The sequence below is a fragment of the Fundulus heteroclitus genome, chromosome 10, assembly GCF_011125445.2.
Source record: "Fundulus heteroclitus isolate FHET01 chromosome 10, MU-UCD_Fhet_4.1, whole genome shotgun sequence".
Taxonomy (NCBI): Eukaryota; Metazoa; Chordata; class Actinopteri; order Cyprinodontiformes; family Fundulidae; genus Fundulus; species Fundulus heteroclitus.
In genome coordinates, this window is record NC_046370.1 from 17,327,023 (window position 1) to 17,399,111 (window position 72,089).

General features: G+C 38.8%; 2 protein-coding genes across 2 annotated transcripts; both read left to right on the forward strand.

Annotated features, from left to right (window-relative positions):
- Window positions 1-334: 334 nt before the first annotated feature.
- On the forward strand, window positions 335-28,511 carry dusp3a (dual specificity phosphatase 3a). Its single transcript, XM_036142155.1, has 3 exons — window positions 335-729; window positions 12,650-12,882; window positions 20,236-28,511. Exons 1-3 carry the CDS (start codon window positions 530-532, stop codon window positions 20,463-20,465), a joined length of 663 nt encoding a protein of 220 aa, XP_035998048.1. The 5' UTR covers window positions 335-529; the 3' UTR covers window positions 20,466-28,511.
- An 18,446-nt stretch (window positions 28,512-46,957) lies between these two features.
- sost (sclerostin) lies at window positions 46,958-54,444 on the forward strand. Its single transcript, XM_012879489.3, has 2 exons — window positions 46,958-47,496; window positions 52,776-54,444. Exons 1-2 carry the CDS (start codon window positions 47,226-47,228, stop codon window positions 53,183-53,185), a joined length of 681 nt encoding a protein of 226 aa, XP_012734943.2. The 5' UTR covers window positions 46,958-47,225; the 3' UTR covers window positions 53,186-54,444.
- The last annotated feature ends 17,645 nt before the right edge of the window (window positions 54,445-72,089 follow it).

The following is a 72,089-nucleotide window of genomic DNA, read 5'->3' on the forward strand; positions in this document are numbered from 1 at the left end:
TAGCTGCAAAGAACAGTGATTAGTTAGAGTTTACAGGCCTGCAGGTCCGATAGAGATATTTTTTAACCTCCTTTTTCTGAATACGTAATGTATTAACTACTTTCAGGATGGAAGGACGCAGTTTAACAAAGAGTGTTTCTGAGCAGGATTACTAACTATAGCTTTAATACCATTTGGTCAAATTTCCTTATTTTATGCTGTTTGACAACACTGGCTCGTGTGTTTGTGGTTTAATAGGAAAATGGCTCCATCTACTGGCTGTGTGCGCAAATGTCACAAGAAAAAAAAAATGTTGCGTCTCCACAAACCGGAACTGAGCGTGAAAACTCCCGCGTCTTCACCACTGTAGGAGAGAAACACTGAAGGGCTCGCGCTTCCTCAGTTAACACCAGACACCTTGCAGGCAAAGCGCGCGCGCCTCACGTGGGATGGTAAAAGAAATGCTGTCAAACACCAGCAGCGGGCTCACGAGTCAGGCGGCGGTTATGATCTGAAACCATTTTGAGAGGGGGCGAAAATTAAACGAGCCATGAAAAAACACCTGAGCCCCACGAAGCAGCAGCAGCAGCAGCAGCACCAGCCGCCGCCCCCACCGACAGACATCCCGGCTGAAGGCGGAGAGGTTACCGTCCAGAAGCTCAACGAGCTTCTCTCCGACGGCAGCGGCTTCTACAACCTTCCCACCCAGCACTACAATGAGGTCTTCCCCAGGATTTACATCGGGAACGCGTGAGTATACTCTGATAACTGCACATATATGTTCCACAGACAGTGTCATGGAGTGCTATGTTATGTTTTCCTCCCCCCAATCATACGTGACCGTGACAAGAGTGTCGCGTGCTGGGCAGCACGCACGCCGCGCGCGCTGATTGTTTTGGTGTCTCTGCTGAGAGCAGGGAAGAAGCGACAGGCTGTCGGTGTCATCGACAGCAAACAGCTGGCCAAATAAAACAGCCCTCAACAGTCAGGTGGATGGTTTACAGCACCCGAAGACCAAAACAATTCACATCCTTATTCACATCTCTACTGGTAGGGATATTGGTGATTGAGACACAGAGCCAACGTTTGAAGGAGGGAATAAGCGACACCGTGATCTCCTCATCGACTCCCTTCAATGTCACTGGCTTGAAACAGCGTCAACAAGCCGCTCCCCATGCCGTGTCCGGCTGGGAGGCAGACACGCCGCTAAAACAGCGTCTGAGCAGCTATATAACTTAAAATAAAATAAAAGATAACTTAATGCAAACCGTATATGTAATTTTGACAACCGCAAAGCTATTGAAATGTAGCATACTGCACACCGTTGTCACTTTATAATGTAAAAAAAAAAAAAAAAAAAAAATATGGATGCGCAATTTACTGGTAGTAAAATGATTATTGTGGTCAAATTCATTAAATCGTTAAGGTTCGGTTGAGCCTTGCATGCTGAAGTTCTTGTATTAAAAGCGCAGCCAGTTATAGTGTTTTTTCGTTTTTTTTTCGTTTTTTTTTTTTACCGAAGAATTTCAACAACTGAGATGTGAACTGAGTGAAATTAAATCATTTTATTAGTAATAAACCCATCGCATTTATTTATTATTCAATCTACAATCTTTAGTGAATCCTTTATTAGAGATATTACCAAAGGATAAGTATCATGTTATAAAAAAACAGCTTTTATTTTTTATTCATTCTTATTTATTTTTTAAATAAAAAAAATGCTTGTCATCTAGAGATGACAACACAGAGAGATGGTGTGTGTGTGACGTCATACTATATTCCATCTAAAAAGATACCTTTAGTTCTTTATAAAACTTATTTTTAAATTTCTTTCTAATTAAAATAATGTACCATATTTCTTTGGACCATAATGCGCAACAAATATTCTTCCCAAGCGTGTAATATCACTCTGCCCCTCCACGTACACAGCTCTCTCTTGAGAGGGAGAGCTATCCGTCTCTGTCGGGATAACAGAGTAGTTGGACTACACTGCCCTGTTTCTAACATAAGGCCAAAATAAACATAACTTGAATATTGAATTAACTTACTAGGTTTATTGTTGCTTGTGCGTACTCTGGGCGTGGGCTGCCTAAAAGCTTTATCAGTGAGAACAGAGCATTGAACAGAGCGGCTTCATTGCTTACCAAAGTTGTACTCATACATTTTAACATTTGAGTGCATTTTACCATATAAAATTGGTCAGTAAGCACAACTTTAATCATATATAAGGTGCACCGGATTATAAGGCGCACCATCAGTTTTTGGGAACATTTAAGGATTTTAAGTGTGCCTTATAGTCCAAAAAATATGGCATTTGATCTAAAAAGACCTAAAATCATACTGCCACTTTAAATAAACAACTAATCACCAATTTCCGTGTCTAAAAACAAATATGGTAGTAACTTATAAAACTAAAATTTCCTCAAACAGTAGCAGCAGGTTTCATTTAATTTGTTTCTGATTTGTTGAATTTGTTTGCTGTATTTGCACTTTAAAATGTCTGAAAGCAGTAAGTATGTTTTGCATGTCTATTTATTGACTTTGTTTTATCTGAAAGTGGGTTTCTGAACAAGTAAGCTACCAATTATGCTGCCTGTCTGCAGTATAGATTTTTTTAAACCTCACAACAGCTGTTGAAGTTGTAAAAATACAATAAGTATTTATGAAAAATAATATTTTTTGCTTATTTTCTGTAACAAAAAAACAAAACAAATGATGTCACTTCAAGGTGCTGTCATTAATGAAAGACACACAACATATATTTTTTAGTCATTTTTCTTGTTACTTTGGATATATATTTAACAATATTAACTTCCATTAATTTCTCATTTGTGGCAATACCCGCTCTGCTATACCCATCCTTCTCACATATTGGTTCATATTGGCTATTTATTCCCCTCAAAACGATTGGTTGTTGCAATTTTAATAATTTTATCAGTAAAGACAATGACAGTCCCGACATTTTTGATGTTGCATTCATGATACAGAGGCGAAAGTTGATGACGCAACCTGTAGTGTCCCAATCCTCCTGTTTTTGGACGCTTGTAACATGCCGACTGGAAAGCTTAAGCACACTTCCACCAGGTACACACTTCATAGAAGTGTGTAGGGTTCAGTGTGATCACTTATAGTAAATGGTAAATGGACTGAACTTATATAGCGCTTTTCCTTTGGGTGGTCATGCTGACCACCCAAAGCGCTGTACACTACTTGTACTTTGTTTTGCCATATATTTAAAAAAACATCATTCTGAAGGTATGGCAGCTTTTATTTTGCAGTGGCTGGGCGCCACGGTCAATTACATGTAGTGGAAAACCCTGTGTAATTTCACCCTTTGCTAGTCTAATTTATTGTTCAGGTGAACACCCAGGTACTTATAAGGCTCCACTATATTAATGTCACTTCTGTGAATGTTCACTGGTGCTTCATCTTAATCTTACGTCACACTATGCTGTTTGCATTATTTAAGATTCAGTCGCCTTGACTGAGTTCTTCAAACAGAAGGTAAAACTTACTTACTTTTGAATCAAAGCTGCTAATAATTGTCTGACTGTTTTGGGGGCATTTATAGAGTGTTGACATTTAATTTTAAATGGTCAGTTAATTTATAAATATGAAAAAAAAAAAGCAACAAACCACATTATAAAGAAGAACACTGAAATCCACACACTTGATCCAAATACATGTGCAGTATTCAGAACAGTTAATTCTCATGTTCAGCACTCTGAATATCATGGCTTTTGTATTTGTAAGTATACAAATAAAATGGCTTAATTTTATGGATTTTCATAATATTGGAGGTGGCATTTTATACATATATTGTTACTTTAACTTAAAATTTCTGTCTTTTATTTCATTTTGCAGCAAATAAATATTATTATTTTTTGTAAATAAAAATGCTACACTCTGATCCCAGTCTGTTCTTATGGGCAAATAGTCACATAATACTAATTGTCAGAAAAATTAAGAACAGCTTTTAAGAACATCTGTTTACGTTTACGTGTTGTTTTTTCAGCTTATAATGTGTCTCAGTGCCACCAGCACCAGATTTATAGGAGGGGTCAGCAGGGCAGGATGTAGAGCATATTTCTCTATCTCTGTGGCACATTAAAATCAATATGAATATGACTGTCTGCTAGGGCATGTCTCCAAGCAAAGTGCTGGCAGTCCTGCACGCTGTGGAAGCTCATCAGACAATACTGCAGGTCTGAGAGGCACTTTGATGTGCTTTCAGCCTCATAATGTCCTTTGAGAATGCGTGTTTTATGCCTGATGGAGAAGTTTTGTACCCTGATTATGATGTACAGAGTTTTCAATCTTCACTGCTCTTCAAAGCCAAAATACTGGACGACACTTGGTGAATTGTTTTGTTGTGGGAATGCTATACAGCATTCACACTTTTGTGGTCGCTATGCAATTATTTTGTCACTAACGCCTTCCAAATACAGGAGAGCCGTAGCGCTTTAAACCTGTTCAGCTGATGTGCTCAATCCCTTAGGATGTTACTTTTTTAATTGTTTCACCTTTTCTTAAAAAATAAACAACAATCTTCACACAGATAAACAGGGTAATCGTTCAAATCAATCAGGCACCTGTTGCTCTCTAGGGTTAACAACTTTCCTCTTCTTTTTGTTAGAAATCCCGTTAAAACTTTAAACAATATTGGGCAGTGGTGGGGATAGTTGTGATTATACAATAATAGATAGTTGCGGGGCTTACTTTATGTGCATCGCATTATCGTTCAAGCCAAGTTTAGAAATTGTTTGTCAGAGACTGGTTATCATTCATTTTATTGGGTTTGATAACTAAGATAATGTTCACTACGCCATTTACGTCACTGTCCTGGCTCGCAATTCACATCCACACAGACTTCTCTACAGCAGCGAGAGTCACAGCTCTATATAAAAACACTGCAAAAAGCAGGGCTGTGTTAGTCTTACCTTTTTTCTTCTTATGATGCAGTCAGCTCCTATTGTCAGTTCTCATTGCTCAAAAACAGAGACGCCGGTATCCACATTTCTTTGTGTAAACAGAAAGGGGGTTTGAAGTCTCGTGTTTTTATTTGAAATAAAATCACAGTTTTGGTTTCATAAAATGTTTAGATAGTGTTTTTTTGTCCGGCCTAATGCTGGGGACATCAATCCCTCTTCGGCTGGCTGAGCCCATGCATGCCACATTTTATGAAAACAAGTTGTTCCTGCTGCCACGCCTGTAAACAATTTATCAAGAAACTATAGAGTAAAACCATGGAGTAATGTGTAATATTTCTTGTAATGTGGCTTTCAAACCCCAGTGTCCGCAGAATCATAAAAGTCCGTGGCATAAATCTAAACAGGTTTTCAGAAAGGCACACAATAGATCGTTGTTCTCAACTTTCCTCTGTGTCTACTCTGCTACACATAGGCAGTTCAAGGAATACTCCTCCATGTGTTAACATTGTCTTTTGCACATATGACTCGGCATACTGCTAATTCAGCTTGGATGTATACTTCTGAGAATTTCATGTTTTCACTTATTCTTTACTATTAAACCCTGTATTTATTTCTGCTTAAGCCTTTAATAACTAATCTCAATCATGCTTTACAGCTATTAATACTTCATTTTTGTAGGAAATGCATTTCTGTTGTTTCAAATACATTTATAAAACCCAGATTTTCAGGTAATCTGGCCAGTCAGATTGATGATGTGTAACACTCTTTTTTCTGCACATTATCAATTTATGACTGCGCCTATCAAATCTGTTTGGGGAAAGGAGCAGCACTCTCCAAGCTGATTGGGTGAAGCGCCACCTGGTGCCCGCCTACCAAAGGTTGGTTTTAGCCAATCACAGTATCAAATTAAAACGTAAGCAGCACCGTCATGCAAAACTACAAGAAGGTAAGCTAGTCAAGGCTCTTTTTTTGTTCTACTATCAAAGAAGAAATTGTGGATTTATACAAAACAGATGTGATGGCAGCAGCTGCGTGTGCGTCCTCCTGCGCTGCCATGTTTGTGTTGGCTTGGCTGTGGGCTTGGTAGCTCTTGGTGTTGTTGCACAGGTATGTCCAGCCTTAAACAACAATACTGCAACGGGATTGGCCCAAACCGTTTTTGGTTTGGGCCAAGATGGATTCTCATGTGTTTGTGAACGCACAAATACTGTGAGAATTAATCTTGGAGGTAAGGTTAATTTTCAGGTAGCGAGAGGTGATATTGGTTGTCTAGGTTGGTGCCTTGTTGACTGTATAAGGGAGACAGAGAAAGCCCTCCGTAGTACTAATGCGTCATATTGGTATTACCCTGGCATAAACCACATTTGTTTATTTGGCCCACAAAGTAATATAAAACAAATAAAAAGACATACGGAGGTGGATATTTTGTTTCTAGATTTTTATACCATTCACCACTTGAGATGTGCCTTCTAATTTAAGGTTCTCACTCCCAATTGTGCACAAAAAAAGATCTGAGCAGGAAAAGTATTCATCAGTGTCTTTCAAGAGTTTTTCCCATTAACTATTTCCAGGGAGACACAGAGCTGGAATGCAGCAGCCTGTGCATGAAATGCAAATGTTTTCTTCAATTACACATAATCAGAAGTTCTAAGTTATCAAACTGAGACTAGCTTCCCTTCCCAGTTTTCCCTTATAAAACCCCACCCTTTGTTGTTTCATTACCTTATTATGAACATGTTAGCAACTTTGCATGCAGGCTACTAGCTTCAAATGTGGCATATTGCAACTTTTCCTAATATAGTGCTGCCCTACTGTTGTTTTTTTTGTGTGTGATATACATAAATTTGACTTTGACAGTCTGTGAGTCATGTAGATAACCTTTAGATCCTTACTTTTAAAAGCTACTGTTGTTACAGTAAAGGACTCAACCAGGTACCCCAATAAGAGTAAAAAATAGTTCAAAAATATGTATCATATCCAAGCATTCTTTTTAAAATAGAGATAAAAGATTTTGGCCATGTCGCTCAAATTTAAAGGATAAAGCATGCCAATCAAATGTCCTAGTGTGGCACTCTGTATTATGGACTTTAGCGTGTACATGACTTAAATTGACCAAATCTAAATAATTTCCACCTATTTTTTTATTTAATTTCCTTTCCATCTTCAGTCATCCTCAGATGACATCAAATAGGCGGCAGATCCGTGGGCTCACAGATCAGTCAGTAAACGAGACGGCACACTGCACCGGTGTTTACTCAACTAGTCTGAGAAATGTCCCTGTTCACAAGTGGAGTATGATTGTACTTTGCAGACCTGTGCTGTTTTTCAGATCAGATGTGGTCAGCACTCTTGACACCGCCGTGCACAACTTAGCAACAAAATAAAGGTGTGGTTGTTTGCTGGTTCTTTTAGAAGCTGCTCTTTAATAATGGATGTGTTGGGACTGCAGATCCCAGGGCGACGAGGTTGGGACTGGAGCAGGAAGCAAGGCATTGGCTCTGAACCCGGCTGAACCTCGTATGCCTCTGCATTGGGTTCGGTAGCGAAGTAACACTTTACTACACTTTAGGTTGATGTATTTTCTTTCTGCTTCATCTAAGTGTTCATACTGTAAGCATTTACTGAATCATTTATGAACTCCAGCTCAATCAGCTTGCTCACAAGTGTTTTAGTTTTTTGAATGGAACCCAAGGAGCTGTGTGTCATGTTTGATTTTGCTTCGTCTCTTCATTTCTGTCCTTCATCTGACACATAAGCAGATGGGCTGCTTCATTGCAGGATTTCTTATTCATTTATCAAGTGTGTGTGTTTGTGTGTGCGGTGCTTTGTTGTCACCATCTCACGGGAGCTGCTCCGGGTCAGCATGCCTCGCCTCACCAGCCTGATATCGACTTTAAGCACATATAGCAGTAAAAGCACACAAAGCTGTCAAAGCAAAAATACCAGAGTAATGAAGATTGATGATTCTGAATGTGTGTATTTTTTGTAGGACTTACTGCTATATAGTTGCAACAGAGCTCTAAACAATTAACAATAATAGTAAGTAATAATAAGTAATAGTAAGTAATAAGTAATAGTAAGTAATAATAATAATAGATTTATAGCACTAAAAAAGTGTGTACCTACATTTATATTCTAGCCCCCCTCACCAGGAGTAGAACCAGCTTTCATTAAATTACTGCTTTATTTATGTATTTTTGCTATGTCTTGGTACAGGCTGTGCACCTTTTAGAGATTCAAATGTTTTGACTACTCCTGTTTGCAGAATAGCTCAGGCTTAGTAAAATTGAATGTGGAGCATGTATAAACATGAGGATTTTTTTAAGTCTTGCCACAGACTTAATTCGATTTAGGTCTGGACTCTTTATGTTTAGGGTTTGTTTCTCTCTGGAAGATGGACCTCTGCTTTACTTTGAGGTGTTTTGCAGCCTTTAGGAAGTTTTTATCAGATATTTGTCCTAGGACTGGACGATATAAAAAAAAAAAGCATATCGCTAAAATAGAAATAAGATTGATCGATATCGATAATTATCAAAAAATTAAAAAAAATATATTTTAAGTGCAGTCCCGGCCATTTTATGCTGTTGCTTAATGAGCTATTTTTAAATAAAGAACATTGAATTCAAACACAACCCTTTTATTCAACCAATTCTTTTACCAAAATGAAGTCTTAAAAACAAAAAAAACAACAACAACATATGCTCTCTGAACTCTTTGAAGCTTGGTGAAGGCGTTTATCTAGGTTTGTAATTAGTTGGGAGGATGTAATGACTGTACTATTAACCTACATGATGGGACAACATACAAAAGGAACTTTTTAACTTTTTATTGACCCCTTTGTTCTATTGAACTGCACGTCTATCGATCAATATATAATGTTATTAAATGACTGTCCAGCCCTAATTTGTCCTAAATGTACCTCAATATTTTCTTCAACTCTCACCGACTTCTCTACCTTTACTACAAAAAAATCATCTCCACAACTTGATGCTGCCAACAGCATAATGTGCCAAGTGTAAAATGCATTTATGTTAAGCCACCTTTACTTTGATAATCCTAAATAAAATCTAGTGCAATAGAAAATTAGCAAAAAGCCATTTTGACAGCCAGTTTGCAATTTACCAACCGCCACTTGGGGGACAGAGCAACCATGACCGAAGGTTGGTATCAAAGCATATTTCTGAGGAAAAATGGTCCAATCAAAGCACAGATCTTAATCCAACTAAGAACATCTCGTAAGAGTTGAAAGCATGAGGTATAAAGACAAATTACTTTTTTTTTTTGTTTGGGGGTGGGGGGCTCTAAAACAAAATAAATTAACAGAAAGGGGGATAATTTGTGTGCAATTATCTATTGATAATACAGAATGTTCAGATGAAAATGCATACATTACATAAAAAAAGAAATGCACTGTTGAAGTTAGAGGAAAGACTGCAGCCAATTTACAGAACAATGGAGAAAAATATGCAATATGCCTGAAATTTTAAACCAAAAATCTGATTTTTTTCAGATTATATAAAAAAAACATTAATTGGTTTCCTTCAACTTCACAATTTCCCTGTACTGTGTTTGTGTAACACATACAATCTCAAATACATTGAACATTGTGGTTGTAATGTGAAAATTGTTTAAGGCTGTGGATGCTTTGGACATACTTTATCTCTGCGTAATAACAATATAAGATGATTTCTGCTGTTTGCACATGAATTATATACAATTAGTTATCCTAAATGCTCTGTAACACCTTGACATAACTTAGTCTTTCGTACACACAGGCATTTATTAGCAATCAATGGACAGCGCTCTCAGGCAGGTTGGATAGTAAAGTGTTTTTAGGCGTCGGGCCAGACAGACCAGATCAGCAACAATCCTGTATGGCTTTGTAGTGCCCTGTTAGCTGTATAGATCTGTTATGCGGTGTTGCTGTTTGTAAAAGCACTGTTTATTAGCACAAGCTGGAGTAGGAATAGATTTATTGTGTCCTGGAAATAGAGGGCATGGAGTAAGAACTCAAGCTGTTCTAGTAGAAGTGGCTGTAAGAGTTGAAGAGATGTTTCTTGTACCGTCTCATATTCTTCTTGGAATCAATATGCAGTAAAGCTTTGATATCTTCTATGTTTTCTTTATTTTTTCTCATTTGCAGCCGTCCTTTTATTGTCATTTTTGGAAAGTCACAGAATTTTCTCTTTATAATTAAGTATCAAAATGTATGCCATCATTGCAAGTCCTTGACAGTTTCTGAATTACATAGTGATCATAGCTGCAGGTATAACAGTGATCTACGTATTTATTGTGACCCCTGGTTAAAACATGTAAAAATGCCTAGTAATATATAGAAGTTGGCGAAATGGACTTTCAAATTTATCACAATATATTGATTTATCACGATATATAACCATATATTGTGGTACTGTGTGTGTAACTGTGATAACGATAAGTGATAATAAAAGAGAATTACCAGCTTCTTGTGGTCTTTTTGTGGCTCTGACTTCATATTAATTATACCCCCATAAATACAAATATTGTCCTTTTTAAAATACATTTAATAATGTAACATTTTAAAACAAAATGTTTCATCAGGACACAGGTTACATAAATAAATGTATTATTTGAACTGCACACATTAACGTCATTTACTTATACTGTTAAATATACTGACATTGATGATCTGACGAAACCAACAGTGGAGAAAATAGCTAAAATTACAATCCTGGCAGTTTTTGGGGTTTTCAGACATTACTAATTGGAATTTATCGTTGTCAAGATAAACCTAAATTCTTATCTTGATCAGAAATTTTTCACAATAACGATAAAACGATATGATAAAGACCCAGCCCTCATAATAAATTAATTGTTGCTGTACCGTTGTTGTATTATAACACTTATTCAGTGGGTAGAAAAATGGGCATGAGTTAAAAACACTTGAAGGCATGCAGAGGGCTAAATAAGACATCTTTCTCTACAGTAGCTCTATTTAGGATGCAGCTGTTTTTTCACATCAATAGAAATATAAGTTAATAATAATGCAATAATAATTTAATAATTTAAAAAAGTGCCTTACAGAGCACTGAAGGACGCTTCAGAACAAGCAGAACAAGAAAGATAAAACAACAAACAAAAGTTACAGTGAACAGGCAATCACAAAGAGTATGCACTTTTGAACAGATGGGTTTTGAGTTTAGAGTTTGACTGGTAGAGGGTGTTGGTATCGCAGATATCTGGAGGGAGAGAATTCTAGAGTTTGGGAGGTAAGAGGGAAAAAGCTCTGCTCCCCATGGTGCTGAGGTGGGAAGGAGGAACAGCGAAGTGAATGGAACAGGAGGATCTAAGGATGTGGGAAGGAGTAGTAGCGATGTGAAGATCAGCAAGATAGGGGGGTGAAGATGATCTTCAATGTGTACAGAAGAATTTTGAATTGTATTCTGAATCTAACTGGAAGCCAATGAAAAAAATTCTGATTTCCTTTTGTGTGCATTTACAGGTAGACAGACATAGACATGTTTTTATTATTTTTCATAGAGATTAAGTCAGCCAGTTGGCTGTACTGGCCAACCACACTTCCTGAGAAGACTAAGCCTGCAAAATAGTCTTTAGGGTTTGCTAAGACTCGTACCGAGTTCTGAGAGTAAGTCCTTTTTAAACAATATGATTTACTGTGTTGCATGAATTAATCACTCAAAGCTTCTTAGATGATACATCAATATCTGCAGTAAAATCTGTGCAATATTCTTAAAACATCATATACAGTACTGTGCAATGAAACATTCATGAGAAGTTAAGACTGTAAATATGCATTCACAGTAGTGTTTTGGGTTGCATTGTGTGCCAGATGTTCAACCCAACTCAACCCTACCATATTTGGACTATATTATGTCACGTGGTAAATGTATATGCTAATGTGAGGTTTAGTGTCAATTTTTTTTGTTGAGCATCGCGCTGTGTGTGTTTTTTCCTGTGTTTTTTAAATATGCTAAATCATGTTGTCCAGATCTGTGGAAACAAAGTAAAGACTAGAGTGAGTACACAAGCAGGTTTGAAAAAACACTACTGCAAAAGTGGGAATGATATGCTGAAACAAAGCACAAGGATTTCAAACATGTTTATCCCTATTGTTTGCTAAACAAAACTCAATCAAATCAATGGCATCCCTTGGGGTCCACAGGTCCGGCACAATGAGAGGTCTGTGATTGCCAGGAATTGGCAAGAAGAAAGAAGGAAGAAAAAATTCTAATCTGTAGGCTTTATCAGTAATAGATTACTGTTTAATTAGCAGTGGCTAATTAATAAAGCTGTTTTTACAATATATAGCTTTTTAAAGATTTAAATGTCTGCTGTGACCTTGTGGATTGACTTTAGGTCTCTCTAATTATTACTTTAATTACCCTACTCCCAACTGGGATGTTTGATGTGGACGTAAAATTTCATCACAATATTGCATGGTATTTACTGCAACAAAAAGAAGATTGACTATATAAATTTTTACATCATCAGCTTTCTGCAACCTTCAGATGTTTGGATCACACTGTATGAGTTGAATTTCCTTTTTTAAATTTTTTTTTTACAAAACTGTTCAACAACTGTCAAACATAATCTACAGTCTACGGTAAGATGCTAAAAATAACTTGTAGGAGTTTGACCGTTGTGAGACCTTTCCTAATTAGTTTATGTCCCACACCTGTTAAATAATTTACCTTTGCTCTGTGTTTTAGCTCTATTAATCTTTCATCTCGCCCCCTTAGTTTCGTGGCCCACAACCCGATGCGACTGCAGAAACTTGGTGTGACGCACGTCCTCAACGTGGCAGAGGGCACCTCCTTCATGCACGTCAACACCAGTCCGGAGTTCTACGCCGGCACGGGGATTACTTACCACGGCATTCCAGCCAACGACACAAAGGGCTTCAACCTCAGTACCTTCTTTGAGGAGGGGGCTGATTTTATAGACCAAGCACTAGCACACAATAATGGCAAAGGTGAGCATGTTTCCCGTGCTTAAATGGGGTTATTCATTTGGAATATGATTTCAATCTGTTATTTTATAACATTGTTACATTTTGGTAGTTTAATGAGCTCATCCTTGCTTGTGAGCTCCAATATTTCCGATGTGGGATTTTTCAGGATGTTGGGGATCGTTTATTTACATGTTCTAAATGTATTGCATCAGCATCATGCAGTGCTGTGGAAGGAATTCGAGGATATACTAAATCAAAGTAACAGCGATAAGGCGCAGTGCTTGTCCTGTGTTAAGCCCACATAAGCCCCATTTACACTACCCTTGTTAAACCGATCCATGCCGAGCTTGGTCCGAGCTTGAATCAGTTAACCAAGCCGAGCTTGGTTCTGACGACCGTTTACACATCACGCTGTCTCGGTTCCTTGGTTTCCTCGCCTCTTAGTGACGATCTGCGGTACTCCTGCTCTCTTGAGGGAGGAAATCGAGCAAATAAAAATGCCGGCGCCCATACCATTCAGGAAGTTATGTTTGGTTATTTTTCGTTGTTTGTGGAGAGTCAGGCGAAGACGGCAACTTTTGGTGAATTTACTTGAAAGAGTCGGCTTTTGGGAAGTGGATAAGACAAACGAACATCTAACGAATAAGGATTTACAGACGCAGGAAACAACGACAAACGCTGAGCTTCATCACACTGCTAAGCAGAATCATCACTGGAAATCGTGTGTCATGGTAGGGAAGCTAGTATTTTTATGAATGTCTGAAATGTAAGCTGGCTGTGAGGAGATGACGCGGTCTGCTCATTCGCTCTTTGTTATTAGAGAATGATAAAGATTGGGTTTACCGGCCTGCTGTTGCATGTCTATTGAAAACCCATCTTTCCCCAGTTCCGGATTTGGCCGCAAGTGAGAATACATTAATCAAGAGGTAGAACAGTTTAAATGCATATTTAATTCATAGAAATTAAATATGGAGACAGAGTATACATTTACCAATCAAGATGGTTTCCCCGTGCGGTCGAGAAGTCTGTCTGAAGTAAGTTTTGCCAAGACATCCTTTTAATACAGTGTCTGCCCTCCTCCTCTAAGTTAGGGAGGGATGGGTAATCTGTAAGCTATCTGTTTCTCAAACAAAGGGGCTGCACTTCCCAGTACGGGGTCAGGCCGCGATGATCTAACAGCCATAAAACTAAAGTTGCATGTTATCTTACCCGGCAACAGAGAGGGGAGGGCAATAAACCGCCCTGTTATTCTACCCAGCAACAGAGAGGGGAGACACTCCTACTAAGATATATTTTTTAATTCTCAACAAGAACCAGGCCATAAAAAAACCGAGCCGAACCCACCACTGGAACTGGTCTGCATTTAGCGCGGTCCGGTTGTGTCTGGCTCGGTTCAGTTTGCGTTCCATTTACACTCGATAGTTATCTCGGTCACCGAGCTCGGACTGGTCTTTGCACGGTTAAAAAGGGGTAGTGTAAACGGGGTAATACTCAACTCACTTTTTACAATGTTTAACTAAATGTAAAAATCAGCTACACAAAGAAAAACAGCTGAAGTCTAAACCTAGCTGGCTGTACCTTCAGCTCCAAAGGCCATTGGGTCTTTTTAGCAGCCGACGTTTTACCATGCTCCGTTAAAAAACACTGTTCTTGCATTGAGAGGAATTGCTCAATCAATAGGGGGTGATGACGACAGTTATCAGAGGCATACATGATGAATGAGGTGAATAAGTTGATTGAAGCTGCGTGTGAATCAAATTAAGGGAATTGTTTTAGTGCAACAGTTTCAGAAACAAAAAATGCTTCTTTAAAAACTATATTTACGTCATATTTATTTCCCGCTTTGTAAACCAAGGCGGGTAACGTCAGCGTTTTTTCCAGAAGTTTCCCCAAGTCCATTTCTGAATAACTGCGCATGTGTATGCGCAAGACCGTCTTACCTGCTCTTCCCGCTCTTCCCGCTCTTCCGGGATTCTGTGAAAAAATCTCCCAAATCCTCTCTCTATTCTTATTTCTTTCTTCCTCTTCTTCACTAAACATTAACTCGGTTTGCTTCTTACGGCTCTCAGCCATGTTCAAATTGAACGGTGAGAGCAGCGGAGCTACAATGAACAGCTATCACCAAAGCTAACTGGTAAGCTAACCGGATACATAAACACTACAAGTGTGCATGTGCAGCCAGCAAGCGGAGACTAACAAGGAACGTGCTTCTGACCATTCGTCCAGGAACCCATTTCTGGGCTTAGACACTGATGTCGGGCAAGACCCTGGAAACCCATTTCATGAAGCTGTGTATCCACTATTGTTTAACTCATCTAAAGACCCCTTGCTAGCTTTTTAGTCTACGCTCCATATTCCTGCCTCTGCTCTACGATTTGTTTGGCTTACCACTTTGAGGCTGACTTGTTCCTATTTGTGACAATTTACTTGCAATTGACTGTGGAGGATTTAGTTACAAGGAAATTTCATGAATGGACTTATTGCTTAGGTGGCTTCCTATCACTGAGCTCCCGAGAGCGACTGATTGTTTTATAAATGTTTGCTGAAGCAGCCTGCATACCTTGGTGTTTGACTGTAGACACCTGTGGCTATGGTAGTGATCGAACGCCTGAAATCAGTTATTTGGGGCGTAAGCAAATGCTTTTAGTAATACAGAGCTTTCTATACTGATATGTATAACTCTGCAGTAAACCCCTTTTTAAAGTAATTAATTCCTACAAACTGAGACATCTATATGGGAGCTACAGAGTATCCAGACTCTTTCAGTTCTCTTGCCCAGAGACTGCTGGTTCAGAAAATAAATGGCCTGAATTTGAGAAACAAGCTCCCCTTGCCGCTTGTTGAACAGAGGCGACACCATTAAATGATTAAATGGATCTTCACTCATTGTTATGCGTCTCAAAGTGAGGACAGAAGATAATCATGGAGCTAAATCTAAAACTCTCCTGAGCCCTGCCCCATATTCTTGGATCAGATCATGTTCCTGCTTGTCAACATTGTCAAAACGGTTTGTGTTACACAACTGGATCTCACATTGGTTTATTGGAACAGCTTCTGTAGCACTTTTGTTTTTTAACGGAACAGAAAAACAAAAGCAAAAAGCAGAACCCACCAGGGAGCTGAGTGTTGAATTTGATGTTGCTGCCAGGTCAGGTACAGTAACAAAGAGTTTCAGCGAGCAAAATGGAGGAAACATTCAATCCCAGAGGACGCAAGGCTTCTTCACCTGAAAATCCTTCCACGCTCTTCCAAAATGTAAAGAAAAATGGTTCACCTTTTTATAGGAGATGGTCAATTAGTGTGCTGAACTCTGGATTTTGTGTCCTGATTTTATTGCCAGCTGTGACACAGAGGACTTCCTAATTACCAGGCAATTTGGCAAAACCTGAGGCACGCAGTGCTACATCTTTATTAAAGAATTACAGTAGAAGAAAGGAGAAAAACTAGACGAGCAGCTCAGGAAGCTGCTGGAGATCTGGTTTGTGTCTGCGGTTGCTGCAGTGAGACGACGTGTGCTGCACAACATTAGCTTTGACATTTTATAGCTCTCAGCTCCAAAAAGGTCATGGTCAAGATTTTAATGAGGATCTGCACTCATGCATTCTTAATAAAAAGCTAGGGAGGGGGGCAACAGTTTGATAACAAGCTGCAATTGTACGCAAAACATACCAACAAATTAAGCCTGCAATCATGCCGTTACAAAAAAAAGGAATTGTCGTGGGTAAAATGGAAGTACAGTTCCTTTAAACTTCTGTTTTCATGTCCTAGGGGGGACATTTAAATCATTTTAGTATATGGTGAAGATAAGTCACATGTTAACCTCTTCACCTGACAGAGGATGTACTTTTTTTTATTAATTACTGTTGGAATAACTGTGTCCCTACAGGGATTTTTTTAAAATAGAAACATAAGCCTACTATAGCCAGGGTATGTTTATGTACTATACAGTATGTACACGATACTTGCTCAGGCTCCCTTTGCCTGAAGTACTGCAGCAATGCAGTGTGGCGAGGAAGCGAACAGCCTGTCGGTCTGTTAAGTAAGCCATGAAGAACAATTATGATTAAAACGGGTATCGTCATGGTGGAGTTGGACTCTGGTGCAGAAGAGGGATTAAAAAGTTTCATGTGAAAAGTGACGATATGTTAAACAAGATCTGCCAAAAGGAAAAGAGACATGAGAAGAACTGGAGAAACTGGTGATGAGCACAAGGAGACCAAATGGTAAGCATGTAAGGCCACAGGATGACATGGAAGCACGCAAGTAAAGATCTGACGAGGAATGAAGGATACTGACTGGCTTATAACTGCTGGGGTGGTCATCAGTGACACGGGAACCAGGTGAGCACAATCAACAGAAGGCCCAGCAGCTCAGTCCGGACCTAAACTGAGGATCTGGGGTAAATGACCAAAATGAATGCACAGGGATTTAAACAGGACACAACATTTTTTATTAAATGATAAGATAAAGAACAACACAAGACGAACAGAACCCATTAAACATAGCGGATCAGCACCAATAGATATTCTGGCCCTCCTAATCATCCGCGACTGTAGAAAACCTTACACTGGACCTTAAGCAACATGGCCTCTGTACCTCTCCACTCTTCCTTTGGACGCTGAGACATTGATTTTCAACTTGTTTTCAACTTAAGTACTCTTTTCACCTGAAAAGAGGACTTAGGACCACTGTGCAATTGTCCAGTTATTTTTCTCCTTAGCCCAGGTAAGATTGTTCTGATGGAAATGTCTGTGTGGGGGCTCTTGAAGCACTGACTCCCAACTGCAGTCCATGCCTTGTGAATTGAACAACGAGCTGTGCTTTGAAATATTCCCAAGGCTGCAGTTACGCGTTTTAAACTACTTTTTTAAACTACACCTTTTTCTTCCAGTAAACTTTCCATTGAAATACTTAAATACACCTCTCTGTGAACAGACATCCTCTTTAACAACTACCTTTTTGTGACAACTGACATGATCGTGTAGGACATAACATGTTCTTTTTATATATTAACCCTTTTTTTAATTGGGCATTTTTGATAAACAGATTTTTTTTTTTATCAGATGGTCAACTAAACCGTTGAAAAGAAGATTGAAATATACCACTCTGTTTAATAAATCTGTATGTTATTAGTTAAAAATTACTGTACTAAATGAACGTTAAAATGAAACTCCAATTTATTCAGATGCATTTGCATGTTATAATTTGTTCAGATGAATATGAATCAACAAAAATTTCAATATCAATTAGAGGTTAAAAGTCAGCCATGAAACTTTAAACTGTGCATCTCTTATTTCTACGCTGTTGGAGGGTATCCCGCTGGGTTAGATGCTCAGATTTTAATCAGATGCCAGAGGCTAAATCGCTTAAGATTACAGATACGTTTAGGCTTCCTAATGACGTCTAAGGAAGAGGAACAATGAATATGTGATACTGCCATACCACGATTCAGCTGCATTTGTGTGAGTGCGTTCCTTTTGCAACACTTTGCAGCCGTTGGCCGTATTCAGTCTTTAGGTATGGCCTACTATTTGACTGTAGCTGTAGACAAGTCACATAAAAGACAAATTGTGCAAAAAATCACTTAAAACAGACTATTCTTATATTTAATTAGGTGAGATAATGACTGAAGGTATAAGCCAAAGATCCTGCATCTTTGACAGGATGATTCAGATTCAGCATTGATCCATGGTTGGCAGGAGGATTAGGAACAGAAGAGGTCATGTCATTGGCAGAGGTTTGTTCTCAGTCAATACGGAGGAAGAGGGGGAAGGAGACGAGATGTTATAAATAGAATAAACTAGAAGAAGGACACAAAGGGGCTGGGTTTTCAGAGGAAGTGCAGAATCTGCAGATCTGACCTGAGACCAATATATTCAGCTGCTCTGTTACATCCCTCATGGGGTTTTCAGCCACTTTTTGTGAGGATAGTGGGACAAAGATTTATCTTTGCATAAAACACACAGTACAGTAAATATACCAAATATCCGGTTCAGATATGAACAACGCTTCTCTATCTAGGTGTGGCTTTGCTCTGGTGTGACGGATTTCTGCAGCAGAGGTTCAGTGTCTTGTATTTGCATCTCATGGCAGAAAAGCTGCTGTGCTCAGCAGCTTTAGTCATAGCATCTGTCCCCCAACTTTTCTTTGTTTTCTTTATTAATCCATCCACTTTTTCCCTATTCGACACCAGTGGTTATGTAGTTGAACAATTTTTCTTACATTTTTCATTTATTTATTAAATACCTAAATTGAATATTTACATTTGGAGTCTATCCTCAATATCCTGTTCTTTTAAGTACTTATTTGTTGTTGAGTAAAAATCAAATATTTGTTGAGCATGTGTGATCTGATGCATGAATGGAAATAATCTTATAATTCTTTCATTTTCTGTTGGATTCAAAACTATTACCGCGATCATGGAACCTGCTAAACAATGAATGCACTTTTTTTCTTAATAGGGAAAAAAAACTAAATTGAAATTTGTCAGACAACCAAAGGAAACGTGTTCACATCTCTTTTTCTTTCTTACTGTAACTAGAGATTTAGTGTTTACATACAGAAAAAAACATTATCTATGTTTACATGCACAAAAATTCACGATCGGATTAAAATGTATTTGGATTAAATAATCAGAATGTACCGTTTATATGCACACACAATCAATTAATCCGACCATAATGTGCATGTATATGCACCTTGCTTTATTCAAAATAGAACCACGCTGACTTTCGCAGTTATCAAAAAAACAACACAGAAGAGGAAGAACTTTCAGCTTTACTAAACAACAAGAAATAGCAAACAAAGCAGAATTATACGAGTTTGTTTGTCTTCCGGCTGCCCAGGCTGGACTTGCACCAGATTCTAAATAGGGTGGAAACGTTACTCAGTAAGCAACATTTTTGAGCTCTTTTATTTTTTTTTTAACAGAAAGGTTGTATTCGGACCCCCGACAGTTTTGCTTCCCGACGTATTTCCACCACTAACCACCGCGGAAATGCGTCACATTTACGTCGCGCACACATGCACACTCGGGTCAGTTTGCCACATTCAGAATAACTGGAGCGTGATAAGCATTCATATGCGTGTTGATTGGATTATCAATCGGCATAAACCACCCCTCTCATTCGGAAATACAATTTTATTCCGATTGAGCTTCATCTGGTCATCATATTCCGATTGACTTGTTTACACGACACTTTTTTATTCCGATTGGCCCTTTATCCCGATTACTTTTGTCCGTGTAAACATTGCTACTGACTGTTTTCGTGAGTTGAAATGCTAACTGTGAATAATAATTTAAAATATATATATTTTCTCTGCGACACCTGCTTCACACGAACGCATCTCACAGTTTTGATGTTGGTCCTGCAGGGAAAGTGTACGTGCACTGCAGAGAAGGCTACAGCCGCTCCCCGACCATGGTTGTTGCTTACCTTATGATGCGCCACAAAATGGACGCCCGGCTGGCTCTGGCCACCGTGAGGCACAAGAGAGAGATCGGCCCCAACGACGGCTTCCTTCACCAGCTGTGCCAACTCAACGAGAAGCTGGCGAAGGAGGGCAAGCTGAACGGAGAGGTGGGCAAATCAAAGACCAAATGAAAACGGGAGAGCTGTCTGAAGGACCCGTCTCGTCCTGTCAGGCCCAACCCACCCTGACCAAACCAGCACCCATCTAACATATCAGGGGTACAAACATGCATTTATCTGTGTAAATACTTATCCTCCATGTGTGCACAAACCTTTTAATTATCCCATCTTCCTTTTTATTAGCCCACACAGTTCACCTCTGGGTAGATTTTCCTGCATATTTTAGCTCTTAGTTTGTGTAATTACAAGCTCACCTTCCTGAAGCATTTCTTTAATTCCCAAAAGTTAATGAGACAAAAAAAAAAAAACTTGTCCTGATTTTTAAAATATGCTTACAAATTTGTATCAAACAGAACATCAAAGCACAATCATTCCATAGTTTTCCACTGCCGGAATGTCAGTGATGTCTCCACGAACAGGGATAAATAATAATAATAATAAAAAAAGATAACCCTAATTATTAGAAATGTGTGTTCATGGAGAAGGAGTGGATGAAGGAAAATCCCAAACATTCCAATGAAACTAAAACTGAAAACAGAAACCGAGGCTTAATCCTTAAAATACTCAAGTCTTTATCTTCCTGCAACTGCTTTGTGGCAGATGTTTAATGCACAAACAACTAAATGAATACACCCTCTCACTCTCGAATGCATCCAAGCTCTGGCTGTAGCGTTTCACTTTTGGCTTCTAGTTTGACAACATTGGCAATAAAATTGTTGAGACAACAGGAACCAATAAGGGTTGAGCTTATTAAAAATAATGAGGGGGAGCTCGTGTTGCAGCTCTGTTTACGTGCAAATGTGACAGATGCTCCCTTTGGTTGGCTTGTATACCTAGTTGGTTTTCATGTTAAAAAGGTAAAATGGAAATGACTATTTAAATTTCATTTAAAAAGAGCTTGTGTTTGACAAAAACCATATCCTCCAGCGGAATAACTTTTCAGATATACAACATCACATCCTACCTTTTATGTGCAAAGCATTTAGATTGCAAAGGTAGATAAAGTCATCTCAAACTCTTTGCAGAACTAGAAAGTTTACTTTTGGAGTCCTGTATAAAATCCCTCTAATAAATCAGAAATCATGATAGAATGACCTGTCATCACTAGGGCATAATTCTATCCACCAATAATCACTTTTTATAGCAACTGAAAAGCTCAATGTTTATTGTACAGTTGTTTTCTTTTGCATCTTATGTTTCTCAATCAGGTTGTGGAGTTTTTTTCCTCTCCGTTAAGGAACTTGGACCTGGAAGAAGCTGGCTTGTGGTGCCCACAGAGGCAAAATAAGAGATGGAAATGTTTATAAAGATCACAGATCATAAATGTTCAACAGGATGAGCGCTTGGTATCAATCTAGAGGTTTCATTACATAACAAAAAGGACCTATTTTTCTTAAATATTAATATTGTACAACATCATACAATTTCATAGTAACACCAATGGATTAATAGCATCTACTCAACTGAAGGGTGTATTAAAATTAACAAATCAGTTTAACCTTATTCAGGTTTTATTATTATTATTCAAACCAGTTGTTTGCAGTCAAACATTTATTTTGCAAGAGAGATTCAAATGTTTTCTTAAAGCACACCCTAGAGGCAACAAATACAGGACTAATAGGAGAGAACCAAAAATGCACCCTTGGTGCACCCCACAAGTAAGTGGGGCTACAGAGGAGAAACATTTCTATAAAGCAGCAGCTAATTAAATACGTTTGGTCCATATGGCAAACAGATGGCCTCACATGTGGCTCTAGAAAACCTTGCTATACAGAGGAGTTCATGGTCAACTAAATGACTGCAATGTACATTGGTCCTGTGGCTGCAAAACAAGCCCAAACTATCATACTACCACCACCGTGCTTTACATTTGGCTAGATGTCTTTTTACTGATATACTTTGGTTTAAATAGCTCTTCTTTGGTCTCATCTGTCAAAAGGACATTCTTGAAGTTGAATTCATTAAGATGATGGTTTATCCCTCTAAGTTGTGCTTAGTAGTAGAAGTTGCCTTCAAAAAAATATTTCTCCACATTTTTAGTATCACAAGCTCAGTTTCAATTACTTTAAAAGAAAACAGACTATTCCAGTGTTGCGCACACTGCCCTAATCAATTTAGATGTCAATAATAATGGTGTGTGTCTGAAAGAGACTGAGACAGTTTTGTTCACCAAAGTTTTAACAGTGTTTGCTCTGCCTGAACAGACAACATCAAAATTCCTGATGAATGCGGATAAAATCCCAAATCTCAGCAAATCGTGGCTCTAGGTGTGTCAATAGAATAAAACTTTATGAGCTTTATCTTTCCCAGTGCCACGTTCAATGTTGCAGTTTCAAGAAGCCAATTTCAATCTAGTGGCCTTTCAGTGTCAAACGTGTCAGCTGGAAAGGATGCGATTGGCCTTCAATCGAGAGCGTTTCCATCATCACACCAGAGAGTAAATCCACTGCCAGTTCCCTGACACAGCCCTGCAACCAGTATCAGATGCCACTGTTTCATCAACACCGTTTGTCACTACATACCCACACCCCTAGATGTGTGCCAAACAGAAACTCATGCACACACATGAACCTTTTTTTGTTTGTGTGCACTAAAGCATTGCAATATATGTCAATACCCTATCAGATATATAGAATGTAATCGTATTTAGAATGACTAACCCAGCAGTACTTGTTATGTAACCACCTCAGTTCTATAGTTCGTTGCTAGAGACATTGCATTTACAGCATTAGAGGACAGAAGTATACACGTATTTGTCCCGGGAAGGATGACGTACACAGGAGATGAAAGCGAAATACGAAGAGAAAGAACTGGCTTCAGTCTCAAAGTCTATGTCCAACAATCCAGATTATATAAAATTCAGAATCTGGTGGGTCGAATATTAAAACGACTTTTTCACCTCATTAATGCCACTGTTAATTCCTCTCTCAATATATCTGTATACATCTGAATATATATGTATATGTATACTGTATATACATATTTAAGTGTTGACATATATGAATGTATAAGCAATGTGTCTATAATGCGTAGGTATCGTCATTATGTCCTTTTAAATATCATGTTATATTTGTGTAAGGGTCCTACCGCCATTGTTACTGTTTAAACAACAAAACAACATGTACATTATTATTCAGATATGATGTGCATGTCAAGTGCTGTACAATTGTGATCTTTTAGCCGTTTTTTTTTCAACCAGAACACACATCATTTGGTTTAGAGATGCACCAATCGGCCAAAAAGTTCGGTATTGGCCAATTTTTCTTTGCTTTTCTGTGATCGATGATCCGCTGGTCAACCATTGCAAAATAATTATTTTCTTCTTGTTCTGTTCATTAAATGCATTATACTTAAAAACTCTAAATATCTTCGGTCTGTAAATGCATCAACCAACGCCATGCCAGGGTTCCTATGCAGTCTGGAAAATTAGGGAATCTGATTTTCTAATTTAAATAAGCATGGAACAAAGAAAGCTTGGGATGGAAAAATGTTTGACTTTTAATACTACCTTCCAAAAGACAGATGATGCCTTTTTTATATTTGACTTGCAAAAACAAAACTGAAGTTTTAGTCTTAACTGAATAGTCTTTGATGTACTGACAGAACCGACAGATAATTATGCACTCATTCAGAAGTTAAAATTCTGTCCTTTTACTGCTTCTTTGGCCTCTAGACCCTCTCAGATCCAGATTTTAAATATTACTCAGGGTTTTTAAACCGGGTGTGGCTTAGATGCCAAACAAAGCATTCGCACTACTATAATTACTTTATAAATACTTTAACTACTATTTCTTAGTTTTTGTGTTGGATTCTAAACTACCTCCATCAAAGAACCTGAAACACAACTTTTCCGTCTTTAAGTTCTGATCTTTAAAATAATATCGGTATCGGGCAGGAAAGGCCTGATCGGTGCATCTCTAATACTTAGTTTTAATTTGAGTCCCCATGCAGTTCCTTCATGAACTACAGCCACATACATACTGATTATCAGTACCATTATATCCATGAATGCACTAACAGCTGTACCCCTTCTAAAGGTGATTTTTATTTATTTATTTATTTATTTACTTTTGATCCCCCTGGATGTCAAGCCTTTCCTGGATGGGTATCCGCAGAATGCTTCATTCTTTAAACAAAAGGTAGCAGACTCATGTTCCATTTCACCACACTGATGTCTCTCACAGGCTCTGTGGATTACAAGTTTGAAAGTTTCACAAAAAACATGACAATTTACTGGGAGGGTTTACTCACTGCAGGGCAGGCATGTTTTAACTACTCCACACCTCCTCACTTTAAAAGTCAAAACGATCACTGGGAGATTTTACACAGAGCAGCTTTTTCAGTTACACATCAGTCCTAAATCTGACAACAAAGTCTCGTGCTGCATCATATTAAAACTTGAATTATGCGATGTTTTACATAACTTGACCTTTACCTAAAATAAACAAACAGCATCTGTTCAGCCATGCAGATATTTTCATATCACTGTCGCCCCCTAGTGACACAGAAACAGATGGTGTAATCAACTAGCCGCCTGTTTTCTTTGTAAATGACTTTTATTTCACTTTGCAAGCTTTGGGTCCACAGGAAATAAAATCAGACTATTCATAAACTTGATCAACATATCATTTTTACTTTTATTTATCCTAACATGCTTTAGGAACACATCGGTTCTGTTATTTGCTTTAACAACCAAAGGTAATTCAAAATTGAGCCAATTTGATTACTTGGACATGAATATATTTGACCTCTCTGACTTCTGTGTTCAAAAACTTTAGCTACGACATGTCTTTGTCTCCTTGAAATCTAATTCTATAATTACACCATCTTATGAATGCATCTCTGATCTAAGAAGTGTGAAAAAAAACATTTTATAGAGCTTGTATTTTTTCACATTCTGTCATGTTACAGCCACAGACTTTAATACAGTTTATTGGGATTTTATGTAAAACACAAAAGAAACTTTGAGTGGAAGGATTTTATAAAATGATTTAATAGAAAAAGTGTGGTGGGGATTTGCACTCAGCCCCAACCCCCCCCCCCCCCCCCCCCCCGCTCCCGAGTCAGCTTTTTGTTGACTCGGGTGTAACAGCCTTTTGTTGCTGTTATACCTGCTATTTATGGATGTCTCCTCTGGCTTTGCACATCTAGAAAAATGGGGCACTATATTTCCCTATTTTTCTTTGAAAAACAGCTCAAGCTCAGTAAAATTGATGGGGAGCATCTTTGAACATCGATTTTCAATTCTGGACACAGATTCTTCATTTTGTGTTGGTCTGGTCTTGGACTTGGCCGTTATCTCGCAAACCATGGAGGCATTTGCATAATAGTTGGATTCCTACTGGGAATAAATTACACACAAGTGGACTGTGATTATTACAATTATTTACTAATCAGGTGAATCGATTTCAGAGTATCAGACTAAAGGAGGCTGTATGTGAATGCAGTTTTCAGAATTTTATTTGTAAAAAATAAATAGGAATGAAAACCATGTAATATTTTCCTTTCTTTTTAGCATTGTATACTGCTTTGTGTTAGTGTATCATGTAAAATCCCAATAAAACGCACCAAAGTCTGGCTCTGTAACATGACAAAATGTGAGCAAAGTTTAAGAGGTGGGAATACATTTACAAGGCTTTATGTACAGCCCCCCTTAATGCCCATAAATACAGAAAGAGCGTAATTTTAAAGGCCTCTTATGTCATAAAAGCCAATATTAAGATTTCCAAACATTCACTGACATGTCCAGAACTGCTATGAACTCTGACACAATATTGGCCATGAAGAAAAGCCAGATAAGGTAATATTCTCACAGGGAGTTAAACCTGAGTTCACACTCTGTCAAATGAGAACAGGAGAGCAGTTTTAAGGCCTCTCAGTCCTTACATACAAGTTGTTCCACTCAACTCTGACCTGTGTCATTTGTGGTCGTGTGAAAATGTCTGAGTTGATCTTTAAAGCTGCTCGTTTGATTCCCCCTTCCACAAATACTTGCTTCTAAACAGCCTAGAGTTTAATTTTAAAGTAATATTTCTCTCTGCATGGGTTATTTCCCATGACTCAGTCATACGTTTCACACCATACATTGATAGAGGGCCTACGGCTCCCACAACTACATAATCCCAAACGCCAAGTGACCCAAAATCATTTGCAAGTTCAAAACTGACTCCTTTTCCATTCATATGGTTTCTATTTTCACTCATCTAAATGTTTGTGAGTGCTTTTTAATACTGTTCTTCATTCAGGTGGATATGTTCTACCACACCAGTAAACTGAAAAAGCTCCTCTGTGACTAGACATGGGCTAGCATCAGATTTCGGTGGCATAATCATTTTTAGCATCGTTTTGCAATCATTTTGATAATCTTCCACCAAACATTAATTCTCATTTTCCATTCTCTGTTTATTTCACCAGTAGACACAAGGCTTGCCGCAGCTGTTTGGTTAGCGACAGGCGGGGCTCCACGCCGTATCTGCCATTTTTATTTACCTGACAAATTTCCAGCCAACTTTTTCTTGTTGGTTATGGAAATAAAACCTTTCCACGTTTGGGCATCCAAAGTCCCACACCCCCCCCACCCCCCCCCCCCCCCCCGTCTCAGTAAAAGGACTTTCAAATGTTATAACAACAATACTGAAAGTTTTCAAACCCCTTTTTCTTTTGCACAAACTGGAACCTGGAAGCCAAGGTGTGATCAAACATAAACCCACATCCCCACTGCTGGCTCTAATGCGTAAAAGGGTAATGAGTAAGAAAAACACTGCCGCCTGCTGTTCAGCCCACCCATTTCTTTGTACACATTGTAGTAATTTCTGGGGCATTTTTTTTAACATATGTTTGCCTCTTTTTCTCCTTACTTTTAACATACTACACACTGACCATTTGTTTACCTGATACCAGCACTATTTTATGGATCCCACTATGTATTACAAAGAAGGTGAGATGCCATTATGTATGTAACGCAAAGCAATCGTGAATTGCTGCATTTCAACTTTATAGCAGGCCTGGTACAGTGTAAAGATTGGACAGTGTTTGAATGTAATAAGTTAAAAATGCTGTAGAAAAATATGTGAATTTATTGACGTTTGGCTTTAAGTTTTTCGGGGGGTACATTTTTTTTTGTGCTGTTCGTTTTTTCCCCCTTTTATTTATTTATTTATTTATTTTGTGCAAACTATTCTTGTGACTTACTTCTCCGACCTTTCTGTTAAATACCCCTTGTCATTATCGGTGTTGCTTTTGGATGAGTCACCTACATGAATAATGGTAGTCAGAGCTGGGCCAGACTGTAATTGTAACTCATTGCTGTTGTAGAAGAGGCTAGTTAAATCAATCAAGTGCAGCCAGGTAGTTGTGTTTATTATCACAGAAAAGTACGTAAATCGACTTTTAAGTAATTTCCTGCGATTTTCTCTCAATTTTGCAGTCCCATGCGGTGCAAGTCAGCCATCTGTAGACCCGAAAAACCTGAAATGAGAGTCAATTGATATCTCACAGCACGGAAACTCGTCTGGTTTAGCTCTTCTAAATTGTCCACGATGTAGTAATCTGTACCCTCTGGTGCTCCTGAGGACTTTCAAACATATGCCGGAAATTACTTTCAAATACCGCTTGGCCCAGGTGACACTCCATCTGTCGCCATTTTCTCGCCTTCGTTCTGATAAGTGGCTTAAAGCAGACGTTTTAGCACAAATGAGCCCACTGCCTGACTCCTCCGGAGTCCATTACGCGGTCCACGTCTTGTCTCGTTACGTTTCTGTTCATGTAAAGATTCTGCAAAAGGTCTTTGTTGTGATGTTGGATTGTCTGTAAATGGGTCTTTGTCATTGCTGACGTCTCAACAGAAGCATCACCACCCAAAGCCTTACAGTAATGACTGATTCGGGACCGGTTTATCAGTTTGTGTATTTCACTTCAAGCAGCTGGAAGGGGCCGAGCCCTTAAAAATGTTAGATGTTGTTGAAGTGCACTTGATTCTGAATCGCAGTGTTGTTTTTGTTACCTTGGAGTCCATTCTTTCTTATGTTTTAAAACAAATAAATGAATGAGGTAATACCATCTTAGAGTTGGATGTGTGTTTTTCTTTTTTCTAAATGAACTTTTCACCCAATAATTTTATATTGTAGCTTTCTCTAAAAACAATAAGGAAATGTAAACATATGGAAGCTTTTAAAGGGAAGGATATTTCTAAATAGGCTCTTTTATTACTTTATTTTTGTTGTGACTCTTGTCAGATTAGAGAATGATCCTAGAAAAAAAATAAACCTGCTTTTTCTATTTCTACACAGACTTAAAACCACAGAATTTGCTTTATGCATTTCCCACATTTGGATGAATATGAAGAAAATGTTTTGTGCAGCAGGCATTTGTGTTCCCAGACTCTCCTCTGTGTACCATTTTCTGACTCTCAGATAATATACGATTTGTGGAAGCTGTAAACATCTGTACCTGCTGAGACACAGTCTGCTGTAATATTTCCCAAGAGCCTGAACTGACTGTCTTTTGAATTGAGGAAGATTATAGTGGAAAAATCAGTAATTCTGTTACCACACCACTTTTCTTTGTTCATTATTTACAGTGATAATCTCTAGCAGTGAAATATTGGACTATGATGAACCTGCTGGAAGCATGTCTGTCAAGATTGTTGAGTTAAAATATAACACATTATTGTCAATACCTCTTGCTTTGAGGTAAGATTTGGAGATAATTAAGCATTCATAACAAAAGCAGGGCAAGGTGTAATCTTGTGACGATGAGATTGTCAACACAAGAGAAGAAACTTGAAATATTTTCTCAACATCATGACATGACACTTGTAACGACAAAAACAGTTTAAGAATCTTTGTATTGGAAATTAAACTTTTTGCAAAATGGAAAGTTTTGAGGGCATACTATCTTGAGAGAATGATGCAATAAAATGGGACCGCTACAAACAACGTCAAAGTCACATAATTGAGCCGTTAAATCAACAGAAGCTTGAGATCTCTTAAGAAAATGAAGATTCTCACAACAAATGAGCTTGGTATTTTCCCATATCAAGATAGTAAGACAGTAAAATTGTTATCAAACAACAAGGTCATATTAAAAAATAACTGTTATCTCAACAAAATGAGCTGGATATCTTATCTCAAGACAAGATGATAAAATTTCTATCACACCTGTATGAGCTTCAGATTTGTTTTGATACAAAATTACTCCAATATCGCAATTTAACAAGCTCAAGATCTTATCTTGATATGAAATCCATGAATTAAGTTTCAGATCTATGCATTGACCAAATGAGACAGTGAAAAAAAAAAACAAGTTTGAGAAAAAAAAAATTCTCAAGAGAAGACTATGAAACCAATCACCTAAAATAAGCCAAACTCACAAAATGAGCTTGATATCTCGTCCTCTCAAAATAATGAGGAAATTGCGTCATCACAGCCAAACGAGCTCAAGGTCTCATTATTAAAGTATAACTTAAGAAAATTTACAATGAGCTTAAAATATTTATAACCATCAAAGACAATAAAACTGGTTGCAACAAATAAACGTTTAAGAGTTTGATATCTAAAGTTATTTGTATTTTTAACAAACAAGCTAAAGCCCAAATAAAACCCTTTTCACAAAAAGCTTGTGCTTAAGATCTTATTGGAGATATTGCAATAAAGAGATTTTCACTGGGAAGAAATTAGGTTTCCTTTTCTCAGTATAACAATGAGACGGTCATAACAAATTAGTCATGCAGCGTCTCATGACACAGTGAGCTTAAAATCTTCATATTGACCTAATGAGATAATAAATATTGTTTACTCAAAAAACAAAAACCTTAAGGGTTCATTATCTCAAGAAAAAGAGACAGTGGAAATGCAATAACACATTACAATATCACATGATAAAACTATTACTCTAGCAAAATGAGCTTGAGATTAACACTGTGTTAATGAAACTAATAGTTATTATAATGGAGTAAGCTTCATTTTGTGGTGTTTTATTTATATATATAATTTTTTTTTTACTTTTTTAATGGGTTGTTACAGCACTGCTGGCTCCTTTTTCATACAGTAGACTGACAGAAAAAGGATTTTGGGGGGAAGGCATGTGGCAAAGGCTCTCAGGCCGGAATCAAACCCAGGTCAGCCACGTCGAGGACTAAGGCCTCAGTATATGGGTTGTGCGCACTACCCCTGCGCCATCAGAGCGTGCCCTCTGATGCTCTCCATTCTCTCTTGGAGAATGACAGAGCTGAGATCATGTGGGACTTCCTGATACATACAAAATGGTAATGGCCAACCAACCGGACATTGTGATCATTAATAAGCAGCAGAGGACAGCTGTTGCGATCAATGTGGCCATCCCAAGTGATGGCAACATCAGGAAAAAGAGCATGATAAACTGGAGAAAAACCAAGGGCTCAGGGAAGAACTAGAAAGAGCCTGGAAGGTGAACACAACAGTAATGCCTGTGGTCATCAGCGCACTTGGGGCTGAAACTGATTGCTTTTATATTACCGTAATTAGATGTGGAGCAGAGTATCATCCTTTGATACCAGTAATCTCGTCGTGTCGAAATTTTAAGGTTCTAGATCATATGGAAATAAAAATCTGCAGATTTTTGGTTATTTTAATTTTAATTTTACACCAAAAATATGTTGTATGGGGGAAAAATGAATGTTTTTTATGATTTTCCAATGCAGCCTGGAAAATTTAACAGAATCTCAAAGACACAAAATAGATGTACTTAAAAAACATAAACTAGAAATAGCTTATTTGGGTAAAAATGGTATTTAATCAGACTTAGAACTCTGCTCATTTTGACAAACTACAATAAAAGGAGAGGTCATAAATAGAATGGAAATATCCTGAAATACCGTGGGATCCTCAAGCTCTGAATGTTCAGATCTTTGACCACTAGGTGGAGCTAAATCCCTCTGTTAAACCTCAGCAGAAGGTAATGACGGAGAACAAGTGGAGCAGGGAGAGGAGGTCTGAAGGGAAATGACAAAGCAGGGATGAAATTACACAGGGAGGCTGAGGAAATATTCGAAGCCCGGCTCTCAAAGTGTTGATGCAAATGCTATTTTATGTTTCACAAGACTTGACCTGCACACCTGGGTTGGACCACTAAAGCAGCATGACATCCATCAGAGTTGCTGACAATCCTCAAACCAGACTGCTACTCTCTCTCCACCTTCTCTGCCTCTCTCCATCTCTCCAAGCTCCTTTGCACTGCAATTACAGCACACCAGCTGTGTGGTACCCCCCACCCCCAGGTGAAACAGCAAGCCTCCTTTCCTGCACTATTACTACAGTACCTAGCAAAAGTGTTTGTATCCTTTATACATTTCAGCATTTTGTCACAATAAAATTTACACATTCCTCAGTTTAAGCATTTGATGAAGCTATTTTCTTCAGCCTCGTTGAGTCAATACTTTGTAAAATCACCTCCAACGTTTTGGGGGTATGTCTCTACAAGTTTGTTCATCAAGAGACCAAAATGTTTGTCTCTTCTTCTTCATTTTTTATTTTTAAACATGTCCTGTCCAGTCTATAAATGTATATAAAATACTTTATTAAATGCAATGGACACAATAACAGAAACAGATGGGAAGGAGAGAAGAAGAAAGGAAGAGAGAGGGGTCAGCAAACGACCCAACCTGACAAAGAAACGGGTGCACAATCACAATCATACGTTTCCACTTATGCCCATACATACAGACAACCCCAAAGGGGCAACCAGCCCCCAGACCCAGGAGGTCATCCCCTTCATTCCTGGTTGAACAAGAGCAGACCACCCGAACCACCAACTTTGATCAGGGCCAGGCACGGCCCAAACCTGTGCAAACCCTGTCCAGACTCCAACCCCCATACCCTACTCCCTGACGATCCGTGATCCCATCCGTCCAGACGTAGGGCCAACAGAATCCAAATGAGCCAGGAAATCAGAGCTGCCCCAGGATGAAACAGTCCCGGCCTTCAATGGATCGCAACTCCAAACCCATGATCCTTCTGCTCACCACAAACTCCAGCATGCCCCCCATGCCTCAAATCTCCCTTCCACAGGGGCACACCCCCACAATAGAGCTCGACCCCCAAAACCCAAAGAGAGTGATGAGAGCACATTCACCCAGCCCAAGGCCCCCACAAAGGCCCCACTCTAAGCAAGCATCTCCCCCCACCCCACACACACACCTACAGTGCACAATGCAACAACAATGTAACGGCACTGTGCAATGCCACCCCAGCTGACACACTTATGCTCAACAATATAACACCAATAAGCATGCCATCCACACCTTATCCTCCAACCCTACACCAAGATGGGATTACCTCACTTTCCAAGCAGTCCCTGGCATCCACAGCCACCCGGGGCCAACAGCCCCCACAATGCACCTGCAGAAAAACACATATCACCACCACCATAACGTAAGCTGAGGGAGAACCACCAACCAGCCCATCTCCACCCACTTTGCCTGACCAATCCAAAAATGGGTGCCCCCACCCATGAGAAGGTATGCAACAACTCCACCACATATGCTTCCCCGCAGCGCCCCCAACCTTCTGCACCAACCCTCTCCCAGGACCCAACAGCAAGCAAAATACCACACCCCACAACCCGCCCAACCACTCGGCCAATGCCAGCCGCCCTGGCTGCCACACCCAACCATGAGAAGCACATGCGCCCATGCCAACCAGACATCTTTACCCCTGCCGACCCTCCGCCCCAGGCCCGACACACACATGCCGCCACAGCCGCAGCTTGCCAAAGGCTGGGCACCCCATCGACTATGAACCCCAAAGCGCCTAGGCATATCGACCGCATGGTTCCCCCACCACCCCATATGGCACCCCTCCATTACAAATACCACTCCAAGCCAACTGACCGCCCCCCCCCCCCCCCCCCCCCCCCCGACCCACGCCAGAACCCGGTGGCCTCCTCAGCAGGCTGACTGGACACCGAACCAGGAGCCGAGATCCAAATGTCTAGGCGGCACTTCTTCCTAACAAAATATAGCTCAAGCTCAGTAAGATTAGGTCGACAGCATCTGTGAACATCAACTTTCAAGTCTTGCTGCAGATATTTTGTTGGATTTAATCCTTGATTCTGTGTTGACTATTCTAATACATGAATTTGCTTTGCTCTAAACCAATCATAGCTCTCGTAGTATAGTAGTATGGTAAGTATAGTTGTATTGCTGGAAGTTGAACCTCAAGTCCAGTCTAAAGTATGTTACTGCCTGAAATGTCCTTTTTCCCACGATGACACCTGCTGAAAACCCCAACCCCCACAGGATATGGTTGGCCCCACACAGCTCTGAAATGTTTAAAGCTTGTAATATTTATTTATTACCAACCTGCTTTAACCATCCTAAGTACAAATGCACACCACATTTCCGATTTTTATTCATAAAAAACAGGAAACCATGAATCCTTTATTCCCCCCATTACCCAGATATACGCTGTGAAAAAAGTTCAAAGGGTGTGAATATGTTTGCACGTATTGTATATGTTGACAATTTTCAAGCTGAAATATAAGCTGCATAACTCCTGAAGCACAAAGAAGGTGAACAACTAATGTTTGCAGACATGTTGGGCCTGCAATTGAGAGAAATGCCATGTCCAGGTTTCTCCAGGGAGCAATGGAGGTCAGGAAGTAGCTCAAGTGAAAAAGAAGGAATTATAGCTCCCCCTCAGCAACTTATTTGAAGGAATCCAGGATGCTGGTTTCTGAAATCTCATCAATTTCAGTGCATGTCTCGGTGTGATGAAGTGCCACTTAATTCAGCGGTTTGCAACGGGTGGAAATGTTTATAGCTGACGCCGGAGTCAAAGCAGACGGGTTCGTGTATTCGGCCATTTACATTTGTGACACTTAAGTTATTCACACGGATGGATGGATTTAATTTCCACTTTTCAAATAAAACTGAATTAAAATGTCAAACTTTAGCTGCAATCTTAACAACTCTATTTTTTTTCATCTTCATACCTGATCTCATGTGATTTCTTTCATCGGGTCTGAAAGCTTATGTTTCATACTTGTTTATGGAGAAAATAAATTACTGGTGAGAAACAGGATATCCAATGTTTTGCAGACATTTTTAGCGCTGTATTTCTTTGAAAATTTTTATGGCTAGCTGACTCATTTATCCCGTTTCCTTCAGGGTCCATTCAGTTGATCTTCACTTTTTTTTCTTCTTTTCTTCTCTCCCATATGTTCAGATTTGTCAAAGCACTCTAGGACTTTTAGTTTGCTTTTACCCGAGCCACTTGGCTTTAATCTTTATCCTCATTTTTAATGGCTTTATCAAATAGAAAGCATATGATGCTTCCTTTAAATCTTCATACCCTGCGCTCAGAGTATGCAGAAACGAGGCACATCTGTGGCACAGTGCTAATTATTAGAAAGCATCAGGAACGTAGGAAAATTGGTGAATAAGAAAATGGGCTTTGTAGCTCAAAGATCCTCAGATCGTCTTCCAAACGTCTGTGCCCATGGTGCTTTCTCCCATTTGTTTCATCTCCAGTGCACTCGCTGTGCCGAAAGTTGTTACTATGGGTCGGGTGTTTACATGTCACACCCTGATATGAGGATAAAACCTCCACATTAAGCCAAAGAAAAGACACTCTACAACCACGTTTCAAACAGATTGCTGAAACAGTGACAGGAATCAAAGAGTTTCCTTTAATGTTGCACTTCAAGACTTAATTTAAAAATCGATGAGAGACATTTAGTATTAATGAAGCCCTTGATTGCTATGTAATTAAAGAGATCTCCATAAAACACAAACTCCCTTATGCACAGTTGTTCTTTGTGCTCGTTGAGTGACATTTTGTAGCTGTTCAAAGTGATCTAAACAGATTCTGAAACAGATTTTGCTCTCAACCTGCAACTTCCTGAAGCTGCACATCATCAATTATGTTCTGTTTTTAAATGATGGTGTCTTTAGAGCTTTGACACATTTCAAGTTACTTAAAAACTACAATTTCATTGTTTTCCAGTCAGATCTTCAACCACAACATAGAACTTACATTGCTCTGGTTAAATTTTGCAATGACAGTTCTCTTAACAGCAATGAATTGATACTTCTGTCTTGGTTTTAGTGGATCTAAGTGGAGCCTTTGATACATTTGTTCTTAACATCTTGATCGACAGACTTGAAATATTGTTAAAATTGCTTGGTACTGTGCTAAATTGGGTCAGCTCTTACTTGGCAGACCAGGACTGTTTTGTTGTTCGTACATCTAAGGAAACCAAAATCAAATTTGGAATTTCTCAAGGCTCTATTCTCACTGGCCTTTTATTCAAAATTTATTTGCTCCCTGCAATACAGATGATGGAGTCTTACTACCTTTATTAGCATGCATTTCCTGATGTGAAACACCTCTATATATGTGTTATCACACAATCGGAATATGGGTCTGCATTTTGTTTCATATGAACTAGGGGGTCATGATTTTTGGTTAAAAAAATGAAACATTGTAGATCAGCAAGAATCAATTAGGCTAAAGACAACAGAAAATACAAAAGCCTTTGGTGTCGCCATCATAATGGCCTCATAAAGCCACATAAAGTATTTTCTAAATCAGCATGCTACCGCCTAAAACCATTACCATAATAGTGTTACCTATTGTAACAAAGACTGGAAAAACTAGTGCATGCTTTCATGTTTGGATAGATTGCTGTAATGGTGTTTTTACAAACCTCTGCAAACAAAAAATTTAAATGAATAAATCGATCTGTTAGTATTTTACTCCCTACATTGGCTTTCTATTTCTAAAAGTATAGATTTTAAAATGATGCTGATGGTCTCTAAAGCATTGGATGTTTTGACTTAAGCATTTTCAATTACCTTCTGTATTAATGGTCCTGTTCAAATATTATTGCATTGCATTTTAGCTTTTTCTACAAGATGGCAGCTGTGATCATTATGATATAATGGAGCAGTGCCAGTAATGGCTATATTTTTTTAGAGTAGGCATATTAAAGACAATCGCAAAGTTTCAAGTGCAGATCACTATGGAACACCACACATAACTCAGAATAGAGTCTTTATAAATGTACAATCTGGAATCTATCAGTATTAATTTGATTAAGTCTTATTAGTTTTATTCAAATATATTTTTCATGCTCCACTTTAAAGATCAATATAGAGACAGTTAATAGTCATTAGTAAGTATACCTAATGTATTTTCAGTTCTGTGATTAGGTCTAAATGTTTTTTTAACACAGTTTAACACAGTAACTGGACAGTGGATACATTTCACAGAACCAAGCCCTTACAGTTTCAGCTCATTATAACAAAAATAAAACACTACACATGGAGTACATGTTCTGCCAGTCTTGTTATGACTAAGCCTTCTGACTTGTTACAGGAATTGTAATTAAGTGATACATTTAAACCAACTCCAGATGAGCTGTACCACTCAATTAGTATCACCTGCTAAAAGTTAATTGCCTTTGGATTCTTAATACAGTCCCTTTTCAAGCTTGGTGCTGAAATGAAGTTGGTGTTTTCTTTCTTGAAGGTCCAGAATCTTAGATTTTTCTTGGTCCAGAAAATCTGTGCTAGAGCTTTTTAAGGTTTTAGAAGAAGTTGATTTTCTGTTCATGAGAAATCATGAAGGCGTCTTTAAAACCTCATTCAGCTGCAATATAACTTGCGTTATGCATTCTTACATTAGAAAGTAGCCTTCTGGCACAGAATGACCTGCATGAAAGAGATTCACATTTTTATACAGAGATTTGTCAAAGAAATAGGGCAAACAAAAGAGTTTCAGACATAATTTTTATCTCCTGTGTATGCAGCTGTTTTGTTGATAATTTGAATAGGAAAGCAACATTTCTGCATCAAACAAAGGCTGGATTATATCATGCCGCTGCATGGTGGGTGGGCTCGGAGCTGACAACAAGCAGCACCACCTTTACATGACGGGCCCTGAAACCACTGCTTATGATTAGAATTTACTAGATTTAATACAAGATTTTTGTATTACTCTTAGACTCCTGTTATCCAGATCAATAAATCCTGTAAAAAATCCAAAAAGAAAGTTTTGGGCAAGCCTCTATGTCCTGGATCCATCTGTAGTGGTGGAAATTACTGTCAGCCTTGCAGCTGATCCAGATTGTTCCCTGGTTTAATTAGTGGCCCTTGCAAAGTATTCTGGAAGATTTTGTCAGCCTTCATGGTGAAGCAGCACTACATTTCTCATTTACCACCTACATATATCACAGCACACTCTTCAGCTCACAGAGACCACTGCCGGTCATTAATTGGCACCTGATAGAGCAGCACTGAAAAGCAAAAAAACGCTGCGATAACAAGCGCACAATGCATGACTGATGACTCGTTTAGTATAAATTGTAGTTCAAAGCGAATGTGAAACAGTGCATGTAATTTATAAAGCTGTTTTGGGAAATTCAGGTGCTGAAATCCAGATAAAAATATTGATAGCACTCTCATGCTTATGCCTTGTGGAGCATGTCCAGAAAGTGCTCAGAGAGAATAGAGACCTCAGATGGTTTGTTTCCTGTATTTCTGTTTTCAGTTTATTCATTCCTGTGACAAGAGAGAATACCTTAAAAGTTACTAAATGATTCTTACTGTACAGCCCTCTAACACCTTCTATGAATACAATGGATCATGGGCATGTTTTTCTTTAATGGGAACATATACAGTATACTCAGTATTGACAGTACCCTACGAGGGTTCATACCCCCTAGACCTTTTCACATGTATTTTTCTAATATGTCATCTAATATCAGAACACTATATTGCATAAGTAGAAGTAAAATATACATAAAGATTTTCCCCATAAAAAAATAATATATATATATATATATATATATATATATATATATATATATATATATATATATATATATATATAAAAAGAATAATGTACAATACTACCCACCTCTTCAGACATTTTTATAGTGCTATTTTCAAAAGGTCTTGTAGGGAGAGCGCCATTGGAAAATTACTTATAGTGCTGCTTTAATTGACTAAGATGGCTGAATACACATGCTTGAAAATTTTATTTGTAAACAATTTCAAAATCAATATATCCTAATATTTCAAATCATTTATGCTGTACTATGTGCAACTAGTCAATTTTTCAAAGAGTTCATTGGGTACAAATTGTTTTGCAAGACACTATAAATTGCTGGTCGGTGAGGCTGTCATGGCAAAAAATATCCCAAAGGGAGCCCACCTTGATTTGTAATATTATTCATCTGGCATCTTTAATCTTTTCTATAATATTTTGACTCAAGATTTTGGAGATGCTCATGGAAGAGAGAAACATCTTACAAAACCATCTAAGGTTTTGGTATAAAATAAAAAGATTTTCTGAAGACTTGCTGCTAAGAATATCACCTATAGACTGCAGGGAGGGGGTCAGCGAACTGGTGGCTCAGTGCGTCGAGAGGCTCCCAGTGGTTGGGAAATGGTTTGTGTGGCTTCTGAGGTCCAGCCAGACCGGTCACCACAGATGCCTCTTTCTTGGCGACAGGGCCATTCCACAGGATGCATTTTCTATTCACATTGGTTCCTTAAAAAGCCCAAAGACAAACGAGAAACAATACTAAACGGAGATATAAAGCATGGAGTGTGACATCCCCTGTTGTGTGAAAACCACATAAAACACCGCCATAGGGGAAGAATTCCACTCTGAGATCCAAGACTTCTCATTTTACTCCCGGATCTAGTCCAGGGCAGCCGGTCACCTCCATGTAACCTCCTGCCGGCAGACAAACGGACCAGACCAACATTTAGGGGTTAACATGAGGAAAACTACTGGCAGCGATTTGCACATTTCACTCATCTCCTCATTTCTCAGGAATTATGTGGTTCACAAAAACAAAGCATGTTGCTTGCATTGTTATTTGGCTGAAGAGTGATAGATTTCTCTCATTATGTGACAGTACACAGACACGCTGGAAAGAACTGTGTTTAAATGAATATTTAACAAGAACAAAGGATGCCTGCTATCGTCCAAAGATATACAGAGCCTCTGTTGCTTGTGAAATATTTTGCATCATCAAATTTTAGGCACAAGATTTAATTACTTCTAACCTTACAATCCACTGTAGTCACTTGTGCTACTGTACTTTTCATTACATTTTGATAAAAAAAGCAGATGTTGCTTTAAGTCTATTCAGCCCAACAACATTTTGAATCATCTACAGCAATTAAAAACAACAACGAGAGACTATGTCAAATTACATTTATGCAATGAATTACTCTAATCTGGATGAATTGAAGGCCAGAAATTTGAAATAAATGAGAAAAGATTAACCTTCCCTTCACAGCTGACATAAAACCTTTTACATAGGTTTATGTAAAAGGTAGTTTATGAACCTTTTAACTGCTTTCAGGGTCATACTGGATGGTTAGGTAAGGGAAAGTGTGCCACAAACGATCTTCCTAATTCAGGATTAAACATGCAAAGCATCTCCAGTCAGGGTGCCAGTCTAAAATGGAAGTCAGACTAAAAAAATTTATTGTAGCAATTTATTGCAATGTTATTTCAAACAGAAAGAAAGTACATTGTCACTTACATGTTTCATGTAAAATAAAAAAAATAAACAAAGGTCACTGGCTATATGAATAACAATCCAAACTGTTTTGCGACGTAATTGCGTACGTGCAATGTATTATGTGACATTTTTGAGGGTTTTCTTTTTTATTTATATATATATATATATATGTGTGTGTATAAGTCCACTTTGGAAAGAGTTTTATTTAGTCTAGATATTAGCTTCATCCTGTGAAACCAGTTAATCTGGATTTGTACGGAATGAAGAAGATGAGTTGTAGCTGACCCAGGGTAGGACCCTGGGGAGTGCCATATGTGATGACAGAAAAGCTTTAGTCTGTCAAATTTGATTTAAAATATTTGGGAGCATTTTCTTATAGTCTCTGGGAATAGGATACCAATGTATCAAGTGGCATTAAGTCTAAATGTAGAACTAAAACTGCTGCCTACCCTTAATCTGTAATGTATAACATTTCACTGAAAATGTTTAAAAGTGATCTTAAAGGGAAAACTTAATTATTTCAGTCCCACCACTTGAGTTCAGGATGATAGTCAAAAGGTTCTTCTGCAGACTGGTTAAAGTATCAGCCTAATAAATGGTTTCACTGTGCTTTTTTTTAAAAAAGCACTTGCAGTTCGCAACGCTTGGAAATCTGAAAAAATAAAAAAAATCCTTTTTACATATGTTCTGCTTCCAGCTGTTTCCACGAACTGGTAAACGTTCAAGTGCGAAATGCATCCTGTCTCGTGATATTAAATATGAGCATGTGATGGTTTGCGTAGCTAAAATGTATCCAGATGTGCAGCGTCTTAAAACGTAAATATGATCCACAAACATTTAGAAACGGGGATAAATACGTTCTTGCATGAGACTGAAGATTTTTTCGAGAGTTGCTCAGCTTGTAACATTATCTGTGCTCAGATGATGCTCCTGCCACAACTAATATGTAAATTTGCACTGTGGATACGGGTTTTGATGTGTGGGTGGAAAAGTCCCAATTTGTTTTGTTTTTGATTCTTAAGCAGTACAAGATGACTTGTCAAGTTGAAATATGTTTAGGAACTCCTTAAACCATAGTGAAACATGGACATAAAAACCAAAGCAAATATGTTTTTTCACATTTTTTCTAATATTTGTCAGTATATATCAAAGAAAATGTTAATTCTTTCTCGATAGAAGGAACCTGAAAGTGTCTAAACTCTAGTCTTTGACAGCTTTGTTTGAAACCTTTTGAGGCTCAGCACCTAAGGTCAACGAAGTGCAATGAAAAGCAAGCCGTTAATGTTTCACAAACTGTTTTTCCATCTTGCTCTTAGGTGTAATGACATTATTTTATGAGGGAGTGTCATAACCGAACGTGATAAACATGACATAATTCTTTTCAGAATCATGATTCATGCACAAAGTATCATATCTACTTGGGAAGAAAAAGAAATCTGTGGATGCGTGTATGTATATATATATATATATATATATATATATATATATATATATATATATATATATATATATAATATAATATAATCCTACAGTAATTTATTTCTAAAGGTTAAATGCGAGAACCCAGAAAGCCAAACTTGAACCTACTTTGCATAATCAGGCCGGGCATGTTGTGAATAATTTCTTCACTCAGACTAGAGGTTAAACAAGGAGTTTCAAACATGGTTATAATAGCGCCTTATTTACGGTCATTAGGTTGCTGGAGAAATTCACCTATACGCGTTGCCAGCTAACAAACTTTTACAATGAATCACACAACCCGACACCCTGCATAAGGAGCTAGAATTGTTTATGAACTTTAAAGCACAGTTTTTCCCTCATCTTCCCCTCAACATTTACACAGTTCTGCAGTGCCAGAGTCTTTCTTGCGATCTGGTGAGCATCTGATTGTTATTTGGGTTTCTTTGCACTCTGTTATCATGATAAAAACACTGCACTGGGGCCCAAGGGCTCTATAAAGAAACCCAGAGAGGTCTAAATTGAGACTGTGATTGACATCCGTCGTGATTTCGGTGAGGAGTCTGTAATCAGAGCTGGCTTAGAGTAGACACTGGGACCATCTATTCCTCTATAAAAAAAAAAAAAAAATTCAATTCTGGCACAGCTTTAGAGCTGGAGGATTGCACACAATAGGAGGACAGGGCTGTCTGCTCTTAGTTTAAATCCTCTTGGATCATACTATGCTAATCATGCTCAATGTCAGATTTCATACATGTTTACAAAAGGTCGTTTAACACAGACAGTTCATTGAGCCTTAGCAATACACATGCACAATTTAATCTGTTTTTATTTATATTGGTCCACGATCAAGCTTTGTCATTAAGTTCTGCCTGCAGTTTTCATAGTAATCTTTGCTGTTTTTTTTAGTTTTAGAAGAAAAGGCTAAGAATATTTTTCAGAATTAATATGACATGCTATTCTCATCTTTTGAAAGTTCTGCATGTAAAAACAAAAAAAAGTGACTGCAGAAGGAGGAATTTGCTTCAAAGAAATGACCAAGCACAAGGTTACAGATCAAGGCTTCATTTAGCTATTTTTAGGCCACACCTAACTAGCAAAAACACCACTTGCATAATTTTCATGTTGAGCAGAAAGCTTTTCAAACAATTAGGTTACTCAGCTTGCAAAAAAAAAAAAAACAAAAAAAAAAAAAACAGTGAAAATACTGTTACATAGCATCGATTGCTATGGTAAGAAGAACTGTCTTCAAATGAACAGCTTGGGAATTGCAGCACCAAGGTATACAAACCAATTCCTAACACATTAGCAAAGACAGCTAATGACTGTTTCTCTGTTGTCTTATTGTAGGTTGATTCCTAAAGCTAGAAATTAAATAATAATAATAATAATAATATAATAATAATAATAATAATAAGGAATTGTAATTGTGTTGATTCAGACAGTTTTTTGTTCTAGATTAGATGAAACTGATTTCCTTGTGGCAGGAAAAAGAAGGCATTTTGGCAAACAGCCACCGTTTACCAACATACTAGCAATCACACCTACTGTTTTGCCTTTTATGTTTTCAGTTTGTTCTAATAGAGTTTGTTTTTTTAAAATACAAATTATGATAATAAAATATGACATATTTACTTGTCTTTGGTACGTCACTTAAAATGTTGCTGAATGTGGAAACAAACCAAAATATAAATATGCTGCTGGTGAGAAATATGCCTTTAACTGAACATGTTAGTAGTGACCAGTAAAACCCTCCCTATTAAGTTTTTAGTTTGGACAAGCTTGGCTTTATTTGAAACACTTGAAAATAACACCTGAAATGCAACTTTTGTTTATCAAGCTAATTTAGTACTACCATTTAAATGGCTGTCACTTTGTCCTTTTTTTGTTGTTCAAGAAATACACATAATTATGTAGTCCACTGTGGTGGGTTAGGAAAAGCAAAAAAAAGTTAGTTAATTTCCTATTTCTAACTTAAGTTTTCCTTTTGATGGTTTTCGTCAAAGGTTGGAATGTTTGAACCAGAATGGCCAATTTGATTCATTTAACAGTGTTGACAATAAAGGGCATTCTGACTGCAACATTTCTAACTTCTTGCATTATTATGCTAAATTTTGCTTTGAGCAACAGAGGTTTAACAATGAGACTCTTCTAGGGCAGGAAAGAATGACTTTCAGTTTAGGTTTTAGTTTAAAGCTTACATACGCACACGAAAAAAATATTAGTAAATGTAAAACACCAAATTTAAATTTGAGTTCATAAAATTACGGCTCGTCTTTTTAACTGTTTGTAAGTAAGCGTTGAGAAACAGTCCTTTTTCAACAGTGTAACAGTGTTTAAAGTACCTGCGTAAAAGTTTCGATTCTTTTTCATCCTTCCTCAACAAGAGTTGTCTTTCACATGACCTGCTTTTATTTATTCCTGAACGTATTGTGAATGACTGCGAGCAAAAACTTTGTCTTTGAACGGTTGCTAAACACATTAAAAGTTGTAACGCTTTCTTTTAAGGAGTAACAGTTAGAAATACTAATCTGCTTATAGTAAAAGCAGGTCCCATTAATTCATTTCAACCAGTCTGAACTTGAAGTTGTGAGTTAAAGTAGCTTTGATTTGCGTATTTGTTGGACTATATCAAGAGTAAATTCCTTTGAGAAGCAACTTTTGAAACCAGCAGTTGAATTGAAAATTGTAAGTGTAACCACATGGATCATTTTTACAGTACTTCAAGGAAGGTAATTGGACCTGACAGTCCAGAGGAGTGGCTCCTGTGAGATTCTTACAAATGATGAAAGGTTCTGTTTGCACTGGATCTTCAAATGAGGAAGCTTTATGTAAGATTGATACTGCAATAAAATGTTCTGAATTTAATGTATGCACAGCTGTGTGCAAGATTAAATGAGGATTTTCCACAAATCCTATGGTGAAATCAGCTAATTTCACCATAGCATGAATATAATTGAATACGATTTTCATTGGCTCAAAGTGTTGACACAATTATGTGATTTACAGAGTAAACCATTTTGTTGTGTGGAACTTTACAACGTTGATTTAAATTGATTAGAAAAAAAATAAAGCATCAAAAACACATTTAAATCACATTGTGAAAAGGAACATACATACCATGGGAATGAATGAATATCAGATGTCCAAGTGTAAATAAATCCAGTGTATATTGTTCTACAACTTACCACCCCAACCCCCACTCCAGGATATATAATTAAATGATAATAAAAACATACAGCTGGACACTAGACGACACCGGACAAGGAATCAGGGTGGAAGCATTGAAAGAAACCAGCAAGAAAAAATGAAAACCAGGGAGCTTAAAAACTGAGGAGAAGTGAAGATGGACATTGAAATCAGGTGAGTCTAACGTGAGGGATGCAGAACAGCTGGAGAGTGCTGAGCAGTGTAATTGAGAGAGTAATTAACACAGCGTGAGGGAGCTGAACTAAACATAAAAGATCTACAAAAAAGGCTAACAACTTAAAGCAAAATGCATAGAGAACAGAAACACAAGTATAAAACACCACACAAAGGAATTGAAGTGATATGGGACGACCCTAACAACAATTATAAATGAGCCAGAAATGTTCATAATTTCTTCATTTTGCCTCAATATTTTAACAACAGTGCTAACGCTAAAGTCTAACTTGCTTGCAAACTGAGGTTAACCCTAAAGCTGTCATTGCCAATAAACAAATAGCTCTAAACTGTTTTCAGGGTGGAAGTTGCAAATGCACTTCACTATAATAGATTTAAAAAGTTTAGATTTTTTTTTTTAGAAACATTCAGTAACCTTAGCTAGTTTAGCAACAATACCAATGCCAAAACCAAACTTGCAATTATGCAGAAATTCTTAAACCTGAAACCGTCATTGCAAATGAACAGCACATCTTCACTGTCTTGTTATACAAGGTGTAAATATGTAAAAGATAAAGAAGATTCTCTCCATCTATAGAGCTTGTTTATGTACAGTGATGACTGAAGCAGTCAACTTTATACTTGTTAATTAGGGGTAGGCTATTTGGCATTGATTCATTTTACATTTTAAATTAGTTTTAAGAAAGATGGATTGAATAATAATAATAATAATACAAATAAATCCTCTTGTTAATAAACTATTAAAGGATTATTGACATGTCATGACCTTCCATTTGATAGAATGTAAATACTTAAATGTCATTTGTGTCAACATTTTAAGTCACTTTAAAACTGAACTAAATTTTTTTTCTTCTTTCAGCAACTAAAGTAATTTGAATAAAAGTATCCCAAAAATTGTTAGAATTTAACTAGTTTTGTTGAGAAAATTCAGTTTTTCGATAAGAATCTATTCAGTAATGTATTCAGATTATTACAGAAATGCGACAGGATAAACTCTAATACCTTTCTGTCTTATCTGTGTTTAACACTATAAATATATGTGAAGGCGTCAAAGTGCTTTAATTATATAAATAGATCATCAAATTATTACTTAAATGTCTACTTTTTCATTTTAATATATAACACATCCATATATTATTGAACTTATGTTTCAGTTATTTTATTTGAATAAAATCTGAAACAATTTCTCCAACATTCAATGCTACTTAATTTTGTAAGTAATCAATTTGAATATTGCAATATTTAGTCATTAACTATTGTGAAAAATTTGACATGCACTTTAAAAAATAATTCTTATTGAAAGCTTTTGTTTCCAATTGTATTTAAACAAATATTCAATTATCTAATGATTAATTTATGTATGTGGCTCCTTTGATACGCCACAAGAAAAATGGCGTTCTATTGAAATGTAAGGAATCAGCATCCTGTATTCTCCCTCAAGAGGGCAGTGTTAGAATGTGCCTCTCTTTTAGTCCGTCCTTATCAATTCAGAGGGACCATCAGAGAATGCCAGGAAGTATCAGTCCACATTCCAAGCAGAACTCCACATTATTAAATAAAAGGAGTTCGTGCCTTGTAAACAGCTCATGTTGATGTGCTAGGAGTTCATGATGACCACATTAAAATAACAAGGTCCTGAGGAGAGTTTTTGGAGCTGAGCATCCCATTAGATGTAATGTGTCTGTTGAGAGCTGTGATGAGGTCGAGATATTAATGCAGGAGATGAAGGATTCATTTGTGTAATCAGATTTAACAAAAAGGGGCGGGGTGATGGGTCTCAGGGGAGTGTGAGGAACATGCTGCAGCTTTGGAAGGACTCGTGTTGAGACAAAGTCCAAAATAAACCACCTTTACAAATGGAATGCTTTCTGAGACACGTAATGCACAGGGAATCCTCAAGATTTGTTGGTGCTGTTAATCCAACAACAGCAGAGATAGGTCTCACTCCACAGGTCCTCGTCAGTCTCCCTTTTACATCTCTGCTCCCTTTTCTGTCCCATTTATTTTTCGTTTGCTATTCTCTCATCTTCTCTGACCTCTTAACTTTCCCCATTTTACCTCACATCCACTTCCCTCCGTTCCTCTGCGCACTCACCCAGACCTCCCCCCCTCCCCCTTCCCCCTTCTCCCCCTTCTCCCTGCTGAATGAATCGCCCAGGTTCAACCCCTCCCACCCCGAGTAAGGCTTTAATTGTCAGCCCCGGACAAGAACTTGCGTGAAAGCTCCAAAAAACGCGTGCGCCTCACACTGGAGACTGGAAGTGACTAACCTGGACCAGTGCGCATCTCTTTGCCGTGTGCGCGCGCGTGTGTCTCTGTGTGTTCAAGTGTGTGTGGATGAGTAGTTTTGAATTCTTATTTCTGAGGAAGTTTGCCCGTCTGGTGTGATTTATTTCTGCCCGAGCTGCAATGCAGGTGTCTGTGGCCCTCATCGTCTCCAGTTCGGCGCTCCTGCTCCTCCGGCTGCAGGGATGCTGCGCAGCCGCCAAGGGCTGGAAGGAGAAAAAGAACGGTGCAACGGAGATTTTACCGAATCGCAGGGAAAATACACGGCCACCACATGAGGCGATCCTGCAGACTTCAAACAACAATAACAACAACAACAACAATAATAACAACACTCTAAATAACAGGGCGAAAAGCGGCGGAAGAACTTCATCTTCAAACACGGCTCCTTACAGTAAGTATTCCCTGTATCTGTATACGAGTTGTTTATATATATATATATATGATAATTATGAGCTTGACTGAATTTAAATGGAAACAACATTGTCACATAAATTCATTTCCTGACATTTTATGGGCTCAAAAAGGTTAATAAGCTTTAATTTTGTCTTCAAAAGCTGGGGTTCTACCAGAAAGTTCTCAAAGGGGTGGCCAGATGGAGGTCACTTCAGTCTTAGGGGTGAATGCACCAAAACTTGTAGCCATGATCGCAGCATTTCACATGCATGAAATGCAAAGATTTGCTGTTGTCATATCAAAATTGGCATGTCGGGAATGAAAAAAAGTATTGATAAATAAAATAATTTATTATTAAAAAAATAATGCAACTACTTCAAGTTTGTCCTCTCAATTCTCGAATTGCCTATGAAAGAATAGTATGCAAATATAATTTTAGGATGGTGATCATTGGGTCAGCAAATGTATTTTGGTTAACATTATCCGCGTTCTTTTCCCCCCTTGGCGGTACACAGCGAGAAAAAAAAAAAAAAAAAAGCATTTAAATGTGTCTATTTTGCATTTAAATTTGTCTATTTTGTATAATCTGTGTGTCCAACTATGAAAGACAAACAACTTCAAATGCTTCAATTGTACTGGGATATCTGTATGTGGAAAGATTAGGGCTTATCAGGCTGAGTGGGGTCTGTAGTTTGATCACAACTGCAAGTTCTGTCTCATTTTCTCACCAGCTTACGGCAGCAGATCAATGGCGTGTGTCTGTGTGTGTGAGAGAGTGTAAAACCCAAGGATGAGTGCGATGAGAGCGGCTCACACTCACATTCTTGTGGTTGCGCCTCTCCACGCAGTCTGAAGCTGAGTGTTCACAAAGACATCGCCGCCTTTTTTCACATTTTCTTCCAGGTTGTTTCCGTGTCTCTTTATACTATTAGTCAAGCTCTACTTGCTCCATGACCGTTTGATTGCAACAACATGTTCCCCAAATAGGAAAAACACCAAAGTTTGTTCTTCGGCGGGGGTGTCTTTGTTGAGCCGGGTTTAGGAATGGCTTTTTAAACGCAACAGTGGTTTTGGGAATGATTCCCACCTGTGGTTAGGAGAAGCTGTATGTTGTGATAGAGGGGTCGCTGATTCAAGCTGGGTGGTGCAGCAGTCGTTGCCTAATCATGGCCTCTCAATTTGAGCTCAGAGGAGGCGACTGATTAGATTAGAAGAATGAGGAATTAAGGTCAATTTGTGTGAGGGATTCTTCTCTTTGAGGATGAAAAAACAGCACTGAGCAGCCAAATTCAAACATTTAGATATTTTTATTTTCCTGCAAAATAGGGAATACGAAGCAAAAATGAAGGACTTCCCAAAGGGAAAAAAAACAAACTTTCTGGACCACTTTCATCATCCGTCTCTTGAGTCCTGGGATGGCTTCTTGTGGTCCGCTTTGGGTCATGGTAGAGGTTTCGACCGCCGCCTGGCTTCCCTCCAATCCTGTCAAGAAGATAAACTCACTCAGCGTTGTGCTTGTTTTCACATTTTAGTATCCATAGGCTGTTATTGGAGTTTCAGTTTATATATTTGCGTAAAAAATACCACAAATACAAGATTTAAAACTAAAATGTATAGCATGGTCTAATTACTTCTATTTAAACAGAAAAGCAACAATCATTCTTACAACTGGTAATCTAGTGTACCATTACAGTTATAACAATTTTGTTATAGACTCAAGGAAAAATTAAACAGCAATTTTTTTTCCATTGCTTTTGCACAGAATATTTAACCTTTCTGTCACTCTGTTCTTTATAAAGTAACAAAAGTTGGGGAACTAGTTAACAGCAGGGATGGCTAATATTAACTTAAAATGTTATAATATTTTGAAGTATTTACTGTAGTAACATGGAAAAATTGGGTTTAAAATGTGTTTGCTGATGCATTGCATCAGTAACAGGAAACAATCAGAGCCTCAGAAACATGAATACCGCTCTGAAAATAAAATGTACCCAATATCATAGATCTATGTATCAGTTACATTAATTATGGCATTCATTGTTTCTCTCATGAAACCAACAGTTGAAACAAAACCCTGAACTGAACTAACGTTGTCAGTTTTTGCAGTTTGCAAACATCTTCAATTAGAGTTAATTGTTATCACTATAAATGACAGTTCTTATATATTTTCCTACCTTGATGATGAGAAAGTGAAACAATATTTGCCCATCCATATTTAACAGATGTGCCACTCGTACCTTTCAAGATGCAGTTTTAACATTGTAAAGCAAAAGCATGTTATTTGATAAAAGCAGTTCTGAGACCTCTGCCTCGTTGAGCTGAGTCAATGTTGACATATTTTGACAAATTTTTTTTCCGCATTCTCTTTACAAATGCAAAACGCAAGGAAAAAAAAGTATGCGCCGTTTTATCCGTGATACATGTATGCAAAAACGTCTACTGTCTCAATTATGACACAAAAACCAGAGAAGATCAGACCACTTTTTTTGTTAAAAGCATCCAATAAACATCTATGTTTTAAAATATAGTTTTCTGAGAAGAATTTCTTGTATTAGACTTCAGAGTCAAAACTATGTAACATTAGATTAGAGCGATGGGTGCTCTTATCTTTCCAATAATTGACTGTCCATGTTTCTCACGACCGATAACCTAGTATGAGTTAAGATAAATACGTGGCAACCTTCTTTCAGCCAGCTGATCATTAATCGGCAGCAACAGGTGGGGGGTGGGAGGGCTCCAAACAGCGGGAGCCACTCCCCAACTTCCTTTGGCATCTAATTCAAACAACTGTAAACCGTAAAAACAATATGACTGATACTTTCTTGCGGCAACCTGTTAAAACCTCGATAAAGAGGAGAGTTAAAGAAAGAGGAAGACTGAGAGCACAGATCTGATTATCACCCTCGCAGTTTTTTTCTTTTTTTTCTTTCTGCGGGAATTTAATGCAAACTGGTGCAGCTTGCATGCTGCAGGCAATGCGAACGAGCAGCAGGACACACAGAATATCACTAGATCAGATTTTCATGGTAAGAAAAAAAAAATTAATCCTTTGTTGGGCCTTTTTTTTCCAAAGAAAGCCACAGAAGAAAACAGATCCTTCTCGTAGAGTATCATTTCTGAATCGACTGTTCTTCTGCTTGTAAAGAAATACGGGTCAGTAACTTGTGCGTGCGGCTGTTGTAAAAGCTGAGGTTCAATTATAGGATTACAGGCCGAGTGTGTTGTCTCAGATAAGCCTGGCTGATGTCCAGTTTATTGAAAACTCTAGAGTGCTTTTACAGGGTTGCCTTAAAACAACCAGACAGCTGTTTACTCCTCCAGAGCCGCATACGTTTCCTGAGGGTAAAAAAAACTGAATGCCAGTTTTTTTGTTTTTTTTTTCTTCGTTCCTCCAGCCCAGACCTGCATTTGGTTCGATTGAGCTGTTTAATGGGGCTCTGGTCTGGATTTGCTATCAGTTTATTGCTGCCAGCTGGGTTTCTTTGTCAGGCGCTGTTGTCAGCTAATGATTAGACCATGAGTCATTGCTCAAAATCTGAACTGATCTTATTGGCCGAAACATCCGCTTAAAAGAACAAGTTGCTCTTTTTTAGTTGAATAGGCTTGTCTACATGTTTTTCAAATCTGTTATTGTAGTTAATAAGCGTATAAACTAAACCATGTAAATGGTTTAAAGATATTGCTAATCAGTAATCAGAATCGATCAAAAGATTTGTCTGAATGATGAACACCTTCCTTGCAGTGATATTTATAAAACGGAGTCTGTATAGTTTCTCAAATTCTAATTTAATCCACATCAATCCAAATATTGGGACTTCCATTAAGAAATGTAGGAAAATAACCTGGGGAGAGTAACTAAGGTATATAGAGATTATTTTCATTGTTAATCAACCTAACATCTATTTTCTAACGATTTAATTTGAAAAAAAAAAAAGAAACAAATATATCACTAATTCAGTTGTACTGCTACCTGGGCAAAAGGGAATGTCTTCTGGAAAAATATACAAAATGGGGTTTCGCTGCCAAGAAGTCCGAGTTCCAATATCTAACGTCAATTTGAGGAACAGTTTGGGAGGACTTTGAAGTTTCCGGGCCATCTTTTGTCCATCTGGTTCTCAAACCAGTGACTTGCCATCAAAGTAACACAAAAAAGGACGGCTTTCTTTTCGTGTCAGACTGGCTGTTTACTTTTTCACAATCAACTTGTTTTTCAGCTTCAGGTTCCAGCTTCTGTCCCTCAGTCAGCTAGACAGTCATCTTCTGCTCCAGCAGTGGTTGAGTCACTTGGAGGTCTGGATGGTTCTCACTTTGGAGGATAGAAAGTAAAAGCAAAGATTTAGCAGGAATTAAAATAACTAGTTGAATGTAGTGTTGCAAAATGGTGCAAAATGGCAAAAAACATTTTACACCACCAAATCTCACAAGTTGATCATATTTTGTTTTGACTCGGCTAGGCAAACCTCTTTTCGGTTCTACGGTTTCCTTTCTCCCTGTATGGGTCTTATGAAACAGCCGCTGATCAGTGGGAGCTTTCGGGGTAGGAGTCTTCTAGTGGTGCTAATCAACCAATCAGAAGCAGCCTCTGCAGAACATATTGTGCCAGAAAGCTAATAAGAAAAATGCAATCTAAAAAGTCATTATGCTAAACTTTTTAGACTCAGGGAGGGATTACGGAAGATAGACAAACTATATTTCATGATTTTATGCCTGGAACATATTTCACTTTCTGGCTTTCAAACATCCGATTTTTCTATTGAATTAAGACACAAGACAGTTCATATTGAGGGTTTCAGAGATTCCTTACTATTTAAAGTAATCTAATAGTGGCGACAGTATTTTAAATGCTTCCGAGATTTCTAAATTAGAAAATTAAGATCAATCTTATATGGCGTCACTTTGCACAGCTCTGTCTATGGTCTGTCCACATTGCTCTTCCGCACACACCTTCCTCTTCCTCTCATAAACTTGTAAGACAGTTTGCTTCTTGCGACTCTCAGCGAGAGGAAACTAGCAACACACAATGGCGTTACGTGAGCACATCACAAAGACTGGCATATGGGACAACCAATAGATACGATGATTGCCCACTATGCCTTTAAGTGAAAAGTCAGATTTGGGGTTGTATGTTCACTACAGTGTCATGCCTCGAATGAAATGCGACGTCCAGTTTAGATTTGATCTGTCTTTGTCTCTATACAACGATGGATGCACGTGTCCTCTTTTTTCCGTGTTTGGGCTGACTCTGTGTGTTCTAACTGTGCCACCCTTTCCACCCAGGTGCCGCCGAGATGAGCTGCAGGGAGCTGCGTTCCACCCGCTACATCACCGACGGATCGTGCCGCAGCGCCAAGCCCATCCGGGAGCTGCTCTGCTCAGGGCAGTGCCTTCCCGCCCACCTCATGCCCAACTCCATCGTCCGTGGGAAGTGGTGGAGAAACAGCGCCGCGGACTACCGTTGCATCCCGGCGCACTCCAGGACACGAAGGGTCCAGCTGCAGTGCCCGAACGGGAACACCCGGACTTACAAAATCCGCGTGGTCACCTCCTGCAAGTGCAAGCGCTTCAGGCCCCACCACAACCAGTCGGTTCCCAAGGAGGTGCCCAAGAGGCAGCCCAGCAGGAAGCACAGCCGCCTGTCACAGGATCGGAGCAGCAACAACACGCCGCTGCTAGACAACGCATACTAAAGCAGCCAGGGACCGAACACCTATACATGTTACTCATAAACCAACATATCTCCTTCATACAGCGAAGAGATGCAAGAGAAAACTCAAAGCGAGCGAATTCATAAGCTAATTTCTGGACTGATTCTTTGCATGACAACACGGATCAGCGCCAGCAGTGACTGGAAAGGAGGCGACCTGCCGGGTCTTTCTTTCAAACAAAGTTCTTGTAAAGTTAATCAGAATACTTCCCCCAAGCTTCAACCCCCATCTGTGCAAACATCCAACGGATGCAGAACCCTAACTCAGTTTAACTCTCCAAGGGTGCATCTTCTCTCTAGAGCGGTCTTAATCCATGGTGGTTGGGACGCTGACAGGATTTTCAGAGGCTCCCTGAAAGCTGACTCTAGACAGACCGGTCAATCACAGCAGCTCCTTTCTCAAAATTAGCAACAAAAAGTCGGAAGAGACAAAGAAATAAAGGTTGGGGAGGGGGCTGGGTGGGGGAGTTTGCAGTAGGTCTTCCTGCGACTCCCCATAATTAGCTCATTCCTGTGTTAGGATTGAGTCGTACAAAGCAATTTCCTCTAGATATCAGCAGTTCCTGTTTGCTGGGGTCACGCAGAAAGAAAGTGCACATGGTGTGTAGGAGGCATCAGAAAGCCTTACGCAGGGGCAGAGCTCTCTCCATCACACCCACACTGGAATTCTGTTGCAGCGGGCCAAGCTGAGCGGGGATGGACCCAGAATCCATCTGTCGTGCAAGCCAGCAGGATTCAAGAAAGCCCCACTCCTTTCTGTAAATAATCCAGGCAAGAAACAGACGAAGACCATCAAAAACTTAAATAATTATTTCGATTCTCAATGTACTGCAGGAAGAGGACGCAGCGATGCCCAGCGTGCCTCGAGTTTAACTGAACTTACAGAGAATATTGACGACATTCCCACTAATTGTCATCTCAGCAATATATTTTTTTTACCCTCTTACATTTCTTCAAAAGTTCTAATGTTTGCTGCATTCTCCCCTTCAAAACATACATGGAAATGGCAACTGGAAAGAAGTTCAGCATATCAAACCTGCGCGCGCCTCGCAGGGATGGAGGGAAGAGACCCAAAGAAGGACTCTTTTAAAAAGAATGAACTGCATATTTATTTTTTATGTCCACATTTAAATTATTTATGCAACTTTTTGTAGCAACTGATAGTCATAATTGTCATATAGTGTGATAGAGAAAATAAAAGATTATACAGTACATGAATAAAAGGCAGATATATTTCAACAACCCTGTCTTTTTGGTATTTTTTTTTGTGTTTGAAGGAGTAACGTATTGCTTGTTTATTGTAGTTATGTAGTTTATGGGATGGATGAAAAAGTTTTAAGCAGATATAAAAACAAAATATCTTGTAAATTCTTTTATTATTTTTACAAGTAATGAGGCAGTATTCATAATGAGATACATTTAAAAGAAAAGTAGGGACTATGGACAGTTGGCCAATGTGAATTAGAATATGATTAGAAAATGTTAGTATTTTGCAGATTTATTACAGATTTGTAATGATTACTGCTGGGGAACCCAGTATTCAGCCGGACACAGAGTTACGTTTTCAAAAGTTTTATTCTGAGGATGAGTAGTGGCAGCTGAGGCAGGCAAGCAGAATCAGACTTGACAGATGAGTTATGGCAGATGGTGCAGGCAGGCAGGGATGAGCAGGTGACCAGAGGATGCAGGTAGAAACAGAGAAGAACGGGCGATTTGGACCAGGGGAACCACCAGAACAGGCAGAGCGAGCGGCTGGAACTCACGGGGGAAACAGGCAGACTTGTGCAGCATGCTGACACATGCAACTTTCAACAAAAGAGTCCAGCTGGCTGAGCACACAGGAGGCAGAGCACATCACAAAGGAGAAGACGACGTCAGATGAGATGAGACGTTCTGGCCGGGATGAGTTGGTTGAGGCAGGTATATGTAGACAGGTGAACGGAGTTGACTAATTAGTGCAGCAGGTGGATCTGATTAGGAGGAAGGTATTGGCTGGAAGGAGACTGAGCTGATTGGATAGTGGCTGAGCAGTGAAGCTGATCTAAGAAAAGTCCAAAATAAATAATCAAAAACCTAAATTATGACAAGAGTGAAATATTTCAACCATTTATTCCTGTCAACCTTAGTGATTATGGCTTGCAGTATTTTCAAAAATTCAGTTAAAATAAAAAATAAAAAATATTTCAAAGGGGACTTCATGGGGAGGACCTGCAGATCTGACATCCAAGCAGATTATGGAAAGTTAAGCGACAGAGAAAATAGTGGTTGAAAAAGGTGCAATTCTGGGGATGTGGAGGGTCATACTAAGACCTTCAGTTAACACCTTTACATTTTTTTTTAAAGTTTTTTTATTCATTACATCTTTTTTTTCTTTTTCTTTTGAGAGGGCTGCACGGTGGCCCAGTTGTTAACACTGATGCCTTGTACCAAGAAGGTCCTGGCTTCCTGCTCTGGCCCAAAGTCTTTCTTAATGGATTCTGCAAGATATTTACGGGTACTCCAGAATCCTCCCACTGTACCAAAAATATAAATAGTAGGTCAACTGAGTTCTCCAGATTGCCCCTAGGCTTGTATGTGTGTGTATGTGTGCATGGTTTCTTTGTCCTGTGTGTGCCCTGTAAAGGACTGACAACCTGGCAAAGGTATCCTTGGCCTTTTGAGCAAATGACAGCTGCAAAGGGGCACAAGCCGTCCGTGACCCAGCATCCACATAAACAATGGATAGACAGATGGATGTATTTTCAGATGCCTTTGCATGATTTAAAAAAAAAAAAAAGGTAAACCCCTTTTGGTGTATACAATTTGGCATTTCATACAGTCCAATGTTTGATGCCACAAGTTACAACATAAACCTAAAGCATCATTATCTCACCTCCATGCTTATCAGTTCCAGAGTAAGTCCTCGGCTGTTTTACTCCACACCCAGTGATAGAAAACATGATTATAAGGAACCCTAAAATAAAGAGACATACCTAAATAAACAAGCCTGTTTTGTATTTTTCTTACATGTTCAAATAAGGTAACTTATTTCTTTACATTTCTAGATGATAGTAGAGCTGTAAGCAGCAGGTGTTATTGTATGTTGTCTTAGAAAACGTGGGGTATTCTGTTTAATTTGCCATTCGATTAAAAGATGAGCCAATTTCTCAACCGGCAAGGGATAAAAATATTGCGTTCTCCGGAGAGCATCTGAATGGTTCAGTTGTATCTCAATTATTTTTTACTCTGTTAAACTAATTAATTTCACTAATTTAGTTTTAAAAATCAAAACTGTTATGTCGTATAGTCTCGTTCCACACAGAGTAATATCTATCAGGTCCTTCTGTTAATACTAATGAATGTAGCTCACAGCTAATGAAAACACAGAACTGCTGTATCGAGGACATGATGGGAAACGATAGTTATCAAGCAAGTAGTCTCTGACACCACCCACAATGAGAGTAATCCACAAAAGATCGTTAACAAATAAAGTGGTTGTTTACAGAGTGCTCTAGTACATTAAATTAAAGTTAAGTGGAAGGGAAGAAGTGTGCTAGAATAGAGTGTGCATGGGATAACCAGAACCTTGAGAGTATTGGAGAGCGAAGCTCAAACTGTGGAGTACTGTCAAGAGGAGAGACACCAGAGCTGATAACCTGAAGGCCACTATTAAAGCACTCCAGGCTTCCTTATCACCTCGACAGTGCCCCAACTTCTTCACCTCCATGCCTTGATCCAGTAATTCATGCAAACCAAGTACTGGGTGCATATATTGCATAGTAAATCCAACAACACAATGATGCAAAAATGAACAGAGATAAATGCCTAAACTCTGCATGCAATGAATCCATACAAGGTTTCACTTTTCAAATGGAATTGCTAAAATAAATAAACTTTTTTCATGATACTGCGCTTCATTAAGATGCACCGTGGCTGTAGATGTAGCTAAAGACCGAATGTTAATAACAACTAAATGAAGTGAGTTACATCACAGCAGGCCGTCCTGTGTGGAGAAACTCAAACGTGGCAACGAAGGCGTTGCAGGAAAACCAGCATTCCTCACTGTGACATTTCAGTCACAGCTCAAGCATTTCTTTGTACATGGTAGATGCACCCATCATCCTGCATCAGTCCTCTCCGCCTTTCATCCCTTGAGGCTTTCGGCTCGCTACACTGCAGGTTTTAGAGATGGAGATGTTGTTGAAAGCTGGTTATATCCAGTGCCAACTTACAAACTTTGCAAACCCTCAAACTTTGTTTTCGTGTCCAGGCATAGCAAGAAGTGTTTGCTTCCCAGCTAAATGAGAAGTCAAATATAACACAGAAAATCACTGCGGTAACTATAATTGAGTTTGTCCTCCACTGTGCCAATGCAGAATGGCGGATATTGCATTTCACTACATCATCCATTATGTGCATTCATTATGTCATGTTCAAGCCCTGTTTTCCAAGTGAGAACTGACCGCCCTGCTTTCAATAAGCCAACTAACATGGGACAAGTAGGCTGAGAAATTCAATAACATTTCCGTAGGAACACTGCGCCTGTGTGTGTGTTGATGCTGTCATGTGTTAAATTCGGAAACCCGCAGATGACCCTTGGGTCAGGCCGGATTCACTCCAAGAAACGTCCACAGCACTTCGTTTAGGTCCCGATGTAAGCATCATCGGTTACGTTTAGAATACCAGGTGCACAAGTCCCACAGGGTTCCTGCTCGGCTGCAAGGCCGGGAACTACAGCTCAAACCACAACGGTTCACAAACAGCCCCCCTGTTGAATCATGGTCCCTTGGAAGAATATTTATAGATCTGATATATTGGCTTTAACAAAGAATTGCCTTCTTTTTTCAACATGTGGGCAAGGCAAATGACAAAAGAGTGCTGTGGGGAAAAAAAATCCTATTAAACACACTTTAGCTCTGTGTGCAGAACCCTGGCTTACATTTAAAGTGACAGTTTTCTAAAATAATCATAGCTGTGTCGTGCTTTGACTATAAAGTAAAAATTCTTGCTATGGTTTCCTCATTTGAATTCATATGGTGAGATGGGAAAATATGGATCTACACTCACAGGTCACCTCATAAGGCCCACCTGTTTATTTAATTTAGTGGAAAATCAACGGATCACATGGTAGGAGCTCAGTACAATCAAGCAAGCATTTAGATGTGGTGACGATGGTTTGCAGTTGAAGTTAAGTATCATGATGGTGAAGAAGCATGGTTCAAATGACTTTGAAAGAGGAATGGTTGTTGATGCCAGAAGAGCTGGCCTTCGCATTTCAGAAAGTGCTGATTAACCGGGATTTTATAGACATTCTCTCTGGTTAAAAAAAAATAAAAAAATAAAAAAAAAAAGAAAATATCCAGTCAGAGGTAGCTGTGTAGATAAAAATGTGTTGTTGATGTCAGATGTCAGAACAGAATGGGCAGACTGGATTCAAGATGGTGAAAAGAAAAATAGCCAAAATCAAATGAATTCTGAAAGCATAAGAGGGTTCCACCCTATACCTGTAATGTGTACCTAATAAAGTGGCTGATAAGTGTAACCTTTTTTTTTATTTGTTCATTTTTCATGTTCATTTTGCAGAGCTGACTTCTGGTTTATCACACAGAGAGAAAGCTATGAAGAAGAACTGGTTCAAGCGCTGTCAACTTTGACATACCTCATGTTCTGCCAAATGCAAACAAGAGGCAGTCAAATAAAACTGACTATAAATCATCTGCATGTACAGAGATGCCTGACGGATGCTGTTTTTTGCCAGAGGAATCTGATTCCGCACAGCACCAGTGGAAATTCTGGAGGTGGCATTCAAAGCAAACGAAAAAGTCTCCGTCACACACCAGCAACTTGCCCATATAAAGTCCTTTAAAGTGTTGGGTTTCTGGTCAGCTGCCTGCGCAGTAAAATCTCTCAGACTGCTAAAGATGTTTATGGAGACAGAACATACAGTCAGAACTGTACAACATTTTCAGATTGTTCTGGATGTCTTTCAAAATATTTTCTTTGGATGTGGACTTCTTTTTTTTAAACCAATTTTCTATCCAATAGATATCCTTTTTAAGTAGAAGCCCACCAGTCTTTGATAAAAAAACTTTGAAAGACATTCAAGAGTCTGGACAATTACTGATCAGGACCACTTTAAAACATCACAATTAAGTCTGACTCGTCCAAAGCAAAGCTTTAACAAAGGAGGGGTGAAAACATATTCGGGGCTTCACTAAAAGGAACGACACCTGCAATCAGAAAAATCTCCAACACTCTTATAGTTTACTGTCAGGCCTTCCAGTTATGATTTTTCAGGGGTGTAAGCTATTGCATCAGTTAAACACATATGGACAATGATGAATATTCGAGGACGGATGTTTATGCTCCACCAGCCACTCTTAAAAACAGATGAAAACCAGAGGAGATTACTAGCAGTAGCCTGAATGATAGAGAAATGCAGATGGTCCAACACAATTTTTTGTTCCTCCAGCAGCACGGAAACCAGAAGGAGGGAATTTCCTTTTGCTCCACCAGTTAGAAGTGAAACAAGGAAGTGTCAAAAAGCTGAACGCCGATGGTGAAAGACTGGACTCCGGGTTCACTATGACATCTATAAAGATAGACTTTACATACATTATATAACTTGGAACTGAAAATGCAAGGAATCTTTCTTCTCTGAGATTATCAGCAAATCTATTAATAATGCCCGTGCCTTATTTACCACAGTGGACAGGTTAACAAACCCTCCCTTGACTGTGGCATCTGCACTTCACACTACTATGGCTTGCTACAAATTTGCTAACTTCTTTACTGAGCAAATTCAAATGATTAGAGGATCAATCTGTACATCCACGTCAAGTTCAGTACCAAAGTTATCTCCAACTAGAACTGATCTGGACAAAATATCCCAATTCAGCCAAATAAACTTCAAAAGCTTGGAATAAATCATACACCAACTAAGTTCCTCCTCCTGCTGCCTAGATGTTCTATCCACAGCTTCCTTTAAGAACGTTTTGCCTGTCGTAGCCTCTGATTTGACTCAGATAATAAACACGTCTCTTATGCCAGGTGTATTCCCCCAGGCCCTAAAAACAGCAATCATCAAACCACTGTTGAAAAAGAACAATTTGGACAAACTACTTCTGCAGAACTACAGGCCCATCTCATACATTCCCTTTATCAGTAAGATTATTGAAAAAGCTGTGTTTCAAGAACTAAAGACCTTCTTAACAATGACCAACCGCTTTCACCTTTTCCACTTAGGTTTCTGTACTCACCACAGTACAGAGACCATTAAACACCTTCTCAAGGTGTTTAATGACACCAATATAAATACAGACTGTGGAAGAAACACAGCACTGGTATTATTGGACCCCAGTGTAGTATTTGATACTGTCGATCACTCCATTCAGTTAGAGCACATGGGAAACTGGGTCGGCCTTTCTGGTACAGCCCTCAACTGGTTTAAATCTTACCTAAAGGACAGCGACTGTTTTGTGTCAGCAGGTTACTTTACATGCAAACTTAAATCCTTTAAATCAAGGTTAAAAACCTATATGTTTAGAGTTGCCTTTGAATATCAATGTTGAAGTTTGTAGTCCAACTTCTATCTTGACCTGCTTCCTACTAGTCCACTGTACTGTACTTTCCTCTATATGCTTTCTTATATTCTGTTCATGTACAGGTCTTTGGATTGTCTCGTTACTGAAATGTGCTGTACAAATAAACTTGCCTTGCCTTTTGGCTGATAGTGTAACTCTGAAGTTCTGTGTTAACTCCATCACCCAGACTGCAGCCTAATACAATACATGCAAAAGTATTCAAACCTTTTCATATTTTGACCTGTTACAGCCAGCCTTGATGTATTTTATTTGTATTATGTGATGGATTAACACAAAATAGTGCCAAATTGTAAAGTGGGTAGGGTAAAGCAACATGATTTAATCCAGAGCATTTCACCTTAGTTTAGTTGTGTGTGTCAGGAGTAATGGTTGCTGAGGACCCAAATCCAAGCATTGCGAGAGGCAGTCCCATGTTGAGTAAATTAATGTCATGACACAAAAACAAACAAAATGTTCAGAACTTACAGAAAACCAAAAACCAGACCAAGGAATCCAGAGAAAAATGGAACAGGATCTTTTAAGGAATGAGAGAACACTAGGGGCTTGTATACAGAGTAATTGCTGGGGCACCAAACAGGTGAGTTCATTAATGGGCAGAAAATTAGAGGTCAGAGGAGCCGGAATGAGGCAAACAGAATGGTGTATAGAAAAAATAAAAAAGTATCTGGTGAAAGCTAATCAGAAAACCCTAAAGACAGTGACTAAAGACTATAACATCAATCAGAAATTAAATAAGTACAAATACTTTAAGAACAGAAACCACATCCAGAAATCTCAAAACTAAAGGAGGAACTAAATATGGAAAGCTCAGTAGGACAAAACCACAAATTATCACAACATGAAACAATCAAAATGCAAAGCCACTCTGAAAGAACATAAGAACCTTGGTTTTAGGGCCGTTGTCCTGCTGCAGGGTGAACTTATGCTCCAGTTTAAAAAAAAAATACAATTTTGGTCTAGCCTGACCAGAGTAGGTTTTATGGATTTCTCTTAACAGTTGCTTATGAGCCATGACCCAACATATGGAAGAAGAGACAATACTTTTACAGAGATGGACAGAAGCACGGCACGGGTCAGGGCTTTCCACTGAGCCCTGCAAGTCTCGGTCTCTTAGCCGAGTCCAGGCGTAGAAAAAAGCAAGCTAACCATGTGTGCTCAAGACAACAGGAGGTGCAGAGGAGAGGAAACAGGACTGTCAACAAACAATCCCGAACAACCTCAGCAATCCCCAAGGTTTTCTGCAGCCATACTGCATTTCTTTACTTAACCATCACCTTACGGACTGTTAATCTTTAAAAAATATTAGTCCAACAGCATGCTTTGCAAAATATATTTCCTCCAACATGAAATGAAAACGGCTGAGTGATCTGTGTTGTGTTTGAGGATAAATACAGGAGGAGCACGAAGGTTCGAGGTCAACTTTCCAAGTTTTTAAATCATTGCTGCCTAAATTTAAAGCCTACATGTGTCTGGAGGTAATGCTGTAAATTGTATGGTATGTGAATGTTATGTGTGCCTGAGGAAGTATGTAAAGGTTGACCTAACATGTGTAGTATCAAAACCTAACACAGTCTGTCTTTCAGTAATCAGCTTGAGGCCTGTGGGCTTGAAGACTCGAAGAAAAGCTGATGTTTTCAGGGTCAGTTCCCTCATGTACAAACAATTAAAATGCTTCCATACCACTAACATGCTGTAAACTGTTAAGTTGTTTAACAGTGGAACCGCAAATCTCCATGTAAAAAGGATAAACGACATTAAACAGCAGAGATTTTTCAGTCGGTGATCTTTGTGTTTTTGTCAATTTAACGGCCTCAAAGTATGTATGTAATGTATGTAAGTCAAACAGATTTAAACAATTAACAGAACTGTGACATTGTCCATAATGTTCTTCATTTTAATAAAGAATCTTTCTTTGCACAATCACCTCTAGAGGTTCTACGTCACTCCCCAGAACAGAGCCATCCTTCGTTATTGTTAAGCGTTTTTTAATTAATAATAAAAACAATAATAATAATACATCAAACTTATATAGTGTTTTTTGGACACTCAAAGATGCTTTCCAAAATTGTTTTAAATAATTAAAAACACAGAAATATACCAAAAATCTTACTAGGGAAAAGCAAGTTTAAATGAGTGGGGTTTGAGATGTGATTTAAAATTCTGCTGTGAGTCTGAGTGGGGGCAGTAGCGAAGGCTTAGTCCCCTAAGGTCTGGTGTTTGTTGCGGGTGATGGATGTGAGAAGGTTGGTGTCTGCAGAGCGGAGGGAGTGGGAGGGACGGTGGGGTTTCAGATACGGAGGGGTCATATTATGAAGGAACTTGTAGATGAGAAGAAGAAGCTTGTACTGAATACGGTATAGGACAGGGAGCCAGTGAAGCTGTTGAAGGACAGGGGTGATGTGATCTCTGGACCAGGTATGGGCAAGTAGGCAGGCAGCAGAATTCTGTATGTATAGTAATTTTTTGGAGATGACTGAAAGAAAGACCATTGAGGAGGCTATCGCAGTAGTCGAGTCTGGAGGTGCTCAAGGCATGTATGATGATTTCAACTGCAGACTGGAAGAGAGATGAATGGAGGCAGGCGATGTTGTGGAGGTGGAAGAAAGACGTTTTGGCGATATGGCTAATATGTGTTTGTAATGACAGAGAAGAGTCCAGGAGGACGGCGAGGTTACGAATGGAGAAGGATGGGGAAACATTGTGACCATTAATAGTGAGGCTGAAGTTTCGAACAGAAGGGAGGAGGGATGTTGGACCGGTGACATAGAGTTCTGTTTAGTTGCTGTTGAGTTTTAGAAAATGATTGTCCATCCAGGTTTTAATGTCTGAGATGCAGTGAGTGATAGTGGAGAGAATGACTGGGGTGATTGATTTTGTTGACATGTAAAGTTGAGTGTCATCAGCATAACAGTGAAATTGGAGTCCATGAGTCCGCAAATGATCTATCCAAGGGGTAACATATAAATATTCAAAAGGAGGGGGCCCAACACCGAACCTTGGGGAACACCATGAGTGACGAGGGACGTATGGGACTTAACGTTGTTAATGAAAACAAAATGGTAATGGTCAGAGAGGTAAGAGATGAAGCAAAGGAGTGCTATACCGGATGATCAATGGACTGAAGACGGTGGAGAAGGATGGTGTGGTTTATTGTATCAAAAGTGGCAGAGAGATCAAGGAGAAGAAGGACGGGCATGGAACCACAGTCAGTGGCGAGGATGAGGTCATTGGTGACTTTGAGCAGGGCAGTTTCTGTGCTGTGGTGGGTGCAGAATCCAGACTGAAAAGTTTCAAACAACTGAGAGGTGTGAAGATGTTGGTTGAGTTGGGAGATGACTGAGCGTTACAGGATTTTTGAGAGAAACAGAAGATTTGACATGGGTCCAACTTTGATGCTGCTATCCCAAAAGATGATAGCAGAAAAGATCACACTCTCCACAAGAGACTTATAGTAGATATGCAGCATATTGCTGCAAACACTGAAGGACTTAAACTTTTCAAAATGTACAGTCTGCTCTATCTCCTCTTTATGGCTTCACAGTTGCATCTCCAGTTCCAGTCTGTTGTCCAGGTGAACACTGAGGTATTTATACTCCTCCACTACCTCCACTTCTTCTCCCATGATGGTAATAGTGTTGGACCTATTCCTGTTTGATTTATTCACATTCACGATAAGAAGACTGTTTTCACACCGCCCCACTGTATCACCACCAACTTTCTGTACTCAGGTTCTTGTCTATCTTTGACACACTCCATGACTGCAGAGTCATCTGAATACTTCTGCTGACGACAGGCGTCTGATTTGTACTGGAAGTCTAAGATGTACAGTGTGAAAAGAAATGCTGAGAACACAGTCCCCTACGCTACCAATAACAGCGAGCCTTTGCTTATTAAGCTATACCCACAAACAAACATAGACCCTGTTTACTCAATATTTTCTGGTGAAAATGGAACAGTTAGGTTGTGTTGGTAATATTGATTGAAAAACCAATCCTGAATGTTTTGTTTGACAACAGCACAATTTGATAACGGGTTCCAAAGTGTAATGGTTTGAAAATGTTTAAGTTTCCATTGTTGTGTATGCTGGAAAATCTGAACTTTTTTTCAAGGTAACCCCTGGCTCATGTGCAGTATGTCAGAGATCAACAGAAATGAATGCACTCAGGCACAACATTACTGCTGCATAGCATTTCAGAAACCACAGAAGAAGAAGAAGAAGAGAAAAAAATGGAGGCTACCGGTATTGCTTTAGCTATTGGCTCTCCCGAATATAACAGGTCACCAAAGTCACCTTAACAAGAAGTTGAACCTTGTCGTCTGTCCATAGGAAAAATTATTATCTGCCATATCTAATGTTTATGAGTTGCAGCAAGTAGAATGCATGCACATGTTGAGTTTCAAAAAACATAGCACCGACTAGTGCCGTAGCGTTACAATCACAACAATGTAATTCCTGCTGACATTGCTCCAGCAGGAATTACACCATTTCTAAGTTTATACTATTGCTGTGTAAACGGAAATTGTAATTAGAACATTGTTATGTAAAGGTGTTAACATAAATCCAACAAATGTCCTGTTTTCAATGGATTATTGTAGCATAAACAGGGCTACAGTATTTCACCTTATTTCCTTTGTAATATTATTTTCAGCAATTGTCTGTTGCACATGTAGGTCTCCGTTGGTATTGCAGGGGTTTCCGCTTAGGGGAGTAATTTTTGTGATTTACAACTTATTATGTATTTAATGTCTTAAATGTGGAGTACAGTGTAGCTGTAGTATTAAGGCATAGAATGTATTTTACCTTTCCTCTGGGCCTCCTCGTTGCTTTAGTGGCCTGAAAGTGTTTTATTTTTGTTCCAAAAAACACAAAAGGAACATTCATCTGCAATTTTTAGTTCCAACAACAAGATGAATTATGATCAATCTGGAAAATCCTTACAGGTAAGCATACCCAAGTAAAAGCAAAGACATTTTAAAAGACATCTAGGCTTTTGTAGATATCTAGACTCACTAAAGTAGGTTTAAAATAGTAAAAAATACACATAGATTGTTTTACAGATTTTGTTACAAACAAATATGTACAACAATTGGACCTTCACGCTGAGTTACAGAATAAAATATGTATTTTACAAAACTTTCTCCTGCCATTGAGACTCGACCAGCATATCCAAATCTGCCTCTCTACCTTGGACAAGCATGCAGTTTTTAACATGTTACTGTGAACATTTTATGAGAGCGTTGGCCTCCTTTAAGAGCTCATAAGAATTAAATTTGCTGCGTATGATTTTCAAACAGAAGCCAAGTGTTCTTGTGGGTGGTAGACATGGCATGTGAGGGATTATGAAACCCATGAGAAACTGATTTACGACAAGCAGTAGTCAGCCTATAACCAAAACCTTCCCTTGCATTTTGAATCCTAAAAGTTAGTTAAACTGCTTTTGTTGATGTCATCATTTCTAACCCCAGTGGTGCTGATTGTGTTAATATGGTGATGTCTACTAGACTGTGACAGCGATCCATCCCTAACTGTTCTCTCTTTTTCTACAAACTGGTACAGTTTTCATGGTATTACAGCTGATTCTCATCACGACAAAGCATTCTAGACAAGAGCAAACCCTTGTCTTGTTTGAATTAATTTAATCTCTGTGGTGTTATTCTTGTCACTAAGCACATTGATCTTTTCAGCACCGAGCCAGTTCTTTTTTTGTTTTGGCTGGTGGTTGAAGTGCTTGTATCTGCTGAGAGCCATCCCCAAAATACCCCAGACACCATGCTTACAAGGAAAAAAAAGTAGACAGAGGACAGAACTGAGACGTAAACAGCAGCCTATATAATACTCCCTTCCAGAACAACAAACTGTGGAGTTTTCCCCCTTTGGGACCATGGCTACTTCAACAGACAGGCTGGTGCCTTTGTGCTTGTTTGGGTGTTTGCTAGACTGTCTTCATCCAAGCTGATTTTTTTTTTTTTTAAGCAGATGTATTTTTCATCATAGACATGATATCCCTCTGATACTTAGACAGTCTATATATCCAGATTTTATCCAAGATGGAGGCGATTTAATTCCTAAGGCCTGCTACTTATTAATCAAATGTCTTAACTTTTTTGTGACCCCTTTGGTCCCACTAAATGCAATCAGTGGAAGTGCAGGGGAAATTGTTTCCTACCCATGCGGCCATGGTGGCACGACTCAGGAGAGGCTAAGCCACATATTGCCACAATCTCCTCAGCTTAGGAGGCTTTAAAAATCAGGAACAGTTCAGTGCTTTGCCCCTTATCAGATGTCAAAGAGCCTGCTTTAGTGCCCTAATCATGACCCAGGTTACTTACAACACTTTTTTTTTGTGTGATTAAAAATAATCTCTGAATCTTTTTTGTGTGTGAAACATGATTCCAAGAGGTTCTGTAAACTCCTTTGTTTTTAAAAGCCAGAATTTCCTTTCTAGATCAGTGTGTAACTTGCAGCTTTTGTAATCAGGAACTACAGCACATATAACATTTTGTTAATACGATTGCAAAAAGGAAATCATACAGTCATGATTGTAACATTTGCTGTGCCCCAGAAGCAAGCAGACACAGAGAAACAGCGGTATAAGTTAAAAATGAAATTTATTTTACATAAAGACTAGTGTTACTTATTCAAAGATCAGAGGGGAAGGTCATGTGTCCAGGATTTTCTCCTGCAGGGAGGGAGAGCAGGGTTAATGGAAGTCCAAGGTATGTAAAAAAAAAAAAAAACAAGTGTCTGGTTGGAATATTATTTTACGTGTGCAGGTTGAAAAGATGCTGCAGGGACTGGTGACAGGAGGGAGGTGAGGCTATTGAGAACGATCTAGAATTCAGATCAGCAGTGAGGTTGTCTTGTAGTTTACCAAAGGAGATCAGAGGCTTGGCAGGAGACTTGAAAGGTAGAGCTCAGGAACACAACCCTAAGGCACAAGGAGATAGGGAAAGAAGGAAAGAGACACACCAATGGAAACATAGCGAAGGTCTCCCACATACTCGGCCATACTGTGACCTGGGCTGACATCCATGGACTCATGCCCGCACAGGTATGTGGGAGCCTTAAATTTTCCCACAACCAGGGTTAACCATTGGGAGAAAAAGGGACATTTGCCAGATACCTTTATATAGCCAGCCTTATAACGATGGCATGCACACCTAAGGATGGCAAACCATTCAGGGAATATGTATGCGGCTTTTAGCTTTTTCTCCTTTCTAAGCTGTCTGTCAATGTCAATTCTGATCTCTGACATCCATAGGATCTTTTCATCCAAATCACTGCTACTGTTCGCTCTGTCTCAGACCATTTACAGCTATTTCTCATAGCTGAGCGTGATAAGCTGATCATCAGTTTCTGAGCTTCTCAGATCAACCTGCCAGCCACTTAAATCCCCTTTCCTCCTTTTTCTGAAGCTCGGCCATTCTTCTTCACCACACCCAGATACCTAAATACATTGAGTTTATGATCGTCTGATTTGCCATTTGTGTCAAGCAATGGAACAAGCATGACTAACAAAGTGGCCTATATGACAGTTTGGTTTGTTGTTGGTCTTCATCACCCTATTATTGGACTGAAATCCTTCTTTATGTGTATGTGTGTAGTCTGATTTTTAAAATTGGTTTTCTGGAATTCATAATTACACCTTGATGTCAATCATGTTTCTTTCTGGGTTAATTTGTTTAGTGAATGCATACTGTTTAGATACAAGGACAGGAGTAGGATCATTGTTGTTGTGAGAGCTAGTTCTGATTGTTCCTTGGACAGATGTGTGAGAAAGGGCGTCTTTTTATAAGATCTTTTTATGTGTATCCCGTCTGAACTCTTCCTCATCAAACATTAGGCGTTTTATCATCATCTCCAAATTCTCACTGTGATCAGACGAAGCGTGGGACCGAGCTCAGCAGTAAACTTGTCTCCTCTTTGTTTGCGGTCGTATATTACCCAGCGCTCCGACGACGTCTGATGAGATGTGCCGCTATCGCTTTCTCACGATACCAGGGTCGCCAGTTTCTGTCTTTGTTTTTTCTCTTCTCGGCTTTCGGCGGCCAAATTCGCATGCCAGAATTTTACGGTTGCTCAGAGAGAAAGATCTGCGGTCCGCTTTACGTCGTTATCACAGTGGGCTGAGATCGCTGCTTTAGTCAGCACATCTAAACGCAGCAGGAAGGAAAACATAGCAAATGGTGTATTTTCTACCTCCACCGAAAAGTAATAAATGGGGATAGATTTGATAGGAGTAGCAGACGCCACTGAGGCCTTTTATGGACGTATATCTGAAAAGAACATAGATAATTAAATGCATACCGAAACCTTCACAGACTACTGTTTGACAGGTTAGTTGGTAAACGTCGTACGTGGCCTCTTTACAGGAAAACCCACAGCGAATAGTTTACTCTGGATTAAAAGTTGCACATCTCTGCAATACGTTCTCAGCACAACCACAGCTTCTCTCAATCTAATGAATCTGAATAAAACTCGTTGGTGCTAAATGATATACGACTACCCGGCAGCATGTCGAAATACCTTCTTTTAAAAATGACCACATCAATGGAGATGAGATTTTTATGATGTAATCGATCATATTTTGCGGCACTTGGCTGGGAAAGAGCACTCTCAAAAATAGCCCACGTCCAATAAATAAAAGCAAATTGCTGTTATGTCGGCCGTTAATCACCCTGCAATGATTTTCTTTCCAGGGACTGTGATATAAAAGATGAGTTTTGAGTCTAGTTCAGACTGTCCGTCAGCCTGGATGCTGATGAAACATCAATAGAGCAACTGAACTGACTCTAAAGAAAAAGAATGTATTAATCCTGTTATACTTGTCCCATTGATTTTTAATCTTATATGTGTTAAAAATAAGTTTACTACAGATTAATGAGACTTTATTAGTTGACCCAAATAATAGCTAGTTCCAACAGACAAGACAATAAAAATATTTTACCAAAAGCCAGGCTGTTGTATACATTTTCCATGATTTTCCTTCCTTAAAACACGCATTTTAACAGTCAGCATCGCCTATTTAGTTAATTAATAACATTAAAGGTCATTGGTTTCTTTGAATTCTTTTGGTTTTGTTTGTCTGTGTTTCTTTGTAGTGATTTGTCAGTGGACCCATGCCTCCTCCTCCTCCCTCCATCACAGTTGCAGAGGTGTAAAGAAAAGGATTGTGTCCTGCAATTTTGTTTCCTTGTCCAGACAAATGGAGAATACAGGAAGCTGTACATTTCTGCTGTTCTTTGGTGTTTCAGGCTCTTAACATAGAAAATATTTATAAATGTTATGTGTACTTCACCTGATTAGGACCCTTACATGGTAAGAGACCTTTGATCCTCTGCAACCTCTCTGCAAAGTAGGCTTTCGCTAAAGGATATAAATTATCACATGCTAGGAAAATCCCAATTGGACTGCTGAACTTAATCTTATTCAGTATCATTGATGTTTGCTGTGAATTCAAGAAGCCTGAAACCTGAAAAAGAATCATGGATTTCTTCAACATTAGTATTAGTTTAAGGGTGTGCACTTTTATGCAACAGTGTTGCTGCAGCAAAATTTGGTTTTCACCTGAATTGTACAGGGCATATGTCACATTGCATGTGAAGTTTCAATATGATTCACTGTAGTCTAATTATTTTTTACAACATAAACCTTTGAATAATTTATAGACAAATATCTCCTTTCCTGATTTATTTCTTTTTGTGAAATAATCAGTTCCCTGGAAAGGAAAAGTATTCATTCTCTGAACTGATGTCGGATTTAATCTCTCAATGTCATCAGTTTGCCTCAATGCAGCCAAAAATTAACTTCCAAGTTATTTTACTTTCATTACATTACGAAATCTGACCAAATTGGACATCACAATGTGAGCCTACTGCAAGCTTGGCAGAAGCACACATTATTGATTATGTAAAAGTATTAATCTGGGTCAAAACCAAGTACTGATTTTTGCACCATCAACATCTTTTAAACTTGAAATAAAAAAAATAAAACAACATCTCCCATTCAAGCAATATATTATAATTTTTGTTTTGTTTTGATGTATTTTTTTGTTATTCGTTCTGCTTCACTGTTATTCTTATGCACTCTGACTTTTTTAAATATGCAGCGCTCGAAATGGGTCCCAAAGATCGTGCTGAAAGATGATTGAATGAGCAGAGTATCTGGGTTCTGTTGCTCTGTCCCGCTTCCACCTCTGGAATGTCCATACGATGCACTGCGATCACTTCCCAGCTCCAGCAGAACTATAACAAGCATGTTAGTTCATTTCAATGTCAGATGTGTTCTCCCTTTCTTCCCTCTCCATCGTGTAATGTCATTCACTGCACTATGTGGGGACAGATGAGGAGAGCGCTTTCTGCTTCCATAAATAAGGCAGAAGGAAAGCTTAGGCCTGCTTCATCCATCACCGCTGGAGTTGTGTTTGTAAAGCGGCAAGGAAGGCGGGGTGGAGTGGGGGGGTTACCTAGAGTCATCCATGTTCCCAGCAGCCATTCCCCAGCGGGAACTTCGCGCAGCCATTAAACACCTCATGGCAGCCTGTTAGCTATCGGGCCGGCTAAACCGAGCAGAGAGTTGCGGTCCCACATGCTCTGCTGTTGTCTCTGCGGACATGTCAACAGGTTTTTCATTTAAACTTTTAGTGCACATCCTAGCCACATAAGGCCGCTGATATAAGAGAAACGGAGGTACATACAAACTGAGTCACACAGATGTTGATGAGAAGATGGGAAATCATTCAATCTTTCATGTATTCAAAACATGGGGGGGGGGGGCGTTTTGGACACTCCTAACTTGCTGTTCTTTGTAAACAGGTGTACCTTCTATATTTTAGTGGGCTTTTACGTGATAGACCAACAGCAAGCAGTGCAGATTTGCGAGGTGAAAGGAAAATTTGACATGGTTTTCATATTTTACTATGCTTGAAAATTGTGATAAACGGTAAAAGCACTGAACTTATAATGCATGCCAAACTTTTCAGACTTTTGGATTTATACATTTACTTTATTAAAAACAAATTAATGCATATCGATGCTACCACTATGCTTCACAGTGGGACCTTTTGTGTTCAGTGCGATTTGCAGCGCCTTTCCATCCACGCACCCGCATATTGTTGCACATAAATTGTAAATCTGATGGTGTAGTTTCGTTCCTCCAGAGCAAATCCTTTTGCACATTTTGACAATGGGTTCAACAATTGTCAGTGAGATAGTTACAATTCAGGAATTTGTCTTTTAATCTAACCCTGCCTTGAATGTCCCCACAGGTTTTTCCCTGACCTGTGAGCTGTGTTGCTTTGTCTT

Coding starts and splice junctions, on each gene's coding strand:
- dusp3a (XM_036142155.1), top strand. CDS start 530: ATGAAAAAACACCTGAGCCCCACGAAGCAGCAGCAGCAGCAGCAGCAC. Junction 730..12,649: donor AGGATTTACATCGGGAACGC/GTGAGTATACTC, acceptor TCGCCCCCTTAG/TTTCGTGGCCCACAACCCGA. Junction 12,883..20,235: donor AGCACACAATAATGGCAAAG/GTGAGCATGTTT, acceptor TTGGTCCTGCAG/GGAAAGTGTACGTGCACTGC.
- sost (XM_012879489.3), top strand. CDS start 47,226: ATGCAGGTGTCTGTGGCCCTCATCGTCTCCAGTTCGGCGCTCCTGCTC. Junction 47,497..52,775: donor TTCAAACACGGCTCCTTACA/GTAAGTATTCCC, acceptor CTTTCCACCCAG/GTGCCGCCGAGATGAGCTGC.